The sequence below is a fragment of the Lolium perenne genome, chromosome 6 (assembly GCF_019359855.2).
Source record: "Lolium perenne isolate Kyuss_39 chromosome 6, Kyuss_2.0, whole genome shotgun sequence".
NCBI lineage: Eukaryota > Viridiplantae > Streptophyta > Magnoliopsida > Poales > Poaceae > Lolium > Lolium perenne.
In genome coordinates this window covers 131,723,684-131,794,858 of record NC_067249.2, presented here as the reverse complement: position 1 = coordinate 131,794,858, position 71,175 = coordinate 131,723,684, and the positions used below count along the sequence as shown (strand labels likewise).

At 45.9% G+C, this 71,175-nt stretch overlaps 4 protein-coding genes across 5 annotated transcripts; 1 reads left to right on the top strand and 3 right to left on the bottom strand.

The window, feature by feature from the left end:
• Positions 1-26,594: 26,594 nt before the first annotated feature.
• On the top strand, positions 26,595-33,700 carry LOC127334521 (uncharacterized). 2 transcript variants are annotated; one of them, XM_051360997.2, is made up of 13 exons: positions 26,614-27,205; positions 28,247-28,676; positions 28,809-29,442; positions 30,308-30,348; positions 30,431-30,499; positions 30,884-30,984; positions 31,360-31,438; positions 31,987-32,085; positions 32,147-32,215; positions 32,344-32,393; positions 32,480-32,561; positions 33,074-33,168; positions 33,262-33,700. In XM_051360997.2, the coding sequence occupies exons 1-13, from the start codon at positions 26,928-26,930 to the stop codon at positions 33,398-33,400; spliced, it is 2,166 nt and encodes a 721-aa protein (XP_051216957.1). In that variant the 5' UTR covers positions 26,614-26,927; the 3' UTR covers positions 33,401-33,700. The 2 variants fall into 2 exon arrangements, 1 of the variants encoding a protein (XP_051216957.1); XR_007872202.2 differs by lacking the exons at positions 33,074-33,168; positions 33,262-33,700 and having other exon boundaries at positions 26,595-27,205; positions 32,154-32,215.
• Positions 33,701-33,740: 40 nt separating this feature from the next.
• Positions 33,741-35,822, bottom strand: LOC127334522 (DEAD-box ATP-dependent RNA helicase 27). Its single transcript, XM_071822680.1, has 7 exons — positions 35,286-35,822; positions 34,912-35,211; positions 34,793-34,831; positions 34,611-34,715; positions 34,461-34,529; positions 34,247-34,372; positions 33,741-33,971 (listed from the first exon to the last, which is right to left on the bottom strand). The coding sequence occupies exons 1-7, from the start codon at positions 35,499-35,501 to the stop codon at positions 33,852-33,854; spliced, it is 975 nt and encodes a 324-aa protein (XP_071678781.1). The 5' UTR covers positions 35,502-35,822; the 3' UTR covers positions 33,741-33,851.
• A 207-nt stretch (positions 35,823-36,029) lies between these two features.
• On the bottom strand, positions 36,030-39,617 carry LOC127334523 (pentatricopeptide repeat-containing protein At5g66520). Its single transcript, XM_071822679.1, has 2 exons — positions 37,532-39,617; positions 36,030-36,407 (listed from the first exon to the last, which is right to left on the bottom strand). Exon 1 carries the CDS (start codon positions 39,568-39,570, stop codon positions 38,212-38,214), a length of 1,359 nt encoding a protein of 452 aa, XP_071678780.1. The 5' UTR covers positions 39,571-39,617; the 3' UTR covers positions 36,030-36,407; positions 37,532-38,211.
• A 10,910-nt stretch (positions 39,618-50,527) lies between these two features.
• Positions 50,528-55,168, bottom strand: LOC127334524 (transmembrane 9 superfamily member 1). The gene is made up of 12 exons (XM_051361001.2): positions 54,951-55,168; positions 54,218-54,410; positions 54,006-54,110; positions 53,852-53,869; positions 53,676-53,764; positions 53,446-53,598; positions 53,115-53,249; positions 52,853-53,019; positions 51,901-51,995; positions 51,431-51,804; positions 51,057-51,330; positions 50,528-50,972 (listed from the first exon to the last, which is right to left on the bottom strand). Exons 1-12 carry the CDS (start codon positions 55,044-55,046, stop codon positions 50,905-50,907), a joined length of 1,767 nt encoding a protein of 588 aa, XP_051216961.1. The 5' UTR covers positions 55,047-55,168; the 3' UTR covers positions 50,528-50,904.
• Between the last annotated feature and the right edge of the window lie 16,007 nt (positions 55,169-71,175).

Below are 71,175 nucleotides of genomic sequence, written 5' to 3'. Positions count from 1 at the left end.
TCTTTTTTACCTCTGAACCCATTCCCTCTTCCATTCCATTGAAATTGCTTTGTAAATAGCTCTGCAAATTTATATTTTTACAATAATAGTCAGTTTAAACAACCAAGAACTTTCTTATTAAAACATTTTCCCCGCGCTATGTATGTTGCTTCTTACCTGTGATGTTGATGGTGCTTCGACAGACAACAACATTTCCATGAAGGACATACCATTACCTTGTGATAAGGATATCTGCATTTTTAGTTTCAAATAAGTCATTAATCCATCTGTCATCCCATTATCCCATATTTCAATGTTTTTATTATCATATAATTATGTACTAAAGTTAGTATGGAACAATTACAACATAGCGATCTTCAAGGTCACCTTGTTCAGCTTCCTTTGAGTTGTAGTCATATGTCCATGGTGGTGTCTTAGTCTAAACATCAAGTTCATTAAAACATATGTAAGCAACAGTAAGTTGACAATGTTTAGAGTTGTAATTCATGTTTTGATATATAGTTCAGAAAGTAAATCGAACTTACCTGCATATTAACATAGTTGTTGTTCAAAGTATAGCTTGCTGTGCGAGCTTCAATTTTATTCTGCATGGAAAAATAACAGTCATATACTTTCAATATAGTGTGCTTTGTATATAGTCTTGACAATTAATGCAGAAGTAAACAACTTATATGCTCAGATTTTGAATACACGTGCTCGATTATATGATCTTTTGATACTGTATTTTTGCAGGTATGATGCAGGTACATGCATAAGTTCATTCAGAGAAGAGGTACCTGATTCGGGCAGAAGTTGCTATAATTCTTGCTAATGCTTCCTCCATCTTCCAGGTATGGGTACTTGGGTATCTGAAAATGTATGCAATGTTGGATTTTTAACTCAGTATATGATCTTTGATACAAATTTGTTTTTATAAAAATTGAAGCCAATTTTGTGCTGTTTACCTGGGTTCATATTATGAAATCAACCTTCAAATTCGAATCTGTTGCAAATGAAATTTAAGATGTCAGCTATTAGCAGTTAATGAAATTTCAAGAACTGACCAAGGATGCATCACATTTTAGCAAATTTTTTTGGGGAAGGGCTGAGCAAGGTTTTTGCCCTCTTTTGTTCTTGATGCATCAGGTTTTAGCAAGGTTGGTTCAGTTTCTTCAAGAACTGACCAATTATGAATCAGGTTTTAGCAAGATTTTTGGGGGAAAGAGCTGAGCAAGGTTTACTGGTCGTCAGAGTTTGGCCAGAAAGACAGATCGAGAGAGATTTTACCATGGTAAGCCTGATTCCCTTGATCCATTGTTCCAATTTCTTCAAGAACTCGTCCCCTCTGTCAGATCTGCTCCTTCATTGTTCTTCCTGTAGTTTAGCTGGAGGTGGAAGAAAGGAAACGAATCTGGGAGTGGTTGCGTTGCGTTGCGTTATTTCCTGCTTCTCGTAATCGTCAGGGGCATTTTTGTAATTTTTATCCTGCTTTCTGATGATCGAGAGAGATCTGGGAGTTGTTGATTTCGTATGCTTCAAGTTGGGCTTTTGTTTCTGAAGAAGCCCAATAACAATATGGAACAACTCTGGCCCAACAAAGTCAACTGGACAGCCCAAGACAAAGAAATACAAAGACAAGAAAGATGACGTTATGTCTCAGTCGACTGAGCGTTAAAGACTCCCTTTAAATTATAGTTAAATCAAAGTATTTACATAACCTCCCTGCAACACAAGGACATATTTTGTCTAGTAGCCGTCCAAAGAGCACCTGAAAATCTCACGTCTTTTTTCCCACGACTTTAAGTTTCAGAACAGATTGAGTGTCGTTCACATAATTGTGTAGTGTTTCTAGCGAAAAACCCCTGGTACAGTTTTCGTCACGGTTCCCATGTGTATATGAAATGAGTGCCCGACGGACTGAACTGATTGAATGTCAAAGGAAACATCAGTTCAAATAACTATATATAGCAACTGAAAGAGAAGAAATAGTGGAAGAAAGACTACAAAAACATCTTAGTAGTTGGAAAGGTAAATTATTGTCCCTAGGAGGAAGACTGATACTCATTAATTCAGTACTGACAAACATGGTACTATATATGTTATCTTTCTTTATTTTACCAAAAGGAGTCATGCACAAACTCAATTATTATCGATCTAGAATTTTTTTGGCAAGGGGACATCGAGAAAAAGAAATATCGGCTGGTTAAATGGAGTATAGTTTGTAGACCTAAAGATCAGGGAGAGCTTGGAGTTTATGACCCGGAGGTCAAGAACTCAGCCTTGTTAGGTAAATGGTTGTTCAAACTTCCACTAATAGGAAAACACTTATAGATGGGATGCTATTCTGTGGCGCACTGGCTTTGCGTGCGCCACAGACTGTGGCGCACGGGGGACGGTGCGCCACAGAAATAGCTTCTTTTTGTGGCGCACCAGGCTAGCATGCGCCACAGAAATTTGGTGGGGTCCACGCCTTGCCAGCCCCAATCATAGGTTTCGCTATTTATGTGGCGCACCAGCAGTGACGGAGCTACAAAGAAAAAGATGGGCGGGCCAGGATAAAAGGCAATACATTTCTTTTCTCGAGGGCTAAAGAGTTGGAGATTTTTGAGTGAATAATCATACTTTAAACAACCGAATCTAAGAATTTGGAGACCTTCGGAGGAAGGAAGAAAATAATACTCGCTGGACTAACGATGGAAATTAACTGCATAAGAAATGTTTTTTTACCATTAAAAAGCGCGAGTGGATTTTTGTAGCTCAGGCTATATGGACGCCAATTTTGAACCTCTGAAATTTTTGAATTTATACATCTAAAGAAAATCAAAGAAATATAAAGATGTACACAATATTGTAATCTATGAGTGCGTAAGAACAAAATATGCTGCATTTTGGGCTCGAAAATGACAAACCTGTCGACCGTATAGAAGCAATCAATCAGATTTAGGAAGATTTGGTCTGCGGTTATGTCATAATAAGCCCACATGCCAAAATAACGAATTTCTGTACCCTCCTCGTTAGGGTTTCCAGGCTCCGGAGGCGATTCCCATCGCCGCCGTGAGATCACCCCGTTTCTAAACCCGACTCCGCCTCGTCTCCGCCTCCCTCACCCGTAAACCCTCCACCCTCCCCCGGCGTGCGACAGATACCGCGGAAACTCTCCCTGCGTCATGGCCTCAAGCTCTGACGCCGGTGCAAGGCCGGCAATGACGGAAACTGAACCAGATCTCGACGATCTCCTCAACAACCTAGACCTGCGGGATGACGAACTTGATGATGTGGTGATTGGCGCGGATGAGGTTAAAGAATTCCAGAAGGATGCTCGCTGGATGGCGATCGGTAAGGTTCATACAACACGATCCTTTAGTGCTGAGGCCTTATTTGGGAAGATGAAAGCAATCTGGAACCTTTCCAAGGAGCCGATCTGCCGTGAAGCGGGGGAAAATCTCTTCGTTTTCCATATGCATTGTCTTGGCGATTGGAAGAAAGTTGTTCATCAAGGTCCCTGGACGTTCCGAGGATGGGCGGTCCTCATTGAGGACTACGATGGCCGTGAAGTTCCTGAGAAAGTCTCGTTTGGCGGCTTGTTTGTTTGGGCTCAGATCCACGGGATTCCAGAGCTATACCGGAAGGTGCACGTTGTTGATGATCTTGCCCGTCGAATTGGCAAAACAAAAGAGGTTCAGATGTCCCCTAAGTTGTTCTATGAAGGAAATTATGTCAGGCTGCGCGTGTTGATTGAGGTGGAAAAACCTTTATCCAGAGTTGTGCTCCTCAATGTTGAAGGAGAAGGTAAGAAGAGGCTGCTTGTTAAATATGAGAAGATTCCATACTTCTGCAAACGCTGTGGTCTGATTGGGCACAATCATGAGGAATGCGGTGATGGAGTGTGGACAGCCAAGGAGCTGCAGTACGGTGATTTCATGCTCGCAACACGACGTGCTAACCCGCCAACTTTAGAGCCCCGTCCTTTCAATCAAAGAGGCAGGGGAGGGAGAATAAACAGAGGCTCCGTCTCGGGTCTCCGTAAGCGCTCCTCCGATGATGCCTTGCTGGATATGAACTCTGATCTAAAGGATACAGCCTCAAGTCCCTTAAAGGATGTCCCAATGGAGCAGGATGGGGACGGTACTCTGGGTGCAAGGAAATCTCTTGTCTTTGATGGGGAACACACTGAGAATGATTCGGAATCAAGCAATAATATTGCTGATGAAAACTCGGAAGAGGTTCCACCGCTTCCTCCGGCATACTCTGACCCTCGTGAGCGCACAAAGCTGCGAAAAACTACAGCAACAAAGGACTTGGCAACATCGGCAGCCTCCCTAGAGGAGGACCGCCGGGCCTAATGTCGACACTAGGCTGGAACGGCCGGGGAATAGGGCACCCCGCGACCGTTCAAGAGCTTGTCTGTCTTGTACAGACTTATAAGCCCTGCCTGGTCTTTATTTGTGAGACTAGGCAAAGCAAGGAAAGAGTTCAAAATCTGAGATATAGAATTGGTATGAAGGAATGCTTCCATGTGCAAGGTGATGGAAAGGGTGGTGGTTTAGCCCTCTACTGGACCGAAGAGGTGACTGTGGATCTCCTATCCTTCAGCAAGCGACATATTGATGTGCACGTTAGCGGCGGCCCTTATGATCACATGTGGTGGGGAACGTTTGTTTATGGGGAACCTAAGGCCAGTGATCGTCATCAAATGTGGTCCAAAATTAGACAAATACAACACAGATCAGATAATCCTTGGTTGATGATGGGAGACTTCAACGAGGCTATGTGGCAAGAGGAACATTTCTCGAGAACACCACGATCAGAACGCTTAATGATGGACTTCCGGGAGGTCCTCTCGCATTGTGACCTACATGATATTGGGTTCATTGGAACCCCCTGGACGTTTGACAATAAACAGAAGGGAGAGCGCAATGTCAAAGTCCGGCTTGACAGAGCTGTTGCCTCACCAGCTTGGTCTGCTATGTTCCCAGAACATAGACTGCGGCACATCCCTTCGTCCCGATCGGACCACTGTCCTATCCTCTTGACAGCGGATGAGTCTCCTAGTTGCAGATCATCTAACCCCATCAGACGGTATGAGGTAGCCTGGGAGCGGGAGCCATCCCTGGCTGCGGCAGTAGAAGACGCCTGGTCTCGTAGGATCCCAGGAACAAATCTGGGAGACGTCTCTTCGACTTTGAGGGACATGATGAGTGAGCTGCAGAGTTGGAGGAAAGTGCATTTTAAATCGGTGGCTAAGGAGATAGACAAGAAATGGAGCCAACTAGATAACCTCCGTTCCTTATCAGATGAAGCGAGTAGAGCTGCCTGTATTGGTATTGAGAAGGAAATGGATGAACTCCTTTATAGAGAGGAAATCATGTGGATGCAACGGTCCAGAATTGCGTGGCTCAGAGAAGGCGACCGAAACACGAAGTACTTCCACCGACGAGCATCGTGGAGACGTCGGAAAAACAGAATTCGTCGTCTTAGGAGAGATGATGGGACTTGGACCTCGGATCCTTCGGAAATGGAAAACATGGCACGGGATTTTTTCCAGAAGCTCTATACACAGGAGGAAAATATAAATCCGGCTCCTATTCTAGATACAATGAGAAGCTGTGTCGATGCTGAGATGAATGACAAGCTATGTGCCCCATTTACAGAAAAAGAAATTAGTGATGCCCTCTTTCAAATAGGTCCCCTTAAGGCCCCGGGGCCGGACGGCTTTCCAGCCAGGTTTCTACAGAGGAATTGGGATATCCTTAAGGACGAGGTGGTTGTTGCTGTTCAAAATTTTTTCTCTACTGGTGTGTTACCTGAGGAGGTTAATGATACGGCGATTGTCCTAATTCCCAAAAATAATGACCCTGAGGTTCTCAAGGATTTCCGCCCCATTAGCCTCTGCAACGTTATCTTTAAGGTGGTCTCCAAATGCTTGGTTAATAGATTGAGACCTTGTCTACAGGGAATGATTTCACCAACCCAGAGTGCGTTTATCCCTGGAAGGCTAATTACTGACAATGCCTTAATAGCCTTTGAGTGCATTCACTCGATCCAAACAGGATCAGCAGCTCGGAAGAAATTTTGTGCGTACAAATTGGATTTGGCCAAGGCGTATGACCGTGTGGACTGGAGGTTTTTGGAAGGGGTTTTAGCGAAACTGGGCTTTCATACTCAATGGATTCAGTGGATTATGGCGTGTGTTACCACTGTTCGCTATTCTGTTCGCTTTAACGGGAATATGTTGGACTCCTTCACTCCAACCCGCGGCATCCGACAAGGTGATCCTCTGTCACTATATCTCTTCTTGTTTGTTGCTGATGCTTTATCTTGTCTCATTCGAAAGGAAATTGAGACCAACTCTCTCCGTGAGTTTCATATTTGTCGCCGTGCCCCGGGAATTTCCCATCTTCTATTTGCCGATGATAGTCTTCTATTCTTCGAAGCTTCTGTACAACAAGCCAACATCATCAAGGGCATCCTGGACCGATATGAGCAAGGCACTGGTCAATTGGTGAGTCTAGGAAAGTGCTCCATATTGTATGGGGCTGAATGCTCGGCGGCGACTCAGGATGAGATCAAAGGAATTCTGAAATATGAGACCACCTGTTTTGAAGAGAAGTATTTAGGCTTGCCTGTCCCAGAGGGAAGAATGTCAAAGGGGAAGTTCAAATCAACCAAAGGAAAATTCTCTAAGCATGCTAGTGATTGGTCTGAGAAGTATATGTCGTCAGGAGCGAAGGACGTTCTCATCAAGTCTGTGTTGCAATCTATCTCTACCTATGCCATGGGTGTATTCAGATTTCCCATTGGCCTAGTAGATGACCTTGAGCGAATTATCCGCAACTTCTGGTGGGGTGATGAATTAAACAAGAAGAAAATGCATTGGCTATCATGGGACAAAATTACTAGACCAAAGGCACAGGGTGGTACTGGTTTTCGCGATCTCCATATTTTTAATCAAGCTCTCCTTGCGAGACAGGCTTGGAGATTACTGCAATATCCGGACAGTTTATGCGCACAGCTTCTGAAGGCGAGATATTACCCGTCGGGCCATCTCCTGGACACTGCCTTCATCAAGAATCAGTCAAGGTCCTGGCAGGGTGTAGTTCATGGCCTTGAGTTATTGAAGCAGGGAATAATCTGGCGCATTGGAAATGGTTCAAGTGTCAAAATCTTTCGTGATAATTGGCTCCCAAGACCCGGCTCTTTGAAATTGGATGGAAGAAGAGGTTCACTCCGGCGGAGGTGGGTTTCGGAATTAATCGATCAGGAAACAAGAACCTGGAACGAAACTGCTGTTAGGGAGTGCTGCTTACCTCATGATGCGGCAGTGATTCTTACTATAAAACTTCCACAAAGAGCAACGAAAGACTTCATTGCATGGAGTGGCGAAAATAATGGCCTGTTCAGTGTCCGATCGGCATACCGGATCGGCCTCCATATGAAAAACCAGGGTAGTAACACAGGCCAATCCAGTTCCGAGGCAACTGGCGATAGGAAGATCTGGGATGTCATCTGGAAAGCGAATGTGCCACCCAAGCTAAGAGTTTTTGCGTGGAGGGTTGCCTCTGATTCACTTGGTACCCGCCTAAACTTAAGTCGGCGGATTGATACGTTTTCCCCCACCTGTGCTATATGTGGGTGCAAGGCCGAGGATGCCCACCATGCCCTTGTTGATTGTACTCTGCCTCGTGCATTACGTGAGGAACTTCGCGATCATTGGACTCTTCCAACTGAACTATCGTTTAGAGAAAATAATAAGGACTGGATCTTCACTCTTCTGATCAATGCCCCCAAGGACCAAAGACCCAAGATTATCTTTCTTCTATGGCGGTCCTGGCATCACCGAAATAATATAGTGCATGGAGATGGTAAAGCTTCGGTGTCTGCATCTGTCCCGTACCTGGTTAATTATCGCAGTTCAATTGTTAAGGCTGGCGACGACATCGGCAGTGGTACATCCTCATGGATCCTCCCAGCAGCCGGCGCAGTCAAAGCCAATGTCGATGCTGGGTGGGATTCTGCGTCAAAGATGGCTGGTATTGGCATCATTGTCAGAAACCATAGAGGCTCCCCTCTTGTTGCCGAATGGAAACCTATTCCAGATTGTGGGAGTGCGGAGGAGGCGGAAGTAATTGCTTGCCTCCATGGGCTTCGCCAGCTAGTGGAATTGCAATGTTGGCCACCCACAATTGAAACAGATTGCCTGCGTGCTGTGCAGGCGATATCAAGCGACCAGGAGGAACGCTCAGCTTGCTGGACTTCCATCTTGGAGATCCGTGAACTTCTGAAGATCTTCCAAGACGTTTCCATTGTTAAGATAGACAGAGTCTGTAATGGGGTTGCTCATGTCCTAGCTCAGCTTGGTAGGTCAGGACTTTCTGGTTGTTTGCGAGATTCAGCGCCTGACTGCGTTCAGGACCTGATCACGCTTGATTGTATGAACACTGTGTAATCCTTTGGCAGCAGGTTTCTTACGCACTCTTTTCCTTACCAGGGTACCTGAGGGGACTGGAAGGTTTTTAATGAGGCGGCCTGCTGCTGTATTAATATATGTGTTCTTACCTCAAAAAAAAAGAAAATGATAAACCTTGATTTTGTTATCTCAATTTTCTTATTTGTTAGATTTTGTTATTTTTACCATGGGTTAAATACAATGTATTTCGTATTGAAAATTTACACACCGATGAAATACAAAATTGTCTATGTCCAGATATTTTATTCAGACTTTTTTCAAACTTTGCAATCAAATATTAGAAGTTTCAGAAAATAAGAAACAAAAGTAGGGAACAATATAGCCCGGACAACACTTGAATTTTCGGTTACAAAGCTAGCTATTTTTTTTTAAACATCGGTTACAAAGCTAGCTACCTAGTCTGGAAGACATTTTTTGAGAGCGCGCTAACTAGCAGTCTGAGCCGCTCCAAATCGTTACGTTGCTGCTGGGCCTGCTCGGATCGTATGGATCTGTCCCAGCTAGTGGATTTGTCCTGAATTGGGCCTCGTACATAGGTATATATGGCTTTTTCCTCAAAATCCTGGGCGGGCCATGGCCCGGATCGGTCCCTACATAGCTCCGCCAGTGCGCACCAGAGCAGTGCGCCACATAAATAAGACATTTTGTGGCGCACTTGTTCTCGTGCGCCACAGAAATAAGACATTCTGTGACACACTTGTTCTGGTGCGCCACAGAAATAAGACATTCTGTGGCGCACCCTCACTAGTGCGCGACATAAATAGAACCTTATATCATCGCCTGTACGCCACTCGTCTCCCCCAAATCCTCTCCCCTTATCCTGTACACCTACTCCTCCTTCCTCCGCGCCGCCGCTAGCCTAGATGGAGCACGCCGCCGCCTCCTTTCTCCGTGATGGCCGCATGCCTCCACGCTCCACGCATCCCTGCCACCACCAGCAGATCCCGCTTCGAAGAGGGAGGGGAGGACACGCGCCCGGCGCCTGTCTCCTCCACCACGTCGTCTGCGGGAGGACCTCCTCCACGACGGCGTCTGCAACCACGGCGGGCCCGCCACCGCCCCCTCCATGGAGGCCCTCGCCGCGCGCTACTGGAACCACAACGTCGTCGGATACGACGAGAAGCTCTCCGACGGCTTCTACGACGTCTGCGGCACGCCCATGGATCCAGGGTTCCAGCTCAAGTTCCCCTCCCTCAGCACCCTCAAGTCCGTCCTTGCCGCAGGACGAGACATCCCCTGTGTCGCCATCCTGCTGACCCCGTCTGCGGCGCGCCCATGGATCCCCTACGTCTACATTGTGAGCTATATTTTCTCCCTATGGCAATCTGTTGGTATTACTTGTGTTATTCTAGTGGATCATGATGTGTTTTTGCTGGTTTAGTTCTGCTCTAGCTACTGACTAGTTAGCATGCACGTGCATCGCACGTCTCTATTAATCATAACAAAATCACAACACAACATATATAATACGCTTCCCGAATGCATACGGCTTTTTGGCAACCCAAGTTTATGGTCTAAGTGGTAACCGCCTTACATAATAAACGGGGCACTAATTGTTATAATATTGGCTTTGAACTCCACCTCTCTACGACAATTTCTACTTCGAATAGATCAGGCTTGTTCTCTTCCTTGATGCCTTTGTCGTGTCGCTAACTTAAATAATGTCCAAGGGCTTACACGAATAACATTAGGATCACAAGCAATGCCAGACGTCCACCAAGGGAATGATAAACCAGTCACAGTGCTGCAGTTTTGCCACAATTTCTGTGATTTAACATATGAAAATATATTCTGATTTGTGTGCAGAACTGAACAAGGAGGAAAAGGAAAATACAATTACTATAGAAGACCTGTTAACATCGATGGAGGTCACGGCACATAAGACTTCTAATAATCATCTTCATGCTCTAGGACAATGGTCCATCTATAATGGGCTGTCACAGTTATCAAAAGAACATGATCTTAACGGGTTCTCTACAAATTTGGATCCTTTAATATTGTATGATAATGGAATCGAGCTCTACTTGATGGCACACATCTATCTTAATTGAGGTAGATATTGCGTATTGTCTTTGTAATTCTCGACAGAAGTATTGTCTTTGTATTCTTTTCACTCTGTGAGAATCTGACTCAATTTCTACAGAACTGAAGAACTGAATAGTGACCACACCATCACTTGGTAATTGGTAAAAGAAATGCTGAAGTCCCGCATCTTGTAAATAATAAACAAATAAATAGCAAGCTGAGAAACACCACTGGACGTGAAACATCCTAAAATGTTTAACCAAAATAATCTAAGAACCATGTAAGGCGACGACTACATGTTTTCTGTGGTAACTGCAATAAGTAAATATTCGGTCCTCTTATGGTGAAGCTCTGACAACATCTAGGCATGACACTCTTGTAATTGCAAGCATAAACACGTACAAACAGAATTCTCACCACAGATAAAATGAACAAAATCATTGAAGGAATTGACCAACAGCACACGTCCTACTATATAAAAAAAAAAATCAGCAGCGTACTTAGTTGAACAAGTGCTGACATTGTTAGAGTTGTATAGTCTCTTTTCCGTTATTCCCCAGTGTATGAGGGGCTTACCTGCACATTGTCACACATGTACATGTACTGGCCTATGGCCCTCTGTGAATACTAGTTTCTCATTCACAACATGGTATCAGAGCTCTAGGTTTAGCTCTTTGCACGCTACAACTCCGTGCTCGATCTGCGCCGCCGCCGATGATCCTTCCGGTCGCCGCTGCTCCACCTTCCTCCTTCTCTCCCGTGCTTGTCGGGATCGAACTCTTTTAGCCTTCTTTTTCGTCGTGTTGGGGCTCGATCTGGAGCACCTGCTGCCCCGATCTGCTGAACCCGGTGCAAGCCGGCCAAGCTCCGGCCGACCTCATCCCTGGCCGGCCCCGTCCAAGCCAAGCTTTGGCCGATCTCATCCCCGGCCGGCCCCGTCCCTGCCACGGCCGGCCCCGCCCCCGCCCTGGCCGGCCTCGTCCCGGCTCCCTTTTCCGGTGCCACCTGCTCCGGCCGGCCATGTCAGGATCTCGGGTGATCCATGACAACTCTCGATCGAAGAGGAGGAAGAAGGGGAGCACGCGAGGCTCAGATCTACTCCTACGTGCTAAGGAAGAAAACAACAGTAGATAAAATAGGGTTTTGATTATGCTTGATCCTCCCATCCACCCCACTCACACCTTTATATCCAAGGCATGAGCTCAAGCATTTGACAGTTGTGTCCTTACAATAAACCGGAATACAATTTTAGAGCTAAGGCAAAAAGGTAAATGTGCCGAGGGACTCTTCTCGCCGTAGGATTGACAGTTGGAGTCGTGGGCTTCATCTCGACCCTCCGTTGTTGTCGCTGAAACTAAACAGGATCCTGACACCGCCCCCCCCCCCCTTAAGACAAGGCTTCAAGGCTTGAATCCTGGGAAGGTGGCTTGTATGAAGGCGGCATCCTCCCAGGTGGCCTCTTCGTCGGAGAGGTTCTCCCACAATATAAGCCACTGAGGAACAGCCATGTCATGGTTGCCCGCGCTGCGTGTGACTTGCCGATGGTCGAGAATAGCTTGAGGAGCAACTTTGATCTTTCCCGAAGCAGTAACAGAAGGCAATTTGGGGTTGGGAATAGCTGACTTACCCAGGTGCTTCTTGAGTTGGTTAACGTGGAAGACATCGTGCATTTGAGTACCCGGAGGAAGGAGAAGCTTGTAAGCCACTTGGCCAATCTTTTCTTGGACACGGAAGGGACCATACCATTTTGATGTGAGTTTGAGGGCATTGCGCAACCCCAGTGCTGTTTCCCGGTAAGGTTGCATCTTGAGGTAGACCATGTCACCCTCTTGGAAGCTTCGTTCTGTGCGGTTTAAGTCAGCATATTTCTTCATCCTGTTCTGAGCACGCAACAAATTGTCCTGCAAGGTTTTCAACATGTGGTCTTTTTCCTGCACAGTGACCTGCGTTGTTTCTGAGATATTGCAAGGAAGGGCAATACTGTGAAGTAAAGGAGGAGCATACTCGTATAATGCTTGGAAGGGAGACATTTTGATTGCTGTGTGATAGGAGCAGTTGTACCACCATTCTGCTGCTGGAAGCCATTGGCACCATTTTTTGGGTTCTTGGAAAGCCATGCAACGCAGGTACTGTTCGAGGCACTGATTTACTCGCTCTGTTTGGCCATCAGTCTCTGGGTGGTGTGCTGAACTGTACTTGAGCGCAATGTTGAAAGAGGCAAATATTTCTGTCCACAGTGTGCTGGTGAATATGGTGTCTCTGTCACTGATTATGCTGGCTGGAGGTCCATGTAGTTTGACAATATTATCCATGAAAAGGTCAGCAATCTTCTGCACATTGTAGGGGTGTGCCAGAGGGATGAAGTGAGCATATTTAGTGAGACGATCCACTACTACCAGGATCACATTTTTGCCTTGTGATTTGGGTAAGCCTTCAATGAAGTCCATGCTGATGTCTGTCCACTTCTGTTTAGGGATAGGGAGTGGACTAAGGAGGCCAGGATACTGAACCTTCTTTGTTTTTGATATCTGGCAAGTTGGGCATTCAGCCACTTTTTGAGCAACAAAGTGTTTGAGCTTGGGCCAGTAGAAGAGTTGTTGGATGCGATGGAGAGTGACTCGATGACCAGAGTGGCCTCCATATGAGGAAGAGTGGAGTGTTTGGAATATCTTGGACCTCAGTTCAGTGTTGCTGCCAATGTAAATTCTTCCTTTGTAGCGAATGATGCCAGATTGCAGAGTGTAATGTGGCTTGTGGTTTGAATTAATGGCAAGCTCCTGTAGCAGTTTAAGAGCTGTGTCATCCTTAGTGTATGACTCAGAGATTTCTGTTTGCCAAGTTGGTACCAGGACAGAGATGGTGTGGCATTGTTGCTCAGTAGCCGGGATTGTTACTTCTCTGTCAGTTTCGTCAGGCTGAAACTGTCGAGAGAGAGCGTCTGCCACGGCATTTTCCTTCCCTTTTTTGTATTCGATTGAATAGTCAAACTCTAATAATTTGAGCATGAGCTTGTGTTGAATGCCTTTGAGCAGTCTTTGACTTCCCAAGTATTGTAAGCTGCGTTGGTCTGTTTTGATGACAACCTTGTTGCCCAAGAAGTAGTGTCGCCACTTCCTGAGAGCTTCTAAGATTGCTAGGGCCTCTTTTTCATATATAGACTGTACACTGGTTCTAGGGCCCAAAACTTTACTGTAGAAGGCAAGTGGTTTCCCCTGTTGCATGAGCACTGCTCCAATACCCGTGGCACATGCGTCAGTCTCCAGAGTGAAAGGCTTGGTGAAATCTGGTAAGCTTAACAAGGGTGGCTTGGACATTACTGACTTCAGTGTGTCAAAAGCCTTTTGTTGGTCAGTACCCCAATGGAAATTGTCCTTTTTGAGCACCTCATAGAGTGGCTTGCATATAGTGGCATATCCTTGAATAAACCTCCTGTAATAACCAGTAAGACCCAAAAACCCTCTTAATTTTTTAAGTGATTTGGGTATTTTCCACTGTACTATATCAGCAATCTTGGTGGGATCTGTAGCCACTCCTTCTCCAGAGATTATGTGGCCTAGGTACTCAACTTGCTTTTGTCCAAAAGAGCATTTGCTTAGCTTGGCTTTGAGCTCATGATTCCTGAGAATGGTTAACACAATCTTCAAGTGTTGGTTGTGTTGTTCCCTTGTCTGACTGTAGATGAGGATGTCATCAAAAAACACTAGAACGAATTTCCTTAGGTATGGGGAGAAGATATTGTTCATCAATTCCTGGAATGTTGCTGGGGCATTGCTCAAGCCGAAGGGCATCACTTTATATTCATAGTGACCAAGGTGTGTGGAAAAAGCAGTCTTGTGGATGTCAGAAGGGTTCATCCGAATCTGGTGGTAACCTGACCGTAAGTCCAACTTGGAGAAAATCTGTGCTCCATGTAGTTCATCCAGGAGGTCCTCTATTACTGGTATGGGGAATTTGTTTTTGATTGTGATATCATTCAAACTCCTGTAGTCCACACAGAGGCGCCATGATCTGTCCTTCTTTCTTACTAGGATGACAGGTGAAGAGAAAGGACTGGTGCTGGGTTGAATTTCTTCATTTTGCAGCATTTGCTTGATGATTGATTCAATGGTGTCCTTTTGTCCATGAGACATTCTGTATGGTCTGATATTTGGTGGTGTTGCACCAGCTATCAGAGGTATACCGTGGTCAGCAGCTCTGTGAGGAGGTAGCCCATTTGGAGAGGAGAAAATATCTTCAAATTCTTGAAGAATGAGAGCAAGTTCTGCAGGTAACTCTGTGGTAGAGTTGTCAGTATCCTTAGGAGGAATTAGGATATACCCTGTGGCACCTTGTTCCAATATCTTGGAGCATTCTTCAGCTGTGATCAGCAGGTTCTTGTTAGGTACCAAGTGATCAGAGAAGGTTTGCTGAATTCCCTTATTGTCCAGTGTTAAGGTTCTTCCAATGAAATCAAAGGTCACTGGATTGTGGAGCTTGAACCAATTCACCCCCAGAATAATGTCTGCTCCCTGCAATTTCAGTATTCTAAAGTCTGCATGGAAGAGTGTGTTATTGATTCTGAAGGGCTGATTGAGTGCAACTGCATCAGAGGTGAGAATGCCTCCACCAAAGAATCGTGGATCGTTCTCCTGGGTGCTGGTTTGGTTGGAATATTGTGCTTAAGGGCAAAGGAGTGGTCCAGAAATGTGTTGGTACTGCCAGTGTCTGCCAATGCAACTGCTTTTGCTCCTTTTATTTGTAGCAGCAGAGAAATTGTGGATGCACTAGGAGAACCAGTGTAAGCAGCAGCAGATATGTGCATCAGGTTGTCAACAGGTTGGTGTTGCACCTCTTGATTTGCTGCTTGTTGCTCCTTGATGTCAGGAGGGGCGGCTTCTTCTTGTATCATGTCCCCATCACTGTCGTCCTCTGAATTTCCTTGCATCTGTAATGCATTTATCGCTCGTTGCATAGGTTGGCACTTGTGTCCCATTGTCCAATTCTCAGGACAGTACCAGCATTTCCTTGGCTCCCGCTGGCGAACATTTACTTCTCTGTTCCTGTTGTCTCTGTTAGGGAAATTCTTGGCTGGCAGAGGTGCGGCATTGTTTCCTGGCATATGTTTCCTGTTGGATGACAGGTATGATTTTTCATACTGTCTGGCATACCAATAAGCAGACAAGAGTGAATCAGGCTTCTGGCATTGCACCGTATGTTTGATGTTGTCTTTAAGGCCACTGATGAATCTGTCGATGAAGAAGTCTTGCGGCAGGTATGACCTTCCTCTCTTCATCAATGTCATCCAGGTTTCATATGCATTGATGTAGTTGTCGACACTAGCTGTTTGTTTCAGGTGCTGGAGCTGATCCATTGGATCCAGAGAGAGATTGTCTGGGAAACGGTCGATCAAGACTTGGCAGAGGCGTGACCAAGACAGCTGCTGTAAATTGATGCCAGAACTGCTCAACCACGTCTTGGCTTGTCCTCTTACATGTGCCAAACCCCATTTTACTCGCTGATCCTCTGTAATGCCCACCAAGGCGAAGATATCTTCACATTCCAATATCCAAGCGCGTGGATTTTCTCCCTGAAATGTTGGCAGTTCCACATGCGGGGCTCGGATGTTGGGTTCATTGTGATGGTGGTTTGTGTTATCCATGGTTGGTTGGTGGAAAGTTTGGGTGGCTGGTGGCTGTGGTGTTGGGGGTGGCATTGGGTAGGGGTAATTGTAAGGTGGAGGAGGGGGATAGTATGGTGGGTATGGGTAGTATGGGTTGGGTGGGTATGGGTTTGGTGGGTATGGTTGCTGCGTGGGTGGGTTGTAGGAATTTGGGCTGGTGTATGGGTTTGTCAGCTGTGTAACTTCGGTCTGATGGGAAGAAGATGGAGTGGTCGTGGTGATCGGCGGAGGCATGGTACTCACATGGGTAATCTGCCGAACATGAGATGGGCGTGGCATCTCAGGTGGATGGGGAAGTTGGTCCGGTGTGAATTTGCCGAAGTTGGGTGGAAAAGGTGGTGGTTTTGGGTTGGGTGGTGTGGATACTGGCGTTGTTCCCTCGAGAATTGGAGAAAGGCTGGTATTTGGGAGAGGTGGCGGCGATGGGAAGGTGTGGTTTTGGTTCGACGATGGAATACCCAGCGCATGGGAGAAATTGGACTGCATGTTAGCGACCATGGAGGTGAGTTTGGCCATCTCACCTTGGAGGTTGTGGAAGGCGGCCTGGTGTCGATCGAGACGACGACCGATGGCACGCACATCGCGGGGAACTCATTGGCGCAGTTGGGCGTCTTCGTGCTCGTCGTCCGTGGTTGTCGCTGCTCCGTTGTTCCGGGCATCACGCGCGGCCGCATCCCTCGAGGAGGAGCGGGATCTGGTACTTGGCGGCATGGTTGGTGGCGAGGGAAGGGAGGGTGGGACGAGCCGCCGATCGATAGGTAGAAGGGAGAGATGGACCAGATCGATGCTCTGATACCACCGTGTCAGGATCTCGGGTGATCCATGACAACTCTCGATCGAAGAGGAGGAAGAAGGGGAGCACGCGAGGCTCAGATCTACTCCTACGTGCTAAGGAAGAAAACAACAGTAGATAAAATAGGGTTTTGATTATGCTTGATCCTCCCATCCACCCCACTCACACCTTTATATCCAAGGCATGAGCTCAAGCATTTGACAGTTGTGTCCTTACAATAAACCGGAATACAATTTTAGAGCTAAGGCAAAAAGGTAAATGTGCTGAGGGACTCTTCTCGCCGTAGGATTGACAGTTGGAGTCGTGGGCTTCATCTCGACCCTCCGTTGTTGTCGCTGAAACTAAACAGGATCCTGACAGGCCATCTCCGGCGACCCACCGGCGCCGCCCAGCCCTCAGCTGGCCAGCCCATGTGTTGGCTTCTCGTAAAGTGCTGTCGAGCCTCTCTGCTCGTGAGCCACCATGCACAACTGGATCGGGCCAAATCCAGATCTGAGGGTTGACCAAAAAAAATGTCGTCCTCTGGCTACGTGAGTATCCCTCGTTGTCTTGTGATCTTCGATGGTACCAACTATGGAGAGTTTGCTGCCTTTATGCGTATTCACATGCGTGGTCTTCGGCTGTGGGGTGTTCTCACCGGCGAGGTCTCGTGTCCGCCGCGTCCCACAGCTCCTGTGCCTCCTACCCCGCCGTCCGTGCCACAGGCCCTTCCCGAGGATGCTTCTCAGGCTGATGAGGCCGCCAAGTCTACAGAGACTGCTGCTGATGAGGCATATGAGGATCAGGTACTTGCATATTCAGAGGCACTAGGCTCTTATAAATGCTTGATTTATTTAAGGGAAACGCTGTTATTCATCCAGGGGATCAAAACACGCGCATCGTCCTGCTTATCAGTGCGACGCGTGTCCAGACGATCGATCGTGTTGTCGCTCGTATGCGCCCGCATCCCGCACCGAACGGCCGCACAACACGCTGGGTGGGCCCCGCGCACTTTGTATTCTCCTACCTCTATCTCTTTCTTATCCCAAACAAATTCCCAATCCACAGTTCGTCTCTCACAGAGCACCGCCGATGCCCCCGCCTCCATAGCGGCGAGCACGTCTCCGCAGCGCGCCGCCGATGCCCCTGACTCCATAGCATGAGCTCGTCTCCGCAGCGTGCCACCGACGCTCCCCGCCTCCATAGCACGACCTTGCCTTGCCGCCCTCCCTCCAGCTCTCCCTGCCGCCGCACTCGAGCACGTCCGGCGAGGCCTCTCTCTCCTACCTCCGGCGAGTACTAGTGCTTCAAGGTGGCGTATCTCGTGCTGGAACCAGCACCAGCCACGGACAACCCTGCGGAGGTGCTCGCCTCAGTTTCGTTGCCGTGCGCCGCCCAATGGTGGAGGTGCGACTATGGGAGATTACGGAGAGGTACCATCGGCGGGCTGCATTGCTACCATGGGCGTACGGAGTTGCTACCGACGGCTGTTGGCCTTGCTACCATGGGTGTCCGAAGTTGCTGCCGGCGGTGGGCGACCTTGCTACCATGGGTGTCCGAGGTTGCCGCCGACGAAGGGCGGCATCGCTACCATGGTTGTACGGCGTTGCTGTCGACGGCGGGCGACCTTGCTACCATGGGTGTACGAGGTTGCTGCCGACGAAGGGCGGCATCGCTACCATGGTTGTACGGCGTTGCTGTCGATGGCTTGCGACCTTGCTACCATGTGTGTCCGAGGTTGTTGCCGACGAAGAGCGGCATGGGCGACCTTGCTACCATGGGTGTGAGGCATTGCTGCTGAGGGCGGGCACCGTTGCTACCATTGTTGTACAGCGATGCTGCGGACGGCGGGCAGGGTCGCTACCAAGGGATGGACGGTGACGCTGCGACCTCCACCATTGGGTTGGACGCCCTTCGCCAGAGCTGGACGCCGGCCACAGGCCCCATGGTGACGGGGTCCGGAGAGCCAGGGGGTGGGAGGGCTTGCTTTTTTCCGCGGAGGGGATGTAAGCGCTTTCTTTGCGGGTGAAATCTTTGCATGTACGTGCGTGGTCCAGTTGGACACGTGGCGAGCTACGGAGGCGGGTGATCGGGGCTTCCGATCCCCCGGGGGACGCTCAACGCTTCCCTTTATTTAATGAATTGCTAGTGAGCTCATATGCATTGCTTGTGGCTTTGCTATGGCTATGTGCTATTTGGTTGATCTGGAATTACTTTCTTGGACATGGTTTTAGATTTAATTATGTGTGATTTGTTGCCCTATCTCTCTAGGGTATGAGCTCCTGGTTTTACCAGGGATCACCAACTCTGGTTGGGTGATCTAGCTTCCCTCTATGCTGGCCTATTCTTTTCTATCTATCACTGATCGGACAGATGTTGCGCTTGATTTCTTGGCCCTGCCTATGATGCAGAGGCCGAGGCACTTTCTTTTGATAAGAACAAATACTTTTATAGGGGTTTTCAATTCTCTGTGATGATTTTGCATAGCACCTCTATGCAAGACTGAGAGAATTCAATCTCCCTATCCTCCTAGGTGAAAACCTAGTTGAAGGGTAGTGAGATGGGCATTGGTTATACATGATTTCTTTATAAATGATTTGGTCTTTAATTTTATTTGTACTTACCGATGATTAGAATGTTTGGTCACTACACTTGGGGGAGGGGCAAGTGAACCTGGTGCGATGGCACAAATATCAATCTCTTGTGCATCCTACTTAGTTTCACTTAGCCCTTCCCTAAATGTTAATATTTGTTTTGACCAATAAAGTATGAGACATATGCTATATCTAGTTGATACTACTTGGATCTTTCTTCCATTTTAGTGCCGATGATTAGAATGTTTGATCACTCGTACACTCTGGGGTGGGGCCAGTGAACCCGGTGTGATGGCACAAATTTCAATCTCTTGTGCATTCTACTTGGCTTCGCTGATCCTATCCCTGAATGTTAATATTTATTTCGACCAACAAAGTATGAGGCATATTCTATCTAGTTGATACTACTTGGCTCGTATTTGAGTTGGACTTATTCGTTTATTTTGGTCTTTCTTCCATTTTAGTGCCGATAATTAAATTCTGTGGTCACTACACTTGGGTGCGGTGCCAGTGAGGCTGATGTGATGGCACAAATATCAATCTCTTGTGCATCCTACCTGGCCTCGCTGACACCATCCCTAAATTTTAATATTTGTTTCGACCAACAAAGTATGAGTCATGCTATTTAGTTGATACTACTTGGCTCGTATTTGAGTTGGACATATTCATTTATTTTGGTCTTTCTTCAAGATAGAGCCGATGATTATAATGTTTGGTCACCGTACACTCGGGGGTGGCGTAAGTGAGCCTGATAAGATAACACAAATATCAATCTCTTGTGCATCGGACTTGGCCTCACTTACGCCATCCCTGAATGTTAATATTTGTTTCGACCAACAAAGTATGAGCCATATGCTACCTAGTTGATACCACTTGGCTCTTTCTTCCATTTTAGTACCGATGATTAGAATGTTTGGTCACCGTACACTCGGAGGTGGCGTAAGTGAGCCTGGTAAGATAGCACACATATCAATCTCTTGTGCATCGGACTTGGTCTCACTTACGCCATCCATGAATGTTAATATTTGTTTTGACCAACAATGTATGATACATTTATTTATTATATCCTAGTTGGCTCTTATTTGTGTTGGCCTTCTTCGTTTTTTTTTGTCTTCGTTCATTTTGGTCTTTCTTCTATTTTAGTCACTACAAACTCAGGGGGGCGGTGCAAGCGAGCCTGGCGGGAGAGAGGAGGGATCAGAGGAGGAACCGGATGAAGAACCCGATGCAAGCAAGCCTAGTGGGGAGAGCGGAGGAAGCAGAGGAGGAATCGAATGAAGACCACTGTGTATCTTGAGATGGCGAACTTTGTATGAATTAAGAGTTGTATGTGAAACATTTGACACTTGCCACTATATGTGTATCTCGATCGGACTCTAAGTAATGTGATGATGATGTTTATATTATATCTGTGCAATGTATATGGTATTTATATTATATCTGCATATTTCTATATATAATCTGTATAATATATGTATATTGTTGTATATAACCTGTATGTAGCAGGTAGTACAAAACCGTGTATAATACGAGCAAATTCTGTGGCGCACTAAATACTAATTCTGTGGCGCACCGAGGCACGGGTAATTCTGTGGCGCATGGGCTAGTGCGCCACAGAATTCTTATTTTTGTGGCGAAGATTCTGTGGCGCACCACCCCACATAATAGGTATTTTGGTGCGCCACTGATGAGGCTTTTCCTACTAGTGTTCTTACTGAGAACGGGATTTAGCAAACTATATTAGGAGAAAGTATATCGGGCTCGAAGACGTTATCCTAAGTGCTATTCTTAGCTAAGATTTTTGACCGTGTGAAGCCACACGAGTTTTTTCACACTCCATGTGATGCATGTGCTAGCTTGTAGTGTAAGTGATAACAAGTTTGTTTAGGCTAACATTCACCCCCTCAAACTTGTTGCCATCATGCTAAATTCATGATGCCAAGCTTCTGTCTCATCTCCACGAATTTGATCTTGCCCAGCGCCTTGGTGAAGATGTCTGCGAGCTAACCATTAGTGCCAACATGCGCAACATCGATCTTCCCTTCTTCGATGCACTCACGAATATAGTGGAATTTTGTATCAATGTGTTTGCTCTGATCGTGATGCACTGGGTTTTCGCTCAGCGCGATTGCTGATTTGTTGTCCACCATGAGCTTCACCTTGGCCGGAGTGGTTTCGAGCAGCTCCGCGACGAGCCTGCTGAGCCACACCCCCTGACATGCCACAGTAGCTGCAGCGATGTACTCTGCCTCGCATGAGGAGAGCGCTACCACCTTCTGCTTTTGTTATGCCCAAGTGACTGCACTTGAACCAAGAAAGTAGATGATCCCTGTAGCGCTCTTGCGGTCGTCGACGTCCCCGGCGAGGTCACTATCACTATACCCCACCAGCGCCGGCACCGCAGTGTCTCCCTTTGTGTACCTGCAGCCATAGTTCGCCGTGCCACAAATGTACCTTAGTAGGTGCTTCATAGCATCCCAATGCTGATCCACCGGCGACTCCATGAATCGCCTGAGAATGCCGACCGCATAGGATATGTCTGGCCTCGTGTTCACCAAGTAGCGGAGGCTACCGATGATGCTCCTGTACATCGTCACATCCACTGCAGCGTCGCCATTCTTCTTCTCAAGCTTGAGTCTACAGTCCATGGGTGTGTGGCAGGAGTTGCAGCCACTCATGCCAGCTATCTCCAAGATTTTTCCAGCATAGCTGCTCTTCCTGATGGTGATCTCTCCAACACCTTGCTTGACCTCAATCCCGGGGTAGTAGCTGAGGAGACCAAGGTCGCTCATGCAAAAGAACCTCTGCATCTCGGCCTTGAACTTGGTGATGTCGGTGACACTGGAGCCAGTGATGATGAGGTCGTCGACATACACCCCAACAAGCAAGTAGCCATCACCTACAGTTCGTTTGTACACTGCATGCTCCATTGCACATCGCTCGAACCCAAGTGACATCAGTGACATGTCCAGCTTAGCGTTCCAAGCTCGTGGCACTTGCCGAAGTCCGCACAACGCCTTTCGGAGGCGTAGCACATGGCCCTCCTTGTTTTTCTTCTCATAGCCCGCAGGTTGATGCACGTACACCTCCTCGGCAAGATCACCATTGAGGAATGCCGATTTGACGTTCATATGATGGACTTGCCACCCGTTATGCACGGCGAGGGAGAGCAACAGGCGCACCGTCTCCATTCGTGCCACTGGCGCGAACACCTCGTCGAAGTCCACCCCCTGTCACTGCGCATAGCCTTTTGCGACCAGACGGGCTTTATGCTTGATGATGTTGCCAGCAGGGTCACACTTCACCTTGAAGACCCACTTGAGCCCGATGGCTCGCTGGCCAGCTGGGAGTGTTGTGAGCTCCCATGTCTTGTTCTCGAGGATCGCCGCCATCTCAGCGTCCATGGCTTGCTTCCAACAAGCCTCGCCAAGTCCCTCCTGCACTGTGGCTGGCTTGTCGGCAGCGAAAAAGCACAAGCCGTTGTACTCCGCCTCGACTTCTGTAGTGTCATTGTACAGGTCATGGAGTCGGCGATAATGACGCGGTCCAGACTCAGAGTCCAAGTTGGCGTCTTGCTCGAGTGGCGTCGCCCACCCATCATGAGCAGGAGTAGCCGCAATAGGTGTACGCGGCTCCAGCGATGCCGCTGGCATAGCCGCTCCTTGTGGCGTCCCGGGGTTGCCGCCTGCACACCCGGTGGTTACCGCCTCATTGACCTCATATGCCACCGTGAACGACGATGGTGCAGCAGGCGCATTGGTGCGCTCTGTCGATGCGCCCTCCTTGTTCCACTCCCAGGAACGGCGTTCCCCGAACACCACATCCCTGGAGATGTGCAGCTTCTTGGTTTCGGGATCATACAACCTGTAGCAGTATGAGCTTTCCTCATAGCCAATCATCACCATCAGCGTCGATCGGTCCGAGAGTTTGTTCAACCCCGACCCGATATTCTTGACATGCGCAGTGCAACCAAATGTGCGGAAGTGTTGCACATGTGGCTTCTTGTCATGCCAGGCTTCATATGGGGTTTTCCCATCCACGCTCCTGGTGGGCGCCCGATTCAGGATGTACACCGCCTCGCCCCAAAACATGGCAGGCATGCCCATGCTTTTGAGGAGACACCTCGCCATTTCGACGACGGTTTGGTTTCGGCGCTCAACAATGCCGTTCTGCTGCGGGGACTACGGCGCAGTGGTGAAGTGCTTGATGCCGTTCTGATCGCAGAATGCCTTGAACTCGCCTCCTCGATCAGAATGGAAAGCAAGAAGTTCGCACTTCTTCTCTGCCTCGGCACGTGCCTTGATCTTGGAGAAACGAGAAAAAGCTTCATCCTTGCTCTTGAGCACCTCCAGCCACATGTACCTGCTGAAGTCATCAACGACAAGCAAAAAATATTTGTTGCCGCTGGGTGTCGCCGGTGTGATCGGCCCGCACAAGTCAGTGTGCACAAGCTCGAGCCTCTCCTTGGCTAGGTACGAGGATGCTTGCGGAAATGGCCTTCGATGCTGCTTGCCAAGCATACCGCCATCACAGACTTGTTCGACTTGGTCGATGACGGGCGCGCCTTGCACCATGTGCTTGCGCGTCATGTCCCGGAGTGCGCGGAAATGGAGGTGGCCATAGCGAGCATGCCACAGCCATGCCGTGTCATCGAGCTTGGCCAGCATGCACACCGGTGCCGTCAGGTTCAGGCCGACCGTGTAAAGCCGGTTCTTGCTACATGACACACGCGTAAGCAGCTTCCGCGCGCGATCGTAGATGTACATCTCACCGTTCTCGATCAGGTCCTTGCATCCCGCTTCGTCCATCTATCCGAATGAGATAATATTACTTCTCAATTCGGGGATGTAGTATACCTCGGTGAGAACGCGATGCTCGCTGTTCTGGCACTTGAAGAGCAAGGAGCCGCGTCTGCGGATGCTGACAAGCGACCCATCTCCAAACTTCATTGTGCCATGGACGCTCTCGTCCAGAACCGTGAATGCCTCCTTGGTGCCAGTGACTGCTCGCACCTGTGTCAAGGTACCAGACGCCATTGGTCTTCTGCTTGGGGGAAGACCTTCTCGTTCAGGATTACGGCCTCGTCGCCATGCCCTGCGTGCTCCTCGTTCAGGAACACGGTTTCATAGACGTGTTCCATGAGTGCGTTGTCGATGTCGCGGGTGTGTCCCAACATAAGTGCAAGCCCGTCGTCATCCTCGCCGACCGCCAGGTTGGCGTGCTCCCGGCGCTCCTCATTGCGCTTCTTCTTGCGACAATCCTTGGCCCAATGACCGGGGATGCCACAATATCGACAATATCCTTTCTTTTTGTCGTTGCCTCCGACGCCGGCTCGAGACGTGGGTCTGGCCGACGTTCTGGGTTTGGCCACAACCTTCCCCATCTTGTCGCTACCAGTGGATGTGTATCCACCATGCTCTCGGCCGCGCTGTCGCGCCGCCCACTCCTCCTCCGTGAGAAGTAGGCGCCCGACTGCTGTCGAGTTTATTGGCTCGACGTCGAGGTTGTAGCGCCCCTCCACATCCACAAGCCTGCCGCAGAGCTCCTTGATGCTCATGTTCTTTGTGTCACACAAAGACTCGATGGACATTGCCATTTGCCGGTACCGACGCGGAACAACTCGTAAGAACTTGAGCACCGCCTTGTGCTCGGACACAGGGTTGTCCAGCAGCTCAAGATCGTTGACGATGCCAGTGAGCCGCATGACGAATGCTTCCACGGACTCACCGTCGTGGAACTTGAGCGCCTTGAACTCAGCGCGCCGCGCTTGCGCCTTGGCCTCGCGGACGCGGTCGACACCCATCCGCATCATCTTCACGGCGTCCCACGCCAGCTTGGTGGAGTCCTTGACCGAGCGTGCGCGGCATCTCCGGCGGCACATTCCGCAGGATGACGCCCAGCGCCCGCCGGTCGTCACGCTCGCTCCCAACTCCGGTGTCGACCAATGTCCACATGCCTTGCGCCTGCAGTTGGACGCACATGACGAGCACCCAGTCGACATAGTTGGTGCGAGTGAGCACCAGCGCTGGTCCTGGCGCGTCGTGCTCGTGGATCACCCTCTCCACCACGCGTACCTCAGCAGCTCCATCACCGACGGTGAGCTCCTTGAGAGGCATGGACAAGGGGCCCCCCTCCAACTTCTTCGTCCACGACACCTCAGACTTATTGTCTGCGCCTTTCCCTGTCATCGCCGCGGATCAAACACCGGACGACTACAAAGCCTTGGATCGTTGTTGCTGAGACTAAGGAAACACACGCATACGAGCTGGGTGTTCTTCACGGGAGAGAAAGAGAGTTGGAGACTGAATGCCTCTTATTGCGTTGCTTGAAACTGATACATGAGGAGCCTATTTATACTACTACGTGCTGCCACTATCTAGTGTGGACATCGTCCTTGAGTCAAGCCTCACTAATCCTGACATGATATCTTGACTACTACGTTTTTTCACTCCATGTGATGCATGTGCTAGCTTGTAGCGTACCTGATAACCAGCACGTTTGTTTAGGCTAACAACTAATGCATTACATTAAAGTGTAATCCTATGATTTCAAATAGGTGAAGTAATATGGAGTCGACGTTCGCATAAAACCATCATATAAAAGATAGAAAATTTTACCAAATACTCATTACACATCATATAGAATCATAACCAACTCATCCTATGCCCTCGGAAATATGGGGAACTACTCACAAATGTTAAAAATGATATGGATCAGAGGCATAATAATTACAACATAATCTGAATATATAATCTCCCCACCAAATAATGACAAATTACCAATCACGAACATAGATGGCGTTGTGCTTTTCTACTTGGCTCCATCTGAGACGGAGTCGTGCTAATGAGCATGGCTCCGTCTGGTGCGAAACCAAGCAAAAAATTATTTTGTGAATTTTTTTTAAAACTAGGTTATTTTGTGAGATCTTTCCAGATTTAGCTTAATTTTGTTAAAATCGACGCAGTTCGAAGGAGGGGCAGAGACAGGACAAAGCGCGCGCGCATGGCCCAGAATGAGAGGAAAACATGGAGCATGAGTGGAAAATTTGGGTTTGGGCTTTCCGTGCCGACGAGGGAGGCACAGCAGAGCGGACAGTGAGGCATGCGCGGAGCACAGCAGGGCTACACCTCGCTCGCTCGATTATGTCAGGCGTGAGCAAAGCCATTAACCACTGCTTAGATCTTTTCCCGCCTCATGGGCGCCTCCGATCTCATCGACTTGTTTAATTGCAGCCTCCTCGTCCTCGCAAAAGAACACGAGTATCGGGGAATCCAACCGGAAAGCTACTACGCGGAAGCCAAAGGCAAGAGCGATTGCGATACATTCCGATGCTCCATCCCCACTTGTCTCGGCTCTAAGCAATGGTAGTGGTAGTACATAGCCACCCACGACTTCAAGAAGAGCAGCATCTCCTGGCCTGGTTCTCGGGCCATGGAAGCGGCCGAGCTCCTGGAGAAGATACGGGTGCTGGAGGAGGGGCAGGCGGAGCTCAACCGGGACATAGGTAGGCTCATACCGGAGCGCCGCGGCGCGCAGTCCACGGCCAGGCGCCGTGCTTGCCGTGCGCTGCCGCCGCAGCGCTCTTCGTCGTCGTCGTCGCGGCGCGTCGCCAATCGCGGCAGGCTGTCCGACAGGTACTGCCACTGGATACTGCAGTCGCTGGGCCAGGCCGTGCACATCGTTGCCCCCGACGGGAAGCTCCTCTACTGGTGAGCTCCCTTGCTTTATCTTTTGGTTCGGTTGTGCGTGCTCTGTGTCCATCAAGTGTTCGGCGAAATGCTGGACAATATGCCCATGCATTCTGCATATTTCGTGAACCTCGGTCATAACGGTGGGTATAAATCAGGCGTTTTAACTCTCGTATGTAATTGTTATATGATCTCAGTTCTGAAGAAACCTACAACTATTGTTTGCCAAGTTATGCTAGTTTTCTGGCAAAATGTAATAATGCAAGATATGAGATTTAAGAAGGAACGCCTGGTGCAAATAATGGACCTTTTGGTTTCCTTCAGCCCTTGCAATTTTAGTGAGTAAATCACACCTTACACCAGGTAAAATGTCACAGTGTCACTTTATACCAGCCTTTGCATAAGTTTTCGCTCTGTACCAGGTTCAAGTACAATAACTACCCACTAGGTCTCATCAGACACACACCGTTGCGTTCTGAAGTTGCTGGCGCTCCTCAGCTAGTTGTCGGTCGTTTGGCGTGCGTGTGTGTGTGTGTGACGTTAGCAGGTGCGATGCGCCTACTGTTAATCTTTTGTTAACATGGTCAATTGCGCTATCTTAGCACCTTCTCAATACAAAGACATACAAAGTTCCGAAAAATCTACAGAAATACATACACGTGTATTATGCGTTAATGTGTAGCCTACAAAGTTTGGTTAAAAAATGACCATTTTGATTAAGAAAATAGACACATCTTAGTAGGAGATACTTATTAAAAAAATACACAGTCCGCGAATGATCATATTTTCAACCAAAATTTACAGTCAGAACTGACAATTGATCTCGTGAAAAGTGAAAGAACTGCAATTCACCTAGTGCAAAGTTCATATCAATCTTTGTTACTAAATTACATAACATATTTTGATGTATGTAATTAATGTACTGAGTAGATCCCATTCTCTCGACTGGTCAACTTGGCTCAGGAGGCATATCGGTTCTTTTAGTTTTATATAATTGGCACCCCTCTGCTAGGTTATATGAACGCAGGTTTTACAAAATTCTCCTTTTTTTCTGTGATTTAGGAACCGCTATGCTGAGGACATGTACGGTTATTCTGCAGCAGAAGCAGTTGGTCAGAATGCCGTTGAATTAATGGTTCATCCTGCTGACTACGATTCAGCAAAAATCGTCATCCAGAATATATTTATGGGGAAGTGTTGGAGAGGGAAGTTTCCTGTTAAGAACAAGTCAGGAGAGAGATTCTTTATTTCAGTCCATAACACCCCTTTATACGATGACGATGGTAGCTTGGTGGGCCTCATCTGTCTCTCACTTGATGTACGGATATTAGAGGAGATATATAGTCCTTCAGGCTCAGCGGAATCCTATCCAAGTACCACAAAGCCCCAGTTTCATGCTAACAACCGTCCTAAAAGTAGTTCACTAAACACAGATTCTCTTCACTCTCAGCAACCTCTTCAATCTGCTATCACCTCCAAGATAGCAACTTTGGTAAGTTATATTTACGGACAAACATATAAAATGACTGCGTTGTTTAGTCCCAGTCGGAGCTTATTCTTTATGGTATGTTATTAATTTATTTCTTAATTTATTCTATTCTTGTATTTTGGTATGTCAACACAGGCTATGAAGGTTACAAGTAGAGTTCGTTCTCGGATAAGGACAGGTCAGAATGCCGAAGAACAGTATGGTAGTGGCTGTGAGGGCCAGTATTCTGAACTTGATGTCCGGGTGGAGCTGTCATCAAGTGAAGCAAGCTCCCCAAGTGGGGATGTGATGCCAGGTGCCTTTTTTGTCGAAATGAAATCTGCTAGCAAGTCCACCAAAACAAGTAATGTGGATTCAGGAGAAGGAAAAGTAGGGTTTCACAAGATGTTCAGTTCAAAGGCTGAGGAATTATTAGCCAAGAACGGCATATCATGGCCGTGGAAAGGGCATGGAAATGATGGGGGTTCTGGAAAGAGTAGCATGAAGTTGACACAGTTACGTGATAAGCTGGAGAATGACCAAAGTCATCAAAGAGTTCCAGTTCTAGAGCCGATCATAATTCCAGACTGCCAAAACAGCGATTACACTTGGGCAAGCAAATATGAGGTCACAGGTTCCTGGTGGGATTTCGACATGAACAGCACGAGTAGCATAAGCAGCACTGGGAGTAGTAATAGCAGTGGTATGGATGGAGCAGATTATGAAGCAGACTGCTTAGATTATGAGATTCTCTGGGAAGACCTAGTAATTGGAGAACAAGTAGGTCAAGGTAGTTACTTCTCCCTTGGCAATACTAATACCTGTCTGGACATGTAGGCACTCATATCTCTTGTTATCACGTACTTCAGATAATCTAGGAGTAGACATAACCATAGCTTCTAATCGCACAAACTGCTTAACCTGATAGTTTTTGTCAGTAATTGTCATTATGCGTGCATCTTAATAACAGTTCATGTATGCTCCTCTTATCTCTTGCATAGTCTAAATCAGTTTTCATCATTAAAGTTCCCTCTCACCGTGCTTCTTAATACTCCCTCCGTCCCAAAATGTAAGGTGGCTAAGGATTAACGAAAAGTCAAATCTTACTAACTTTGACCAAATATTTAGGGAAACATATATACATCTACATATTGAATGGACACATTAAGAAAAATATACTTTATGCTTGATATTGATTTACTATTGTAATTGTTCATATTTTTGGTGTATAAACTTGGTCAAACTTACAAATTGTTGACTTTTGAGTAATTCTTAGACGCCTTACATTTTGGCATGGAGGGTGTAATAGCTTATGTACTCCTCTTATCTTTGGGATAATCCAAATTTTGGTTCTATTTCTTCAAAAAAAAAAATAGTCATAACAGTTCATTTAATGTCATGATTCTACAGTAGTCCTGGTGGCATGAATTTCTACTCCGAGATTCTTAAGTTGCTAGTGTATTACACTTCCGCAACAGTGATGGCATTTTTGTTCGTATGGTTAGGCCTGCACTTGTTTATTGCTGAAAGTTCATATAGATAATCACACAAAATTTAAATAGTATGCCTATTTCTTAGACTGTTGTATGCAATCTGGCGTTGTCCCCTTTCGTAACAAACATATTCATTTCTGCTATTTTCATGTATGCACACAGGTTGTTGCGGAACAGTGTATCACGCCTTGTGGTATGGCTCGGTATGTTATTTCTATTGCATGATTATGAATGAAGCTTTACATATTAACAATAAATTCTCAGTATCTATCCATGTTCCTGTAGGATGTGGCAGCTAAAGTATTCTCCAAACAGGAATATTCAGAAGAAATGATAAATTCCTTCAGACAAGAGGTGGACATCTATAACTACATACAATTATCGTTGGACCTTCAGTTGCTCATTAATTTTGGTATTAATCTCAAAGAACCACATTATCTACTGTCTTGTTGAGTTAGATTTTCCATTGCAGAAACTAATTGCAGATTGCGATTGGATCCATGATGTTCATAGAACCACTGTTACCATTTTTGCTAGTCTATGTTATTGCAACCATGTGAATAAATATGAAGAAACGATTCCCGCAAATATTATGATGAAAGGATACTGTGTTGACAAATATTTTTTGTTTTTTGTGGATTAATTAGAAATACATTAATACCTTTTCGGATCATTTTCTTGTGATCCCTTCTCCATAGTTTGTGGTCATGACCATATTTGTATCCTTCACATGTGTAGGTATCATTGATGAAGAGATTACGACATCCCAACATAATACTTTTCATGGGTGCAGTTATGGCACAGCAACGACTTTGTATTGTTACTGAATTTCTTCCACGGTATGCTATATGTCTTCCTACATGTTTTATCTTTTACAAATACTACTACTAAGAACGCTGAAAATACTTCTAAGGATTAATGGATGTGATGGCTGGCATACATAGTTCTGTAACTGGCCTCCCATGTTTTATACTCACTTTCCTCTAGTTCAAAAAGTTGAGAGTGCTATTACCCTGGTGTTTTTAATTTGATACTTACCATGCATTGATTTGGTACTAGGTGCAGTTGTTTAATATTTTCCCTGGCTTTTAAACAATTCTTGCTATTGGAAATATTGTTTTGGCATTCTTCTGTGGTTGTTTAGACTTTAGATCTCACGACAGGTCATTTTGTTTTACTTGCTGTATAACACTTCACTGAGTCCCATAATGCAGAGGGAGTTTGTTTCGGTTTCTTCAAAAGAACACTGGCAAGCTGGATCCAAGACGCAGGGTTAACATGGCTATAGACATAGTGAGTGTATTTTCTCTTAAAACCTGGTTAAGTAATCAGGAAATTTAATGTCGAATTAACTACTCCTACATGTAAATTTTGAGAGATGAACATGATGTGGCAGAAGAACTGGAAAAACATTCTTCACTTGAAGATATCAAGAGATATTTTGACTAGATACAGAATTATTTTTTGCAACTTCCTAGAAGCAAAGTTGAACTGCATGTAAGCTAAGCCATATACTTAGCTTCAGTGCATGCAAGATGAAACAAGAAAATATGTGATATCATGGATCTGCCATCTGACATGGTAACTTGTGCTAATGTCACACATTATTTTTACATGATTCTAACTTAAGATTATATCACCAAAGGCCAATCATGGCTCATGTGATTTTTTCTAGAACATGTGACTCATGTGATTATTATGTGCAACATTTTACCTTGACCCTCCAAACAATCATGCGTGTTCTTGTTGGGCTCTTTAACACATATAGATAGAAGTTACTTGCTATTTTCTTTGTCGAATACACATGTTGATTCTTAGAAGAATAAATAATATTTTCACAGGCAAGGGGTATGAATTATCTTCACAACTCCATCCCCACTGTTGTACACCGTGATTTGAAATCGCCAAACCTGTTGGTTGATAAGAACTGGACTGTAAAGGTAAGTACGAAATTTTGTTCTCCATACTTTATGTTGTCTTTTCTCACTTGGTTGTATTTAGGTTGCAGACTTTGGTCTTTCACGTCTGAAACTCGAAACTTTTTTGACAACCAAAACTGGAAAAGGAACAGTAAGTACACGCAACTTAACCTTTTCACAAATGAATACTCCCTACTGACAAGATTGACATAAAATTTAACCTAGTGCAGATAATCGATTTGCTTACTTAATTCTGACAGCTCTTATTTCCATATGCAGCCACAGTGGATGGCTCCAGAGGTGCTACGGAGTGAACCTTCAAATGAAAAGTAAGCTCGGCGTGGAATTTTTTGAACAACAAAAGTTCTTGTTACCTACGGATGATTACTCATGTCTTTCATTTTATTAAGTATAGGTCTGATGTGTTCAGCTATGGAGTGGTTCTGTGGGAGCTTGTTACTCAGAAGGTTCCCTGGGATACTCTCAATACAATGCAGGTACGTTTTTACTATGCGTATTGGTCAGGTGTTAATCTGATGTTGTATCAGCACCTAAATTCTGCAGCGTTGTTTCCTACATCATGTACATGAAGGTTGCCTGCCTCATCTGTATTAAAAATCTACTTAGATATAAACAGTGTTAATAGAAAATTTTAATGGCATCTTAAAAAAAACCTCAATGCTTCTTTGCTTCATATTTCATCCATTCTTCTTTGAGTCCGGTAGATATGCTTTTTTCAGGGTCGCTAAGTGAAGGTCCTTGAGAGTTGTACGCTCCTAAATCCTAAGAGTGTCATTCCCCCTTTCACCCTTAGAAAAAAATTCAGACAATCCCCAAAAAAAAAAATTCTATTGGAAAATACTAGCTTAGTGGTGAATTGTGAATCTATTCCAAGTGAAATCACTATCTTTGCAGATTAACAGAACCTAGTTTCTTGCTTCTTTTTAATGTAACAGCACATGCTTTTCTATTAAGGCCAATGCATAAGGCTACCGCCCCTATGTTGCAGGTTATTGGAGCCGTGGGTTTCATGGATCACAGATTGGAAATTCCGAGCGACACCGATCCTGAGTGGGCATCAATGATCGAGAGTTGTTGGGACAGGTACTGTTTTGCGCGCTACTGAACAGCCAATTGCCGACCCTGTCAAATGATCATCCTTTCTTTGTCGAAAAGTGATTATCTTTGTGTGAACAGTGACCCACAACGCCGCCCCTCGTTCCAAGAACTCCTTGAGAGGCTCCAGGGGCTGCAAAAGCAGAACGCCGTGCTGGCTCAGACGCAACGCAAAGCAGCTGGGAAAGGTGCTGGAAGGATGAGCATCAAAGAGAGCTAGCTTCTCGCTCGCGCTCCTCTAGTCAATCTGGAACTTCCCCAATCTATATGGTTTTCGACGGAAGTTCTTGGCGACCCCTTGCCTCTTTGCCATGGTGATTTAACATGTTCAGCTCTAGTGTGTTCTTGCGCCATCTAGAGTGGATACTATGGCGGTTTCGCTTGGTGTACCAGTCTCTCCTGAATCCTGATGTGATTTTCCCCATCCCCCTATGTGATCTTGTGGGTGGTAGGCGACCGCTTGGTGCACCTCTGTACCATGAAGATCAGCTTTTTATTGATATCTGATCTGATGGCTAAAGGGAAACGTGGCTTAACGTGGGTTACATAATAACAATATTCAAAAGTACGGTAAAGAGGAATTAGGCTTTATAGTGAATCGATTCAAAAGGTATACTGCATCATTACAACCTCATGCATATACCATAATAAATGTATTAAGCCCCGACACCTTAAGCTGCCGCGTTGATGCGCTGCCTCTTCCCACCACCACCCACTTTCTTCTTATCTCTGCTCTCCGGGTCAATATTGACTTTTGGAGGGTTCCTGATGGAGAATGATGCAGCTACGTCCTGCCAGATTATAACGAGTGACATTGTCATTTTATTTCTTCTGTTATAAGTCTCAGACTCCAGATTAAGCACAAAATAAGCTGGAGCAACTTTTCAGGAAACATGAACATTTTGTGATATTGTAAATAAATATAGGCCAAACACTTTTGGAGAGGTGCTCACAACAAATAAAGGAAAAAAAATGGCAGCTTGTGATATTTGGAGATGGGAAGCGTAAAATAGCGAAATAAAAACACACTAAACACAAAGCGCACAGAGTTCAAGCAGCATTTTACCTTAAAATTGAGACCATGAACATTGAAAGTTTTCTTCATGGCATTTGAGTTGTATGCTAGAATGTACGATCTGTATGCTTCTTGAGCTAACTGATGTAGGAAGTAATTCTCGCCAACGATTTTCTCCTGCTTAGCATTATTGAGTTGCAACTTCTTGAACACATAGAAAAACTGGACTGAATTAACACTTCACTGATGTAAAAGATGCACTTACAAAATTTGCTTGCAAACTTGGCACATTCTTGTTGTGGAGCTCGTATTCGGTGAGACGGATGTTGGCTGCCTGCAGGCACAACAAACATGTAATTTCGCTTTACTTCAGATTTTTTTGTTTGCTACATTATCTCGGCATAGAATTGAGTACCCTTAGGGAAATAAGAAGCTCCAGTTCTTGGGGAAGTAAGAACAATATTACGCTCCCTTTTCCTTTTTCAGCACGTGTAGTATGTTCAGCATTGTGAATGTAATCCTGAATGTCAAACTTGGATTGTTTAGTACAGTCCAAATATGATAAGAAACCCTGAAAGTCAAATTCGGATCACCAACCTGTAGTTTGTTTAGAGGATCGTATTGCACAATATAATCCTAAAACAAGGACATATAATTCGGTTAGTAGGAACAATAATTTCATAGCAACAACTAACACACATTTATCGAAACCTCACCACATCAGGAATATCAAGGCCACGAGCTGCCACATTAGTGCAGAGTAAGATACCCTTTTCCGAGTTGCAGAAGTTGGAGAATGTTGCAGCTCGTTTCTTCTGCTTTTGTTTCTCATGGATGCCAGCACACTCCATCTGCACAGAACCTAGGAGTTCTGCATGGAACTTGACTGAACTACATGATGAAAAGATCACCATGACCTTCTTGGACAGTTTCCTCTTCAGGAAAGCGTGCAAAACCAGAAACCTCTTCTCGCTAGGAACAATGCAATATCCCAGCTCTAAGTCTTGAGCATTAGCCTGTCAGAGCATAGTCGTTATTTTCGCAAAATTAGTTCTTAAACGAAAGAGAGTTGAACAGCTCTATACGATACCCCCTTCCCCTGCTCCTGCTCCTCGTCCTGGTCCCCCGTCTTCACTGTCTCGTCGTCCCCGGCCACCTCCTGTTGCTCCGGCTCTTGCGTCTCCTGGCCGGATTCCATGGTGGCAGTTGCATCATAGACCGGTTCCTCCGACTCTGGTGGGGTGGTGATGGGTTTCCTCTTCTTCGATCGCTTTGTGGTGCCCATGGTTGCGGCCGTCGGCGACATGGCGGCGGAAGAAAGGGTGGGCTGGCGTTCTGTTTTAGGGTTTAGTGGCGTGAAATCATGAGGGGTTCCCGGTTACGTACTGTGGTTTTACGATGGGTTCCGTCGGAGGATCGTGGGAGTCCAGCTCGAGAGCGTGCCACGCGTCCCGCGTGGTGGGCCAAAAAACAGTGGGACGCCGAGGCCCACCCATCCCCTTCGTCTCACGTTCGTTCCTTGTCTCCTTCCTCCGTTGCTCGCATCATGCAGAAAATCGACCTGATGGCTGATCCCACGCCTCCAGTTCGCTCCTAGTCGCAGTCCCGCCGGCAGCCGCTCCTGGTCGCGCCCCTCCGTCCTCCTCCTCCTCCTATCCGTCCTCTTCCGGCCCTGACCCCATCAACCCCGACTCCTCGTCCTCCGCCGCCAGGCCGTGGCTTTCGGTATGCATGACTCCAAGAAGCGTGCTGCCCGGGAAGGGCGCGGCGGTCGCAGCGCCCCACCGTCACCGGAGTGCTTAGCTCCCCCGGCTCCTGCCTTCATCGGAGATGGAGACCACTGCTATGGTCGGTGCTGCCAACGACGTTGGGCAGTGCTCCAACCACCTACGGGGGTTGCTACAGGACCCCACCGGCGACAACGGTGCATCCACGGACTACGGCAGATGCTTCCAGTGGCGTCAGGCGTTGCTGCAAATGGTCAGCGGCGGTGGTACTAACGGTTAGCGGTGGTGCTGCAAATGGTCAGCAGTGGTGGTTTAAATTGCTAGTGATGATGCTCCAAACTACCAGTGATAGTGCTGCAAATACTCACCGATGGTGCTACCAACCGTCAGTGGCGGTGCTGCAAGAAGCAAGTGACTGTTCATAAGGCATTCTGTAAGAAACAACTCCATCATTACCTGACCAACTGGCGGCTCTGTCCATGGAACTGTAACATATGAATAAATATCTAGTCAGAGCACCGAAAGCACATCACTGCATTTAGATGCATGTGCGAGAAAAATATTGATGATAAGGTCTTGAAGCATCTATTTTGTTCATAAGGCATTCTGGTGCTTTCATTGATACCCAGAACTCCTTTTTCACTGTAGGATATCTATTCTCAGAATTAAATAAGAGGTTTAGCCTAAGCTCCAGGAAGTTTTGTGGAGACGACTTTTTTTCTATGGAATCTTATTGATGATCTGAGTTGACACTAGGTCCCTTTTTTCACTTAACTTGAAACACAGATGCCTTTATATTATGATGATGATAAATTTAGTTCACTAGGTTACCTGCGATCAAAGTGGTTACACCAGCACGCTAGAACCTAAACAAGCGGCATGCATACCCAAGTGTTCAAGATGTGTATGACCATTTGATTGTTGCTTCATACTTGCACTATTGCAGTTTCTATGCAGTTACTACAGATATGCTTAATTTCCTTTTGAACCCATCGTAGAATTGCAATGTTCCTCTGTTTTTATTCCTTGTGCTTATTTTATTCTGACATTGTTATGAACACGAAAAGATATTCTATCTGATATGTGTCTAAAATCTAACTTACTAAAGTACTTGTGTTTTCTTTATTTCTCAAAATATTTCATGAATATTTATGGTATTTGGTACTCCCTCTATCCATAAAAGGATGTCGAAGATTTGTCTAAATTGGGATGTCGAAGATTTGTCTAAATTGGGATGTATCTAGACACCGTCCTTTTATGGAGAGAGGTAGTATATTATTTATGCTTTACTACCTTTTAACTAAATTTTCAATCGTGTAGGTTTATGTTTGGCTTCCTTAACATGTCTGATTTCAGAATTATTTATGATGTTCTTTGGTTTTTGACAATATTTTTGTTTCTGCTATTTTTTTATTCCAGGGATTTCCTCCCTAGCTTGGAGGGGGGTTCCACCCTCTCGCCAGGTTAGCACCACTGGTCACTGGATACTTCAGCGGGGCTAGTGCATGGAATTGGCTGAAATGGAGAACATCGTGATACCACAAAGATTCCAAGAGCTAACGATATCATGGAGGCATCAAGGACAGAAGTAGAGCAGAAGAAGAAACACTTGTGCAGAAGGTGTGATGGTATCCTGTCACCAACTTTCCAGAGAATAATTAATTTTCTTAGATGTGCCTTGTCCGGAGTGTAACTGAAGGAATCAAACCATTTCACTCAATGAAGCTCAAACCCGCGTCTTTCTTGGCTCCCTTCTCCACCATCATCTGCTGAATGGCTCTTGCATCAGCTGCAGCACAATCAGAAACAGTGGCGGCCAAGGTAAGATCCACGTCCTGGCAGGCTATGGGGAAAATATTGTCCCTCTTAGCCATGTTTGTGACGAGGCCTGTAGCAGCACCTAAGAGGTCTAGGATAGCAACAGTGACCCGCAGGTCTTGCCAGTGTGGCCGTAGGAAAATGATAACATCATCGGTGCAAAAGGAAGCTCTGAACCTGAGGATTTGTGGGCCAGTCTGTGAAAGAATCATGTCCTCTTGAGCCATGTCCAGCAGTCTTCCAAGGCAGTGTCTCAGGTTTCTCCTCTGCAGGACAGGGTCAGAGCGGTCTTCATTGACAATTATCTTAGTGGAGCTAGTTGCCCAGCAAAGCAACAATCCAATTCAGCCACTTGACACTGAAGCTTGTGCAGAAGAAATTGTGATGGGATCTTCTCACCAGCTTTCCAGAGAAAAACTAATTGTCTTAGATGTGCCTTGTCCGAATTGTAGCTGAAGGAATCAAACCATTTCACTCCATGAAGCTCAAACCCGTGTCTTTCTTTGCTCCCTTCTCCACCATCATCTGCCGAATGGCTTTTGCATCTTCCCATCGACCATTGGCTACATACAGGTTGAACAGAACGGCATAACGTCCACCATGGTGTGGCTCTAGCTCAATGAGCCGCTTCCCAACACGTTCGCCGACACTAATATCATTGTGCATCCGGCATGAAGACATCAGCGCACCCCATTGCGACGCATGTGGCTCCATTGGCATATCCAGCAACACAGTCTCAGCCTCCTCGACATGACCTGCACGCCCAAGAAGATCAGCTAGGCACCCATAGTGCTCCCTCTGTGGCTCGATCCCGTGGCACCGCATCGACTTGAAAATACTCCTCCCTTCGTCCACACGACCTGTGTGGGTGCACGCGCACAATGCAGCAACGAACGTCGACTGATTTGGCCTGAAACCCTTCTCGGACATCACTCGAAACAACTCAAGTGCACGCTCACCGTGGCCATTTACCGCAAGCCCTCCAATCATTGAATTCCAGAGCACAAGATCGCGGCAGTGAACGCCGTCAAAAACAGACCAAGCCTCCTCCATGGACCCACACTTGCAGTACATGTCCACCAGCGCCGTCTCGACCTTAACGTTCCTTTCCCTCCCCGCAACCCCCTCCGTTTCAAGATACCGGTGAATCCACCGACCCCTCTCGACCGCACCAAGATGCGCGCACGCCTTGAGCGCGCTGACCAGCACCACTACATCGGGCTTGAAACCCTCGAACATCATCCGATCAAACACCCGCAGCGCCTCGCCGAACACCCCGGCACGCACAAGCGCGTCGATCATCGCGCTCCAGGACACCAGGTTCCGCTCCGGCATTCTGCCGAACACCTCCCGCGCCGCGGGCAGGTCGCCGCTCTTGCCGTACCCGGAGACCATCGTGTTCCACGAGGCGACGTCCAGGGCGGCGCCCGAGTCGAACACCCTGCGCGCGTAGGGGAGGTGGCCGAGCGCGCAGTAGAGCTTGAGGAGGGAGTTGGTGACGACCGGGTGCGCGAGCGCGCCGCACTTGAGCGCCTGCGCGTGCGCGACGGGCGCGGCGAGGCCGGTGCAGCTGGGGGAAGGGGACGAGGCGAGGGCGGCGAGGAGGAGGGAGAAGGTGAATGGGGTGGGCGTGGTGGCTTCGCGGATGCGGGAGTAGAGGGCGAGGGAGGCGGCCGCCGGGACGCCGCGCCGCGCGAGCTCGGCGTGGAGCGGACAGCCGAGGGAGGAGGGCGCTGTGGAGAAGAAGGTGGCGAGGTGTGGTCTCCGGAGGCGGCGGGTCGCCGGAGCGAGCGGCCAGCTGCCCATTTGGTCTGCGCTTCGCAATCGCATGAGTTTGGCCAATGCTGGAGCTCGAGTGCATGTCTTGTTGCCTATGGTCGTCCGGTCCGGCGAATTCAGATTTTCTTTAGCATTCGCAGAGCCGTACGATCTTCTGTTCACCCAAAACTTCACACTCCCTCGTGTTAAAGCATTTTATTTGGTTCGTATGCACTTTAGTTCATATTAGTCTATTTTTATGTGTAAGTTCACTCACTTTGGTTTGTATCTAGTACTTTGTTTGGGTTTTTTAATTAACTCGAATTTAGTATAAAGTTATATTAAATCCGAGTTAATTAAAAGAGACTGAAGGAAGTAGTTTACTTTAAAAGTATCTAAAACATCTTACATCAATACACAGAGGGAGTAGTTTGTACCGATCAGATCATTGCCACTAACATATCAGAAAGGGAAATTTCAAATTATGCAAAGGCGAAGAGAGAAAGCTCGTCAGCTCCACTCCCTAGAATAGAAACGAGATCTCAAGGCTACATGCCCTTTTTTTTTAGCAATTAGCAGGAGCTTTGCCTTTTCATTAAGAAATGGCCAGTCTATAAGGGCATCTCCAACCGGGCGACCCAAACCGCGCCCGCGCATTCGGATGGGTCGAGTCGAACAAAAACGTGGCCCAGCGCGCGGACCCATCCCTAAAACGGATGGCCGCGCCGTCCGGGACGACCCAAACCCGGCCCAAATCAGGGACGAGTTTGCGTGGCCGCGGATGGCGAATGCTGGTCGCTCGCGTCCTCTCCTTGTCCGCCCCTGCCCCGCCTGTCTGTCTCCCAAAACACAAACCCCTCGCACACATCTCCCGCCGCTCCGCCGCCAGCCAAGGACCCGCGATTTGGGAGCGGAGTCGACGCCGGCCACCGTCGTCGAGACGCCGGCAAGCGGGGCGGAAGCATAGGTCGCGGCCCCGCGCTGCTTTCACCGCGTCGTAGCAGAGTCGGAGGACGCCGTTGCCGTCGCTGTTGTCCTCCCACCGTCGCGAGACGTCCCGCCGTTCGCAGCTGCGCCGTTGCCGCCGGAGGTGAGCTCTCGTGCACCGTGTTTGCAGACCGCAAGTCGGCCGAGACGGCCATGGCCTGCAGGTCCCTACGGACACATTGGATGGGCTCCGCCTGCGAGGTGTTCGATGAAATGGGCATACTAAAATTTGTCCGTTTTCATCTTTAGATCATGGTGCACAGCGACGACGACTACTTCTTCAAGAACTTCATCGACACGTCGTCAGACGAGGACTCCGACGACGAATTTTTCACGGATGCTGCGCTGATCATTGATACGCGTACAGCACGCGACCGTTGGGAACCCCAAGAGGAAGGTGTGATGCGTACAGCGGCAAGTTTTCCCTCAGTAAGAAACCAAGGTTTATCGAACCAGTAGGAGCCAAGAAGCACGTTGAAGGTTGATGGCGGCGAGATGTAGTGCGGCGCAACACCAGGGATTCCGGCGCCAACGTGGAACCTGCACAACACAACCAAAGTACTTTGTCCCAACGTAATAGTAAGGTTGTCAATCTCACCGGCTTGCTGTAACAAAGGATTAGATGTATAGTGTGGATGATGATGTTTGCAGAAAACAGTAGAACAAGTATTGCAGTAGATTGTATTCGATGTAAAAGAATGGACCGGGGTCCACAGTTCACTAGTGGTGTCTCTCCGATAAGAATAAGCATGTTGGGTGAACAAATTACAGTTGGGCAATTGACAAATAAAGAGGGCATGACCATGCACATACATGATATGATGAGTATAGTGATATTTAATTAGGCATTACGACAAAGTACATAGACCGCTATCCAGCATGCATCTATGCCTAAAAAGTCCACCTTCAGGTTACCATCCGAACCCCTTCCAGTATTAAGTTGCAAACAACAGACAATTGCATTAAGTATGGTGCGTAATGTAATCAACAACTACATCCTTAGACATAGCATCGATGTTTTATCCCTAGTGGCAACAGCACATCCACAACTTTAGAACTTTCTGTCACTGTCCCAGATTTAATGGAGGCATGAACCCACTATCGAGCATAAATACTCCCTCTTGGAGTTACTAGCAAAAACTTGGCCAGAGCCTCTACTAATAACGGAGAGCATGCAAGATCATAAACAACACATAGGTAATAGATTGATAATCAACATAGCATAGTATTCTCTATCCATCGGATCCCAACAAACACAACATATAGCATTACAAATAGATGATCTTGATCATGTTAGGCAGCTCACAAGATCCGACAATGAAGCACAATTAGGAGAAGACGACCATCTAGCTACTGCTATGGACACATAGTCCAGGGGTGAACTACTCACTCATCACTCCGGAGGCGACCATGGCAGTGAAGAGTCCTCCGGGAGATGATTCCCCTCTCCGGCAGGGTGCCGGAGGCGATCTCCTGAATCCCCCGAGATGGGATTGGCGGTGGCGGCGTCTCTGGAAGGTTTTCCGTATCATGGCTCTCGGTACTGGGGGTTTCGCGACAAAGACCTTAAGTAGGCGGGAGAGATAGGTCAGGGGGCCACACGAGGGCCCCACACGACAGGCCGGCGCGGCCAGGGCTTGGGCCGCGCCGCCCTGGTGTCTGGCCACCTCGTGGCCCCACTTCGTATCCTCTTCGGTCTTCTGGAAGCTTCGTGGAAAAATAGGCCCCTGGGCGTTGATTTCGTCCAATTCCGAGAATATTTCCTTACTAGGATTTCAAAACCAAAACAGCAAAACAAAGAATCGGCTCTTCGGCATCTCGTTAATAGGTTAGTGCCGGAAAATGCATAAATATGACATAAAGTATGCATAAAACATGTAGATATCATCAATAATGTGGCATGGAACATAAGAAATTATCGATACGTTGGAGACGTATCAGCATCCCCAAGCTTAGTTCCTGTCATTCCAGTAGGTAAACGATAACAAAGATAATTTCTGGAGTGACATGCCATCATAACCTTGATCATACTATTGTAAGCACATGTAATGAATGCAGCGATCAAAACAATGGTAATGCAATGAGTAAACAAATGAATCATACAGCAAAGACTTTTCATGAATAGTACTTTCAAGACAAGCATCAATAAGTCTTGCATAAGAGTTAACTCATAAAGCAATAAATTAAAGTAAAGGTATTGAAGCAACACAAAGGAAGATTAAGTTTCAGCGGTTGCTTTCAACTTATAACATGTATATCTCATGGATATTGTCAATGTAAAGTAATATAACAAGTGCAATATGCAAGTATGTAGGAATCAATGCACAGTTCACACAAGTGTTTGCTTCTTGAGGTGGAGAGAAATAGGTGAACTGACTCAACATAAAAAGTAGAAGAAAGGCCCTTCGCAGAGGGAAGCATTGATTGCTATATTTGTGCTAGAGCTTTGGTTTTGAAAACATAAAGAGAGCATAAAAGTAAAGTTTTGAGAGGTGTTTGTTGTTGTCAACGAATGGTAGTGGGCACTCTAACCCCCTTGCCAGACAAACCTTCAAAGAGCGGCTCCCATGAATTATTTTTATTTTTGTGTGGCACTCCTTCCAACCTTTCTTTCACAAACCATGGCTAACCGAATCCTCGGGTGCCTGCCAACAATCTCATACCATGAAGGAGTGCCTTTTTATTTTAGTTTTATTATGATGACACTCCTCCCCACCTTTGCTTTCTCAAGCCATGGCTAACCGAATCCTTCGGGTGCCGTCCAACAATCACATACCATGGAGGAGTGTCTATTTAGGTTAATTAATTTGGGACTGGGAATCCCATTGCCAGCTCTTTTTGCAAAATTATTGGATAAGCGGATGAAGCCACTAGCCCATTGGTGAAAGTTGCCCAACAAGATTGAAAGATAAACACCACATACTTCCTCATGAGCTATAAAACATTGACACAAATCAGAGGTGATAAATTTTGAATTGTTTAAAGGTAGCACTCAAGCAATTTACTTTGGAATGGCGGAGAAATACCATGTAGTGGGTAGGTATGGTGGACACAAATGGCATAGTGGTTGGCTCAAGGATTTTGGATGCATGAGAAGTATTCCCTCTCGATACAAGGTTTAGGCTAGCAAAGTTATTTGAAACAAACACAAGGATGAACCGGTGCAGCAAAACTCACATAAAAGACATATTGTAAACATTATAAGACTCTACACCGTCTTCCTTGTTATTCAAACTCTTACTAGAAATTATCTAGATCTTAGAGAGACCAATTATGCAAACCAAATTTTAGCAAGCTCTATGTATTTCTTCATTAATAGGTACAAAGTATATGATGCAAGAGCTTAAACATGAGCACAACAATTGCCAAGTATCAAATTATTCAAGACATTCCACCAATTACTACATGTAGCATTTCCCGTTTCCAACCATGTAACAATTTAACGAAGAAGATTCAACCTTCGCCATGAATACTATGAGTAAAGCCTAAGGACATATTTGTCCATATGCAACAGCGGAGCGTGTCTCTCTCCCACACAATGAATGCTAGGATCCATTTTATTCAAACAAAACAAAAACAAAAGCAAGCAGATGCTCCAAGCAAAGTACATAAGATGTGATGGAATAAAAATATAGTTTCACTAGAGGAACCTGATAATGTTGTCGATGAAGAAGGGGATGCCTTGGGCATCCCCAAGCTTAGACGCTTGAGTCTTCTTGAAATATGCAGGGTGAACCACCGGGGCATCCCCAAGCTTAGAGCTTTCACTCTCCTTGATCATATTGTATCATCCTCCTCTCTTGATCCTTGAAAACTTCCTCCACACCAAACTCAAAACAACTCATTAGAGGGTTAGTGCATAATCAAAATTTACATGTTCAGAGGTGACATAATCATTCTTAACACTTCTGGACATTGCACAAAGCTACTGAAAATTAATGGAATCGAAAAATCCATCAAGCATAGCAAAACAGGCAATGCGAAATAAAAGGCAGAATCTGTCAAAACAGAACAGTCCGTAAAGACGAATTTTATTGAGGCACCAGACTTGCTCAAATGAAAATGCTCAAATTGAATTAAAGTTGTGTACATATCTGAGGATCACTCACGTAAATTGGCATAATTTTCTGAGTTACCTACACAGAATTAGACCCAGATTCGTGACAGCAAAGAAATCTGTTTCTGCGCAGTAATCCAAATCTAGTATGAACCTTACTGTCAAAGACTTTACTTGGCACAACAATGCAACAAAATAAGATAAGGAGAGGTTGCTACAGTAGTAACAACTTCCAAGACTCAAATATAAAATAAAAGTGCAGTAGTAAAATCATGGGTTGTCTCCCATAAGCGCTTTTCTTTAACGCCTTTCAGTTAGGCGCAGAAAGTGTATATCAAGTATTATCAAGAGACGAAGCATCAACATCATAATTTGTTCTAATGATAGAATCAAAAGGTAACTTCATTCTCTTTCTAGGTAAGTGTTCCATACCTTTCTTGAGAGGAAATTGATATTTAATATTACCTTCCTTCATATCAATGATAGCACCAACAGTTCGAAGAAAAGGTCTTCCCAATATAATGGGACAAGATGCATTGCATTCAATATCCAAGACAACAAAATCAACGGGGACAAGGTTATTGTTAACGGTAATGCGAACATTATCAACTCTCCCCAAAGGTTTCTTTGTAGAGTTATCAGCAAGATTAACATCCAAATAACAATTTTTCAATGGTGGCAAGTCAAGCATGTTATAGATTTTTCTAGGCATAACGGAAATACTTGCACCAAGATCACATAAAGCATTACAATCAAAGTCATTGACCTTCATCTTAATAATGGGCTCCCAACCATCCTCTAACTTCCTAGGAATAGAAGTTTCACGTTCTAATTTCTCTTCTCTAGCTTTTATGAGAGCATTTGTAATATGTTTCGTGAAAGCCAAATTTATAGCACTAGCATTAGGACTCTTAGCAAGTTTTTGTAAGAACTTTATAACTTCAGAGATGTGGCAATTATCAAAATCCAAACCATTATAATCTAAAGCAATGGGATCATTGTCCCCAATGTTGGAAAAAAATTCAACAGTTTTATCACAGCAAGCTTTAAATAGCTTTAGCAGTTTCAGGCAGTTTTTCACGCTTTGCATTAGAAGTGGAAACATTGCCAACACCAATCCTTTTACCATTAATAGTAGGAGGTGCAGCAACATGTGGAGCATTAGCATTACTAGTGGTAGTAATAGTCCAAACTTTAGCTATATTATCTTCTTTAGCATTTTCTTCTTTTTCCCACCTAGCACGCAATTCGGCCATCAATCTTATATTCTCATTAATTCTAACTTGGATGGCATTTGCTGTAGTAACAATTTTATTATTATGATTTTCATTAGGCATAACTTTCGATTTCAAAAGATCAACATCAGCAGCAAGACTATCGACTTTAGAAGCAAGTATATCAATTTTCCCAAGCTTTTCTTCAACGGATTTGTTAAAAGCAGTTTGTGTACTAATAAATTCTTTAAGCATAGCTTCAAGTCCAGGGGGTGTGTTCCTATTATTGTTGTAAGAATTCCCATAAGAATTACCATAGCCGTTACCATTATTATAAGGATATGGCCTATAGTTGTTACTAGAATTGTTCCGGTAAGCATTGTTGTTGAAATTATTATTTGTAATGAAGTTTACATCAACATGTTCTTCTTGAGAAACCAATGAAGCTAACGGAACATTATTAGGATCAACATTAGTCCTACCATTCACAAGCATAGACGTGATAGCATCAATCTTATCACTCAAGGAAGAGGTTTCTTCGACAGAATTTACCTTCTTACCTTGTGGAGCTCTTTCCGTGTGCCATTCAGAGTAATTAATCATCATATTATCAAGAAGCTTTGTTGCTTCGCCTAGAGTGATGGACATAAAGGTACCTCCAGCAGCTGAATCCAATAAGTTCCGCGAAGAAAAATTCAGTCCTGCATAAAAGGTTTGGATGATCATCCAAGTAGTCAGTCCATGGGTTGGGCAATTTTTAACCAAAGATTTCATTCTTTCCCAAGCTTGTGCAACATGCTCATTATCCAATTGTTTGAAATTCATTATGCTACTTCTCAAAGATATAATTTTAGCAGGGGGATAATATCTACCAATAAAAGCATCCTTGCATTTAGTCCATGAATCAATACTATTCTTAGGCAGAGATAGCAACCAATCTTTAGCTCTTCCTCTTAATGAGAAAGAAAACAATTTTAATTTTATTATGTCACCATCTACATCTTTATACTTTTGCATTTCACATAGTTCAACAAAATTATTGAGATGGGCAACAACATCATCAGAACTAACACCAGAAAATTGCTCTCTCATAACAAGATTCAGTAAAGCAGGTTTAATTTCAAAGAATTCTGCTGTAGTAGCAGGTGGAGCAATAGGTGTGCATAAGAAATCATTATTGTTTGTGGTTGTGAAGTCACACAACTTAGTATTTTCAGGAGTACCCATTTTAGCAATAGTAAATAAAGCAAACTAGATAAAGTAAATACAAGTAACTAATTTTTTTGTGTTTTTAATATAGAGAACAAGATAGCAAATAAAGTAAAACTAGCAACTAATTTTTTTGTATTTTGATTTAGTGCAGCAAACAAGAAAGTAAATAAAGTAAAGCAAGACAAAAACAAAGTAAAGAGATTGGAAGTGGAGACTCCCCTTGCAGCGTGTCTTGATCTCACCGGCAACGGCGCCAGAAAACAGTCTTGATACGCGTACAGCACGCGACCGTTGGGAACCCCAAGAGGAAGGTGTGATGCGTACAGTGGCAAGTTTTCCCTCAGTAAGAAACCAAGGTTTATCGAACCAGTAGGAGCCAAGAAGCACGTTGAAGGTTGATGACGGCGAGATGTAGTGCGGCGCAACACCAGGGATTCCGGCGCCAACATGGAACCTGCACAACACAACCAAAGTACTTTGTCCCAACGTAACAGTGAGGTTGTCAATCTCACCGGCTTGCTGTAACAAAGAATTAGATGTATAGTGTGGATGATGATGTTTGCAGAAAACAGTAGAACAAGTATTGCAGTAGATTGTATTCGATGTAAAAGAATGGACCGGGGTCCACAGTTCACTAGTGGTGTCTCTCCGATAAGAATAAGCATGTTGGGTGAACAAATTACAGTTGGGCAATTGACAAATGAAGAGGGCATGACCATGCACATACATGATATGATGAGTATAGTGAGATTTAATTGGGAATTACGACAAAGTACATAGACCGCTATCCAGCATGCATCTATGCCTAAAAAGTCCACCTTCAGGTTATCATCCGAACCCCTTCCAGTATTAAGTTGCAAACAACAGACAATTGCATTAAGTATGGTGCGTAATGTAATCAACAACTACATCCTTAGACATAGCATCGATGTTTTATCCCTAGTGGCAACAGCACATCCACAATCTTAGAACTTTCTGTCACTGTCCCAGATTTAATGGAGGCATGAACCCACTATCGAGCATAAATACCTCCTCTTGGAGTTACTAGTAAAAACTTGGCCAGAGCCTCTACTAATAACGGAGAGCATGCAAGATCATAAACAACACATAGGTAATAGATTGATAATCAACATAGCATAGTATTCTCTATCCATCGGATCCCAACAAACACAACATATAGCATTACAAATAGATGATCTTGATCATGTTAGGCAGCTCACAAGATCCGACAATGAAGCACAATTAGGAGAAGACGACCATCTAGCTACTGCTATGGACCCATAGTCCAGGGGTGAACTACTCACTCATCACTCCGGAGGCGACCATGGCGGTGAAGAGTCCTCCGGGAGATGATTCCCCTCTCCGGCATGGTGCCGGAGGCGATCTCCTGAATCCCCCGAGATGGGATTGGCGGCGGCGGCATCTCTGGAAGGTTTTCCGTATCGTGGCTCTCGGTACTAGGGGTTTCGCGACGAAGATCTTAAGTAGGCGGAAGAGATAGGTCAGGGGGCCACACGAGGGCCCCACACGACAGGCCGGCGTGGCCAGGGCTTGGGCCGCGCCACCCTGGTGTCTGGCCACCTCGTGGCCCCACTTCGTATCCTCTTCGGTCTTCTGGAAGCTTCGTGGAAAAATAGGCCCCTGGGCGTTGATTTCGTCCAATTCCGAGAATATTTCCTTACTAGGATTTCTGAAACCAAAAACAGCAGAAAACAGCAACTGGCTCTTCGGCATCTCGTTAATAGGTTAGTGCCGGAAAATGCATAAGTATGACATAAAGTATGCATAAAACATGTAGATATCATCAATAATGTGGCATGGAACATAAGAAATTATCAATACGTCGGAGACGTATCAATCATCCACGGGCACATTGTCTCGCAAATCCCCGTGCACCGGGGGTCCTTGCCGGGGCGCGCGGCCGCCTTGGACCGCAAAAGAGAACGCGGCCACGACCAGTTCTTCACCGACTACTTCCAACCCATGGTATTGTTCACGCCGGCCATGTCTCGCCGTCGTTTTCGGATGTCCAAACCGTTGTTCCGCCGGATAATGGATGGCGTCAAGCTCTACGACGACTACTTCAACGCGAAAGTGGATGCAATTGGCAAGGTAGGCCTCTCTTCGTACCAGAAATGCACGTCAGCGATTAGGATGCTTGCATATGGCGTTGCTGGTGATTTCGTAGATGAGTACACGCGCATGAGTGAGTCTACCGGCTTGGAAGCGATGTACAGGTTCTGCAGAGCAGTGATCGGTTCGTTCGGAGAACAATACCTCAGGCAACCTAATGCAGAGGACACAGCTCGTCTGTTGTCAATCAACGCTTCCAGGGGGTTTCCTGGGATGCTTGGCAGCATAGACTGCATGCACTAGGAGTGGAAGAACTGCTCCTTTGGTTGGCATGGAGCATACAGCGGTCATTCTGAGGGGTGCACAGTCATTCTTGAAGCTGTTGCTTCACATGATACATGGATTTGGCACTCATTCTTTCGGAATGGCTAGCTCGCACAATGACATCAATGTGCTGCAGCGCTCTCCGGTGTTTCATAGGCTAGCGTACGGTTAGTCCCCTGATGTGGATTTTGAGATCAATGGCCACCACTACACCAAGGGGTACTACCTTGCTGACGGTATTTATCCACCTTAGGATACACTCGTGAAGACAATCCGAAAACCCAACTGAGAGCAGGAGGCAAGGTTTGCCAAAGAGCAAGAGGCAGCCCGGAAAGATGTCGAGCGGGCGTTTGGCATCCTCCAAGCTCGTTGGGCTATCGTCAGACACCCTGCCAGAGCCTGGGATGTGCAAACTCTGTGGGAGGTGATGACCGCTTGTGTAAGCATGCATAACATGATTGTTGATGTAGAGCGGAATGATTCACTCTATGATAATGACTGGGAGGGCCAGGGAGAGTTGGTTACTCCTCAAGGTGGCCCGGCATCATTCCAGGAAATTCTTCCTGCACACCATGAAATTCGAGATCTAGCTGTACACAATCAGCTGTAGGCAGATTTGATCGAGCACGTCTGGCAGCATGTAGGCAACAATGCTGCAAACAACAATGATGAAGGAAATCCGGAAGCCTAGAGCATTTGTATCGTTTTTTCATTTTATTTGAATAATATTTTATCCTTGATTACGTGGACAATGTAATGTGTAATAATTTTTGAGCATTTGAACTATTTTATATATTTTCTAATTTATCTTGTGTTTTTATAGTAAATTTACAAGAAAAACGTACTGTACGGCGCCGCGACCCAAAACTGCCGCGTTGGGCGCATGGCGCGACCCAAACAGACGCGGGGCTCCGTCCGCGCGGCCACCCAAACGGCCCAAAACGGACGGTCCAGCGCGTCCGTTTGGGTCGCCCGGTTGGAGATGCCCTAAGGCCGAAAACCGAAGGAAGGGATAGATACCCTTCAACACTTGATTTGTCTCACATGACAGATTTTGTAAAACAAAAGGTCAACATTAACTGTATGATGTAAGTTTATTTCAACAATGTTGCCTCGTGGAAGCACGAGCATGGTAAATATACTTCAGGGGCAATGCTCAGCATCAAACATCAATAATTGTCGATATTAACAGTTTTATACAACGGTCTCATTTCATTTAAGAATAATAATTGTCATATATACCACAGATTTACTACTCAACAACTATGATCACGGCTATATACCTAATTGAGCAAGAAAAAATGTTGCCGCATCAACAGATCAAATACTATATAGCTCATTGAGCATGAAAATTTGTTGACCCAAAGAGGGGTCAGAGGGAAACAAAAAGGACAAGAAAATTAAGACGGCAGTGCAGCTTGTTGTCAAAGAATGATCATATTCCCAAACTGCCTTGCCTTCTACACCACAGAATCATTGCTCCCTCGACAAAACAAATCATTGGCATACACTCCCCAGGAATATAATTGGGGGCAGTCTTCAGTCACACTTTATATTCCTGTATATCCTTCTCACAAACAAGGTAGAGCCAAGATATCCTACAGCACCTGCATCAAAATCACAACCGGTGTCAATTGAAACCATCCAAAACTTGGCCATGCACATGTTGTCGGTGCAGAAGAAGAGCTTACCGCAAAGCGTTCCTAAACCTAGGCAGAACATCAGAGTGTAGCCGAAGTAGAAGCTTGTCTGGAAGAATCCTGACATCTTGGTCTTCACGTTGTAATAATATATGGAGTAGAGGTAAACATAAACAGCGGTGGAAGCAGCGGAGAAGAATGAAGTCCATTGCCAGTGGTAGTTCTCAGCGTTTAGCAAGAAGTATGTACCGACAATCGTTACACAGATTGTGACAATTATGAGGATCAAGACGACCAGCAACATGAACCCGTACACGTAGTATACCTACCAATGCAGGATGAGACAGGAGGCATCAGGCTCCGTATATATGAACAAAACAGAGGCACTCAAGAAATAATGAAGAAATGGAAATTATCCTTTTTACCTTGTAATTCCAAAATGACGTGAAGACAAAGTACATCTCAATGAAAATACTGCCGAAAGGAAGCAGTCCTCCCATAAGAGCAATTACAGAAGGCGTGAGGTACCATTTCTTCTCAGGGATAGGACGGGGAATAGTCTTCACTCTGCATGGATTATTTGGGGCACCGCTCCAGTTTCTACCAACAACAGTTCCCAAAAGAGCAAGAGGAAAAGAGATGAAGGCCCACAAGATGAACATAACAACCATTGTACCAAATGGTATGGCAGCTAATGATCCGTAGAATATAGCAACAGTGTTGAGCACTAGACCAATTCCAAAGCACATAAACGGGAACAGCGATGCTGTCATGATCATTGACTTTATCCAGTTTTTTCCTGCTCATTAAACAAAATATTTCAACAGATATGAGCACCTTGTAGAAACATAAGTGTGAGGATTCATTTAAGATGGTAGGTAAACTGAGTTTGTACCTCCATGCCGTGAGTACAATGCGCCACTAACATATCCAGAAATGAATGAAGTAAGGGCATAGCAAACAATGAATGTCGTGACAATGGCTCCTCGCCTATCAGGATAAGAAAATAAGGTGAGGACATATTTTATGTACCATCACAGACAGTACAATTAGAATGCTTATAATAAAGTAGTTCATTGCATCTTAAATATATTCGAGATAATCGAAGTAAAAGTAACATAGTGTTGGAGCACCAGGATTTCAAAAGACCTGCACTTGCTAAACGGAAATAATATATCATATGTTTTTATTCAAGAGGATGTACTGACAGTAACAAAAAACATAATGACTATTGTCACTAAAATTATACTACATAGCAATAAGTTAAACAAAACAATAATTCAACAATGTTGTAATGTTTCTAACTTGGAAAAAAATCTACATAGAGAAGATGTAGTTAAAAAAGTGCAAGAGGTCATAATGGAATTGATTTCCAGTTGATCAATAATATGATAGCAGATAAAATAAAATTAAGTTGGAACATGTTTTTGGAAATTGGTTTGTTTCAACAAACTCCATAATACTCACTAAGCAGTAAAGCTCTATGTAAATCAAATAATGTGCAAGTCATAGCTACACAGACAAGAGGAAGATGGCAGTTATGTCCCTGTGTTGACTGGATTTCAGTAGCACGACTGGTAAAATCATAATCCGGAGTACTTGTATGGAAGTAAGCATGTGGTCACATAAGGAAATTAGATTAACAATCTGGTGCTTGATGGAGGTCTACTTGTGATTTAGATTTAGTGTTTAAAACTTGAGATGCTATACGCTATTTGGCTTGGATTACAAGCCAGAGAAAACCATGGGGCCAACGCTAGTGGCTTCATCTAAGTCCTGCATTTACTAGAAGCTGCATGTAAAGAGAAAGATGACAGTTGTAGCAACAAAACAAGCAAAGTGCATACCCAATGTACAGCATTCCGATGATTGCCAATATAATCACTAGCAGAATAAGAGCTGACAACTGTGTACCGATGCCAACAAGAGCTGAAAGAAGAGCTAAACTGCGAGGAGGCCGGAAAACATCCCCATGTACAAGCTTCCACCCAGATTCTTCATTGACATCCCTTTCCTGGTATGAAACAAATTATAAGTGCAGAACTGGAGCCAGGAAACAATTGTTTGCATAAAAGAATTCTTATTTTATTTGTGTAGATAAGTACTCACCAGGGTTTCCAGATCCTCATCGTCACGGGCGTACTTTGCATAATCATTCCTTAGAGTGCGCATCAGTATCATCGACACTAGCCCACTGAGAAAGATAACCATCATAAAAGAATTGAATATTGAGAACCAATGAATCTGCAGTTGGGAACAATATTTGTGGTCAGAGGAAATGATCAGAACTCTGTAAGACACACAGCATGTCCTTTGGCAAGGTATATATACGAACATAGTTAAAGGCAAAGGAGGTCATTGGAAAAATATGACACCCAAAATTCATATGAACCAAAGTGCAGAAAGGTCCTTTAATAGAAGAGTCAAATCTTGTTATTACCTGGTGTTCAAAGAAAGGATAGTCAAGGTAGACATCAAAGCGGTGAGCAAACGTTACATTGGTTGGTTCCCACTTGACAGAATATGTCATATCCAATGCCTTACCAGCATCAACAAGCTTTGGACTTTCTTGAGTAAGATTAACATGGATAATCTGCATGAAAGTAGCAGTGCTGATAAATGATGATCAAAATTTGAAGGCTCTGTAAAGGGAAATGGTGAAACACAAACCTGATTGCCATTGTATTTGATGAAAATAGTTTTGTGAGTGAAAACAAAATATTTATTATCGTTGTTTCTATCTGCCTCTCCAACAAAACCTGAAAAGTACAATAAAAAAAAGATAAGCCTACTGAAGGTACTGCAGAGGGCATATCAGCAGTAGGAAAGGAAGAGGATATACATACCCCACAGAGGCAAATCATCTTGATTGTAGCAAAAACAAGGGAGCAGCATATTCAAAAAACTAAGTCAGTAAGATGAATCTCATAGAAATGTGATTGTAAATTAAAAGGCAAGTAGGCTTGCCAACAGAGTCCAACAGGAGCTCAGGCAACTTACCAATGAAGAATTCGAACCAGTATGAATTCTCAATTGCATCCGATAATTGCTTGGCCTTTTCAAAATCAAGTTCCATCGAACATATGGTGTCCTTATCAACATTCTCTGTCATAAACCACAGTCATTTTTAAACATCACATTTTGACCTTAACAATTCAATATTCAAAACGGAAGCGAGACAAAGAATACTCATCAAGGGATGACTGGCTTACTTTTGAATTTTATGTCAATCTGGCTATCGATCAGTTCATTCCCACCAAGGACCTCCCCAAGCCCTCCCCATTTATGCACAGGGTTGTCTGACCTGTGGCAAAATGGAAGGCTGTAGTAGTTGTATGTCTCCTGCGGGTTGTTATAGGGGCCAACCTTGTTCACCCAGAGCGTAACCGGGGCTTCCGCTGGGTACTACACGCAGAAAAGAGAGCACAACTTAATTGAAAAGTTTGTGGCGCTAGACAACAATTACTCCCCAAACTATGCGAAAAACAGAATTACAGGTACATGCCAAAAACAGTGCAGGCTAGCAGCACTTTACAATAGAAGCAGTAGTTCATCAATGCGACGAAGGAAGGATCGTCTCCCCAAAGTATGCCAGATAGAACAGCACAACATGATATCGAACTTTTAGGACGTTAGCGATGCAATCCCTCCCCATTCTTGCTGTCCGCCTTGCTCCCCCACCAACGAAAACGTGACTCCAAGTCTCCATTGCCGAATAAATGGAGTGAGATCTAGTAACCAAACCAACTGAGCACTCCGATCCAGCAGGAAGACTATTCAGAGATCCCGCGTGTGCTGGCGCCCGCGCCACGCAGATCTGCCGCCAAGTGAGCAACAGATCTAGCGGCGGGCGTAACCCGACAGTGCCGTATCACTCTAGGGGTCTGGTTGAGACGCGTGTGTGCTCGTTCCCGTCGGTGGAGGAGGGGCAGGTTGGTGGGTTACCTTGTGGTCGGACTCGGAGGCGCCGGCGAGGAGGGGGAGGAAAAAAGCGAAGAAGAGGGCGGACGCCGCCGCAGCGGCGCCACCGACGGAGGCCATTGACGACGGCGAGGGGAGGACAGTGGATTTGGCGCGCCTCACTTGTTTCTTCTCCCCCTTGTTTTGGAGGTGTGCGAGTGCGAGCGGGGTTGCTGCATGGCGGGGACGGGGGAAGGTTTTGATGGAGCATTAACGTTCTACGGAGTACAGACTGGAACCAGGGAAGACTGAGAATTTCTTTTTCGCAGTATTTTATTACTGGTTTATATTTCTTTTTCTTAAATTCAAATACAGTATATTTTTCTTGAGTGAAATTCACTTTTTTACCTCTTACAATGAAGTTGGTATTGTTTTTAGTCTGTGTGGCAGAAATTTCTCCAAAATACCTCATTTGAGCACGTTTGTTCTCTTTTCTACACCTTTCTTTACGGTTTTGCTCCACTCTTACATGTGGGCCCATGGCCGGTCCAACATGGCGCAAATATGCCGGATCGGTGCCACCTTCCTCCAGCTAACCGCAATGAGAGTATCATAAATAATATCATTGTCAAAAATCTAACATAATTAATGAGGAGAGAGGTGAGAGTGTTAACTTAATAGATAGATAATGTATCATAGCACGTAAAACTAAAAATATTAGTGATAAATACATCTACCTAAATTTGCATTAGAATGCTAAAAATAATAAATATGAAGGAATAATGATACCACCCCATGAGCATTGTAGGGTTGGTATCATCCACTAGTTTCATATGCATGATACTAGTGTATGATACTTTCCATTGTGAACAGTCTTATGAAGTGTCCAATGAGGGTGGGGGTGTTTTATGTTAGATTATTAGATAATGTTTAGTTGAGTTTAATTGTCAAAAACAATCTCACATATGCACTAACACAGTTAAGCATACACATCAGACTAAGCAAATCTATCAAATGTGAACATAAAGTATAAGGTAAGAGATGAAAATCACGTACAAGGAAGGTCGCTCCTGCGGCTTCATTGTTGAGGTCGGCCAAGGTGTTATTGAAGTCGTCGAATCCACGGAGGTTGGTGAGGAAGCAGACGGAAAGAGGAGAGTGGTCGTGATGAGACGCTCTTCAAAAACTTATTGCTCGTCTCCCGTTGCAGGATCTCAACGGACACCGTTTTGAAGACCTGCTCTCTCGAACAACCGTGCACCTAGTAGAGAGGGGTGCATCAAAAAGAAGCATGCACATACACACCAACATACATATAGAACTTAGTTGGTACACCAAACAAATATTTAATATTCCACAAAACAGGTTTCTAATTTGATCTCGATTCATGCAACGTACATGCGTGACGAGGCGAGCGACGGTGAAAAAAGTGCAAATGAACTCCTTTTCTCACCCACTTACTAAAGTTGGAACAACTACCGTTATAAGAGCCTTCAACACTCTCACAGCTAGTAATGCTCAGCCTCCCCCGTCCAAGTTATTAAAATGGGCATTGAGATTTCAGAATTTAGTGGACGCTTGTAATAACATCTCAATTTCTAGGTATCTCTAGCATATGTAGCAGAAAATGATATCGATCAGTAATTACATTTTTTGAGAAATTTATGTGCAGCTAGGCTACTTTTGCAAGATCTGGCTTCAAAACAAAATAACGGGCGGACAGCGTGCAAACGCATGGAAGCCTAATAATCAGTGCGAAAATCTTCTCGGAATCTTTTCTGGTGCCCGAAGTCTCGGGATCGGAGCTGACGAAAATTGAATAATCTACGCGTCATGGTCAACGCCTTTACCAATAATCGAAGGAACTCTCACTCCGAGTCAACACAAGCAAATGCCGGATGCCCATTCTCCGTGGTTTGAGTGCAAAGGCATCTCGGGGACAGCGGCCCGCATCCGCGTGTCCGTTTGGATCGCGCGCTGCGCCCAACGCGTGGACGCATCGCATAATCGGAGAAACACGAAAACAAAAAAAAAAGGCTAATTTAAACGAAATTTCATTGAACATATGCCCTATTTTGGGCAAATTTGTACATAGCCCTATTTTGGGCAAATAAAACTAACAAAAGAAGCCCCTATATGGACTTTTAAATTTAAACTAAAACCCTCTATTAGGGTTTGGTCGGCGGCACGGTGGCCGCCGGTGCGCCGCCTAGCCCCTGTGGGCGTCGTCGGCGACGTCGTCGTCGTGGACGACATCCCCGGGCGGCGAGGCGCTGTTGTGGCTCGACCGCGCCGGGGACTCCGGCCACGGAGACCACAGGGCCTCCTCCCACGGCGAGTGGGGGTCCGGAGCCACCCGAGGCTGCGGCGGCGCACGGAGCGGCGCCTCCTCCCCGAGGCGCTGCTGCCTCTCCCCGCTGTGCGCGGCGCACGGCCTCTTGGCGCTGCCGCTGCTCGTCGAGGCGCTCCTCGTCGGCGCGGCGCCCGGCCTCCTCCCGCCGCGCCGCCTCATCCTCCTCCCGTCGCGCCTGGCGGGCCTGGGCGTAGAGCTCCCAGCCCTCCGCCTCCTCGGCCTCCCGCCGGGCCACCTCCTCCATCTCGGAGGTGCGAATGGCCGCATGGAGGTGCGGCCATTTCGCCTCCTCCTCCGCCGCCGAGATCATGAGCGCGGCGCGGAGGTCCGGGTCCTCCTCCGAGGACTCCGGCCGGCTCGAGCAGAGAGGCGGCGGTTGCGGCAATGCCGCACCGCCGCGGGCGGCCTCTCCGATGTGGAGGCCGCCTCGGTTTCTTCCCGCAGCCCGCGGCGCCGGCGGGCGGCGCGGCGGCTGCTGCTCGCTTCGTCGTCGTTGGCGGAAGCGAACCGTCGCTTGGCCATGGCGGCGGTTTCGCTGCGGGGAGTGGAGTGGGGGACCGGGTGGAGGACCAGATCCTCCGGTCCCCATTAAATAGACTCCTGGTCACCGACGGGTGGGCCCCGAGGAGACGAGGCGACCAGCGCCGGACGCGAGCGGACGGCGCGTGCCATCCGCGGCCACGCAAACCTAGCCCAGATTTGGGCCGGGTTTGCGTCGTTCCGGACGCCGCGGCCGTCCGTTTTTGCGGTGCGTCCCCGCGCTGGGCCGCGCTTTTGTCCGGCTCGACCCAAACGGACGCGCGGGCGCGGTTTGGGACGCGCTGGGCCGTCCGGTTTGGCCGTTTGGGTGGTCGAGCGGACACACGGACAGCGGCCCGCGTCCGCGTGTCCGTTTGGATCGCACGCTACGCCCAACGCAGCGATCCAAACACGCGTCACGTGGTTCGTCTTCCTTGCGCGGCGCTGCGCCATGGCAGGCCTCGACGGGACAGCAATGGTGGACGGTGGAGGCGCGCGGGCGAGCGGAAAGGAGGAGGATGAAGACCTCCGCCGCGCCGCCCAGCTCATAAGCTGGAGTGGAATCCTCACGTGTACAGGCCGCCCGCGTCGAGTGAAATCCACGGCCCCGACGGCGAGCCGGCGAGGGAGTCGCCGGCGAGGCCGCCGGCCCCATACGTATTAGGATAGAAGTAGTAGGCTAAAAAATTGTAATGGTTCTTTCCAATGAAAAAAACGTTTCTATTTCTATGACACGCGGATCAGGGGCGGACAAGGGGCGGATGCGAGCGACTAGCATTCGGCGTCCGCGGCCACGCAAACTCGCCCCAGATTTTGGCCGGGTTTGGGTCGTCCCGGACGCCGCGGCCATCCGTTTTAGGGATGGGTCCACGCGCTGGGCCGCGTTTTTGTCCGGCTCGACCCATCCGGACGCGTGGGCGTGGTTTGGGTCGCCCGGTTGGAGATGCCCTAAGAGCATCTCCACTCGTCCCCCCGACGAGGCCCCCGAGCGACGTTTTTCCCATCCGGACGGCGAAATTCGGCCCAGTCGCGCCCCCGGTTCCTCGTTTTCGTCCGGATTCGGCCCTTCATCCATCCGGCGAGCCCACGCCATCCCTGGCCCCCCGGGGACCTATCGGGGACTCCGGACGAGTGAAAAGCAGGGAAGGGCCCGATCTGTCGGTGACTCGACGCACGAACCCCACCGCCACGTCGCTCAAAATCTCCCCCACCCCTCGTATCTCTCTCGCCGCCGGCACCACCCCGCCGGCTTGTTGCCCAGATTCCGCCTCCCCTCCTTCCCCACCTGCCTGTATTCCGCCGTCTTTGGACGACGGCCTATCTGGCTGCTCTTCCGCCGGCCTGTTTTCCGACTTTGGCCTGCTCCTCGTCGCTCGCGGCTCGGGTTGCCTCGACCACGCCCGTCAGGTGTTCATCCATTTGCCTCGCCGGCCATGGACTCGGACGAAGAGGAGGAGCAGATGTTCGTCGAGCTTATGCAAGAAGAGATGGCAGCAGCCGCCCAAGACGACGAGCACATGATGATCCTCGGTTGCTTGGCAAGCATGTACGCCGGACTGGCAACTGGTCGAGGTGGTGGGTCGGCACCAGGTCGCCGGAAGTGCAAGCCGAGACAGCGAATGGAGGGCTACTGCATGTTGTACGCCGACTACTTTGCCGACAATCCATTGCACGGTGAGAGTGTTTTCCGGCGTCGTTTCAGGATGAGCAGAAAGCTATTTCTGCAAATTGTGTATGCCATCCGAGACTTTGATCCCTACTTCAGATGCAAGGCGGATTGCATTGGTTTGGTTGGATTTTCGTCACTGCAGAAGTGCACAGTGGCTATGAGGATGCTGGCGTATGGAGCTCCCGGTGATACTGCAGATGACTATCTTTGGATGGCGGAGTCCACCGCCCTTGATTGTTTCTACCGGTTCTGTAGGGCCGTCATAGCAGTGTTCGGGGACTATTACTTGAGATCACCCACTATCGAAGATACTCAGAGGATCCTTGCAACAAATGAAGCTAGGGGTTTTCCAGGGATGCTTGGAAGCATTGACTGCATGCATTGGCAATGGAAAAACTGTCCGTTTGCGTGGCAGGGAATGTACAAGGGTCACAAAAAAAAAGGCTGCACTGTGATACTTGAAGCAGTGGCTACCCATGATCTCTGGATTTGGCACTCTTTCTTTGGTATGCCTGGATCCAACAATGACATCAACGTCCTAAACTGCTCCCCGGTCTTTTCCAAGCTTGTTGAGGGTCATGCTCCCCCGCTGGACTATGTGATCAATGGTCGGCAATACAACAAAGGATACTACCTTGCAGACGGTATCTATCCAAAGTGGGCAACATTTGTGAAGACTATCTCCAACCCTAGCACCCCCAAACTTTGCGAGTTTGTCAAGAAACAAGAAGCTTGCCGAAAAGACGTCGAGCGTGCATTTGGTGTCCTCCAGCAGAGATTTGCTGTCGTCCGGTTCCCCGCTATGACTTGGTCCAAAGATCAGATGTGGGAGGTGATGAACTGTTGTGTGTGCCTACACAATACTCCCTCCGTTCCTTTTTATAGTGCCTATAGATTTTTGGCATTTGTTTCAGAATATAAGGTTGTAGCTTAGCTTTTTTCAATTACCCCCTCCCCGTTCAGCTCCCAAATCATTCAGCTCCCAAATTTGTTATGGTAAGTTAGTAAGATATGGATTTCCCAAATTTTACGTTGATCTCAAATCGTTTAGCTAGGGGTCTTGTGTAAAAAATACTCTTGCGCTAATTTTCATGCCAAAAAACTATAGGCACTATAGAATGGAACAGAGGGAGTATGATTATTGAAAATGAGCGAAAGCATCCGGTTCCTCTGGCTGAGCAAGAAGCACCATATGAGAGAGAGGGTCCTCTTGCACAGCCTAATCACCAGGTGCCTCCATCATGGGCCGCCTTCATTGCTATGCGCCAGGAGATTCGAGACTCTACAATGCATCAGCTGCTGCAAGATGATCTGGTGGAGCACATATGGAGGCTCCGAGGCAACGTCAACGCCGACGCCAACTAGTCTGTCTTAATTTGTTTGAAAAATTGTGAAATTGTGTGCTTCATTTGTTTCAGCACTTGTTAAACATTGTACTGATTATCGCGAATTTGTTTCAGCAATTTTCCTACTCTTGTTCGCCGAACTTGTTAAATTTTATGTTGAATTTGTTTGAAATATGTCAAATGGTCGAGGTTGGGGGTTTCCTGCCGGGGAGACGGCTGGAACTTCGGCGCTCCCCACGCCAAATCTTCCTCCAATCCGGACGAAAATTTCGCCGGATTTGGGCGTGGGGAGCGCCAACGAGTGGGGATGCTCTAAGAGCATCTTGAACACGCGCGGCAAAACTCACACGCGGTAAATTAACAGCCAAAATACAGCGCGGGAAAGGCCGAGCGAAAAATCCACGCGCGCTAAAAGTTTCGCACCGCGTGTGCTTTTGCGCCATCCTACGCGCCGAACTGCCGCGTCGAGTGCCGCATGCGCGCACCCAACCGCCAGGAACTTTCATCCCGCGTGTCGCTGCACCGCCCTCCAACTCGCTGCTCATCGCTCGCGCCGCCGCTCCGCCTCCACACCGACGAGATGTCGCCCCGTAGCTGCCCGAGCTCCAGCTACCGCGGCGTCCGCGCGCGGCCGAACGGCACGTTCTACGCCGAGATCCGCAGCGGCGACAAGCGCATCGGGCTCGGGACCTTCGAGATGGCGCACGAGGCGGCGCGCGCGTACGACGTGGTCGGCTGGCGCCTCGGCCGCTCCCGGCGATCGATGAATTTCAACGATGTCTGGACGCGGCAACAGGCGGAAGTGCTCATGCTGCCGCCGGCCGGCACGCGCGAGCTCGAGTAGCGGCTCGCCATCGCGGAGCGTGACGATCGCCTCCGCCTCGAGTGGGCGCGTCAGTTCCCGGAGGACGTCGCCGCGATGGAAGCGTTCTACGACAAGAAAGAAGAGGAGAAGGTGGCGGCGAATGTGGCGAAGAAGGCGGACCGGGAGGAGAGGAGGGCGAAGGCGGCGGCGAGGAAGAAGGAGAGGGACGAGAAGGCCACGAGGAGGTGGAGGAGAAGAAAAACGGCGCCGACCCGTCAACGATCGCCCTCTCCTCCTCCTCCTCCTCCTCCTTCGAGTGGACATCCACTCCGGTGTCGTCGACAACTCCGGGCTCGTCGGACTTTGATTGGGATTCCGAGTAGTTAGGCTAGTTTCAAAATAAATTTGGTTGTAGGGTCGAAGTTTGCAATATATTTTCATATTTCCTAGTCAATTTTTACGTTTTATTTGATCTATTTCGTTTGCAAATGTTGTTTTTCCACACAGCTTTTAGCGCGTCTGTAAAAGCAACAACTTGACGCTGTAATTTAGCGCGGCAATTTAGCTCGTCTGCAAAAGCAGTCGACAGCACCGCACGCTGCATCCACATACCGCGTACTAAACACGAATTTACAGTGTTCTATTTAACGCGCCTGTTAGAGATGCTCTAACGCCAGGCAGGGGTCCAACTCAAGTAAAGACAAGTCATATACTTCGCCTCGCTGCTATGGTGAAGCGCCCATAGTTGTGTAATTTGTCATAGTTGTGTAACTTGTCAAGAGGTTTAGGGAGAGAGGATTGTTGCTAGATAGCATCCACACATACGTGAGAGAGCAAGTTGCTATGTTCTTCACTTCTTTCATGTTGCAGGTCATAACCATATGTTTGGATTGATCCACATCACATTCAGAAGATAAATATAGATAATTTTCCGCTATTTTAACCAAGTCTTTGACGTAATTGGGAAGCTCAGATAAGAAATAATTGAGGCAATTAATTTTTGATGAAACACCAAGCAAGATGCGAAACTGGTATCCATGCTCTAAGGTGATAACAGATACAACTTTTTTATTTCTTCAGAATACCACAATGCACAAAAACATGACTGTTTGTTCTTTGCACCACATGATTGTATTAGCGCAATTAATAATACTCATGTGACGGCTAGAGTGCTGAAAGCACAATCATCATCCTACCAGAAACACTACATCAGCCAAAATGTGCTTGCTGCTATTAATTTCGGTCTCAAATTCACATATGTGCTAGCTGGTTGGGAAGAACCAGCTCATGATTCAAGCATTCTTGATGACAGCCTGTCTAGACATGATGGAATACAAATCTCTGATGGTAATTTCTACCTAGAAAATATTGGGTATGCTTGTTGGCCTGGGATTCTACCACCCTTCATACAAACTAGGTATCATCTAAACAAATTCTCTTCAAGGAACAGACCGTGTAATGCGGATGAGTTGTTCAATCTCACACATTCTAGCCCGAGAATCAACATCGAGAGGACATTTGTTGCATTGAAAAATAGATTCAAAATCCTTGACAAGAAGCCAGTCCGTACTTTCCCACTTAAGTTAAGCTTGTTCTTGTAGGTTACATCCTTCGCAAGTGGATCTTAGGGTGGGGTCTCGATGACCATTTCCCAGATGAATAAAATGTTACTCCTTGTGATATTGATGTCGGCAATGATATCGAGCATAACCACATCGAAATTTGGAAGAACAAGAGGAATGAGTGGATCCAGGAAATATGTGGTTGCACATAAATCAAGTGCAAGGCTGAAGGTTGACCTCCCCCTTGATCGCCATTGATGAATATCCTAGATCCGTAAGGTATGGTTTGGTTACAATCCAAACACAAGCATATCATGATGTATGCCCACACTCTCTCAAGATCCCTAGAGCCCAAGATCACCTCTCCAGCATGTAAAATGAGACACCTTGACATGCTAGTGCCGCATCAGCTTTTTTTGGTAATTTTTTAAAACATAAGGTCGTAGCCCTGCCTTAAATTAATAAGGCCGTTGCCGGCAAAGTGATACAAGATGCTGAAGACCAGCTAACAGAACCGAAGAACAACAAGCACACAGAAAAAGCAAAGAAAAACATCTAGAGCTTCAAATCCATTGTCTCACCTGCAGTCCGGCTGAAGAAGACGCGAAGTTGGAAAAGGGGCATCCTTGAGGTATTAACCATCGCCACCCTCCAGAGGCCAACCCAAGCCACAATGTCGTATGTTTCCACCTCTGAAGAAAGCTCCCTGCTTTCTCGCCCCGGATTGGAGGGTGCCACACCTGCGAAAGGTAGAGAGCTCTCGCTGAGCACGCATGGGCATTGTAAGCTTGCTGCCAAAGAAGAACGCTCCGAACACTCATCGCGCCGCCATCCATAAACTGCACCTCCGCCCGCGGCAGCAACTACAAAACACAGGATCAAGCTACCGGGAGAAGATAGAGAAGATGCGGTAAAACCGCTACCTGCTACCTACCAGCCACCGCATAGCTCGACCACCAATCCAGCTATATCAAGGCGACGCCTCCAACAAGGGAACATCGTAGGAGCGCCGTCGCCGCCCAAGACGAAGCTTTGGGTTTTCACCCGAGATAGGTAGGTCAGGGATGAAGGGAATAGACCTCGGTGTCGCCTTCAAGAAGGAGAACGGTGCCGGCAGCGTCGTCGATGTATTGACCGCCACCGTCGGCCAAGAGTTTCACCCAGTCCAAAGCCCCTCTTCCATCCACACGCACCAACCACCAGAAAATCCGTGGCTGGGGAGGTGAGGCGGGCAACGCAGGGAGGAGCAACCATCTCTAGCATATGCCACAGGCCCAACGGGGTGGCCTCCGTACTGCGCCCCCGCCCACCGTCCCTCACCGCCCACACAGCCGAGAACCATGGTTAACATGTAGGGGTTCGTTGCATCGAAAACAAAAAATTTCCTACCGCGAGAACGCAATCCAAGCCAAGATGCAATCTAGAAGATGGGAGCAACGAGGGGATGAACGAGACTAACCCTTGAAGATTTCCAAAGCCTATAAGAGTAGGCTCTTATTGCTGCGGTAGACGATCACTTGCCGCTTGCAAAAGCGCGTAGAAGATCTTGATCACGGTGCCACGATTGGGCAGCACCTCCGTACTCGGTCACACGTTCAGTGTTGATGACGACGTCCTTCTCCCCGTTCTAGCGGGCAGCAGAAGTAGTAGATCCTCCTCGGAATCCCGGCAGCACGACGGTGTGGTGGCGGTGTTGATGGAGATCTCCGGCGGAGCTTCGCTAAGCATATGCGGGAGAAGTAGTGGAGGAGGGGTGCTAGGGTTTGGGGAGAGGGGGTGCCATGGGCGCCGGCCTCAAGGGGGCAGGGGTGGTGCGGCCAAGCCATGGGCTGCCCCCTCCCTCTCCTCCTCATTATATAGGTGGAACCCCAAGGGTTTGTCCAAAGTCTTCGAATAAGACCCCAACAGAAAAACTGCCTTATGGACGAAACCTAGAGGGACAGGGACTCTCCCCTTCCCCCTTTTCTTGGCCGGCCAAGGAGGTGGAGTCCACCATGGACTCCACCCTCCCACTTGGTTGGCTGGTTAGGGTTTGTGGAGTCCCTCCGGGACTCCTCCTTCCATAGTAATTTATTTCCGGATAATTCTAGAAACCACCTTCCATAAATTCACCGGATCATTTTCAAACTTGGAAAGTGACTTCCTATATATGAATCTTATTCTCCGGACCATTCCGGAACTCCTCGTGATGTCCTGGATCCCATCCGAGACTCCGAACAAAACTTCGAACTCCATTCCATATTCCATATCTACTTAAACGACATCAAACCTTAAGTGTGTCACCCTACGGTTCGCGAACTATGTAGACATGGTTGAGACTTCTCTCCGACCAATAACCAATAGCGGGATCTGGAGATCCATAATGGCTCCCACATATTCAACGATGACTTTAGTGATCGAATGAACCATTCACATACGATACCAATTCCCTTTGTCACGCGATATTTTACTTGTCCGAGGTTTGATCATCGGTATCACTCTATACCTTGTTCAACCTCGTCTCCTGACAAGTACTCTTTACTCGTACCGTGGTATGTGGTCTCTTATGAACTTATTCATATGCTTGCAAGAAATTAGACGACATTCCACCGAGAGGGCCCAGAGTATATCTATCCGTCATCGGGATGGACAAATCCCACTGTTGATCCATATGCCTCAACTCATACTTTCCGGATACTTAATCCCACCTTTATAACCACCCATTTACGCAGTGGCGTTTGATGTAATCAAAGTACCTTTCCGGTATAAGTGATTTATATGATCTCATGGTCATAAGGACTAGGTAACTATGTATCGAAAGCTTATAGCAAATAACTTAATGACGTGATATTATGCTACGCTTAATTGGGTGTGTCCATTATATCATTCACATAATGACATAACCTTGTTATTAATAACATCCAATGTTCATGATCATGAAACGATGATCATCTATTAATCAACAAGCTAGTTATACAAGAGGCTTACTAGGGACTCCTTGTTGTTCACATAACACACATGTATCAATGTTTCGGTTAATACAATTATAGCATGGTATGTAAACATTATCATAAACTCAAAGATATTATAATAACCATTTTATTATTGCCTCTTGGGCATATCTCCAACAGTCTCCCACTTGCACTAGAGTCAATAATCTAGTTTACATTTGTAAAGATATAACACCTTGGCCTTCCGGTGCTTTATCATGTTTTGCTCACGGGAGGGGTTTTAGTCAACGGATCTGACATGCTCAGAACCGTATGTATTTTGTAATTCATTTGCGTCTCAACGCATCACTCATTTCCAAATGAGTCGGCATTAAATATGTTTGGTCTTCTGGTGGAACCTTAATTCCGCGGTCTGAAATATGTCACTAATATTGTCACACACAATATAGCTTCAAAGTTCTGACTCTGTCGGAACTACACCAAGTTCTAAAAGAACCTCTTGACTTAACATCATTTGTTATTGTCAAAACAATGACATACTCTGCCTTCTTTTGTAGAATCCGTCACAATATTTAGAACTCTTCTAAATCTAGCATAGACAACTTCTAGCTCATTGTGCTACCCTCTAAACAACACTTAGTCTAATTTGAAATTGAAATTTTATTTTCATATGTGACAAAACAAATATCGGTACAACATTTTACAGCGATTTGTTTGTCATTTCTTCATACAAAAACTATATATATATATTCTTGGTTCTTCTTAAGTACTCAAGAATATTCTTACTGTTTTTCAATGATCATCACATGAATCATTCTGGTATATGCTCCTAACTTTTTAGAGCACAAGATATCTGATTATGTACATATTATTCATGATCTAAAATCACTCATGTGTTTTTACTCATCGAGTGTTAGATACACTCAAGTCTTGTTAAACCTTCACATGACAAGAACATTTTCTTCATATTTCTATATTGAACTACTTTCAATATCCATTCTATGTACTTTGACTTAAACTTATTATGTGTTTCAATCTATCTTCATAGATCTTGACACTAAATTTGTTTCAGTCCATATCCTTTCATTGAAGTTAATTTCTCAATGAAACCTTTTTAATCAAGTATATAATTACATCATTTATAACCAACTATATGTCATCTATATAAAGTATTATAAATATGTCTCAGCGCTCCCACTTAATTTCGTGCAAATGCAAGCCTCTTCATCGTTTCTGATGAAATCAAAAACTCTTTGACTATTTCATCTGGTGAAGATTCCAACTCCGTGATACTCACTTCATCCAATTGAAGTTTGTATACCTATCTAGTATTCCACGGACTAGCAAAACAATTGGTTGTATCTTGTATACACCTTTAATACACACGTCTGATAAGTAATGTATTTTGCCATCCTACTAACATATCTCATAAAAGAAATATGTAGTGATTACTAGAATAATCCACATACTATAAGCATTGCTACGGAAGATCTAATCTTATCGTAGTCAACTCTTTGAATTTTGTCGTAAACAACTTTTCGACAAGTAGAGCTTCTTCAAGGATATTTCATCCAAGTCCATCAATTTTATAGATCTATTTACTTTCAAAATGTATTTATCTATCTTGGATTTCATGGCGTAAAGCCATTTTAACAGAGTCAGGGCCCATCATAACTTCTTTGTTTGTAGTTGGTTTATCATTGTTCAAAATCAATCCTTTGTCCACAAATCATTTATTTGATCACAAAGTAAACCATACCTACAAGGTTCAATATGTACTTCGATCTCCATGGCTAAAACACTTTGTAGTCATGGGAGCCATGATCGTCGTGGCCGCTTCCGGAACCAATTCCGATGCTGCGCTACTTTGATCATTATGCTCAGGTTCATAAACCTTATCAAGTTCTATTGTCCTCCCACTCAAATACTTCGCTAGAAATAATTTCTTGGAAATAAGAAACATTGACAAACACTTTTGTCTTTGTCTACATAGTGGGAAGAATTCCCAATCAATTCTCTGGGATAACCAACAAAGACATTCATCCGGTTTTGGTTGTAAACTTATTTACTTATGCTATGCATACCAAAATTTTAAGAAAAGATTATCAGGGTTCGTACCCATGCCATAACTCGTATGGTGTCATTTCAACGGATCATGATGATGCTCTATTCAGTGTAAAAGCGGTAGTCACTAAAGCATAATCCACAAAAATATAATGGCGTCAATATCTTATCTCATCATTGACCCAACAAGGTTTGGATACATCTCTTGGATACTTCATCATCACTATGATACTCCAAGAAACGTGAGTTGTAGAACAATTTCATAACTCTCTTAGATGTTCGCTAAAACTCGTAATTCAAATATTTCCACCATGATCCAATCATAGATATTTGACTTTTCTATTACGATGATTTCCACTTCATGCTGAAATTTATTTGAATCCATTCAAATGTTTCAAACTTCTTCCTTATTGAATATTTCCACATATATACTCAATTCATTGTTGGAAGTTTTCATGAAGTAGAAGAATCTCCCGCACACAACTATGCCCAGTGAACCACATATATCATTATGTATGTTTTCACTAAGTTAGTTGCCCGTTCAACTCTCGGCCTATGAACGGTATTTCAGTCATTACTTTTTAGAAAAGATTTTGCAAGCGCCAAACGATTCAAAAAATCAAATGACTCCAAAAATCCATTTGCATGGACTTCCTTCATGCGTTCCTTTCTAACATGACCTAAATGGCGGTTCCACAAATAAGTGGAATTCAAATCATTTGCCTTATGGCATTTTAGCGTCAGTATTATGTGTGTGTGTTTCACCATTAAGATTTATAATAACTTATCCATCGTACATGGAGTAATGTCATAATTTGAACAACTCATTGTTTTCATTTGACCAGAGCAAAATAACAATTATTAAGTTCTTTATTATAAATTCTAAGGGCTAGATAGAATGCCAACGATGAACATAATAACACTTTATTTTGTTCCAGACGTGTATTCCTATCATATTCCTTGCCAGTCACTTAGGCCATTGTATTCTTGTATTGCGTTGTTTTGTATGACACTTCATACCAACCAATATAGTACTAATACCCAAGAATTTCATAGTGTGACTTAACTAGGAATACAACCATAACATGTATATCATTTATATACACCTGAGCTAGACTTTCTAGTCTTTTCTTTTCTTTCTGCCAAAATATCTTTTGCAGTTTCTCTTTTAGCTTTCCTCATTATTCAGAAAAACACTTTAACATTATTAACTTCTAGGTTTGTTGGTCAAACACCAATAACCTTGAGGTTCTTACTTTTAAGTTGATCATCATATGACAAGTGTTTTAGATTTCACTATTAGTAACTTTGTAATATGATGAACAATTTCACTCATAATTTTATCCATCATATCATGATGACTTTCCGAGACCATGTCTGTACATGCTAGGCTCGTAAAGTTTTAACCTTGGTATTCGCATGTGCAAATCTGGCTTGCACCCGTTGTATGCACACGTAGAATCTATCACACCCGATCATCACGTGATGCTTCGAAACGACGAGTCTTAGCAACGGTGCATACTAAGGACGATAACTTCATGGATATGCGAATGTTATTAGTGCCCCAATAGTTGGAGGATTGTGACGCCTGGCGTCTTCAACCTTCATACATTCCCATAAAACTTATGAGTTTATGTAGTCTCACCAAATTATATTCTATCATCTTGTAATAAGGTCTTAGATATCACATATATCTCATACCTTGATTATTTCTGAAAACTAATTTTTCAGCTCCTTACTTTTCAAACAGATTTGAACTTCAAGTTTCATGGAGACAAGATAACTTTAGATACTAATTGAAACCATAGTTCTTTGAATCAACAATGTGAGGTTTACTAAAAGTTTGCAATAGGACTTAATCAATTCTTGATTCTTAACAATACGGTACCAATCCGTAAAGTTTCTTGTCATATTTTAACAGTATTTCTATCTCAATTACAAGACTAGCGCATAGTAGTAAACGGATGCCAATACTACAAAATTAATTCAAAATACTACTCAGACTATGTTTATGATAATTAGTTCATGTTTTAATCTAATTACTAATGAACTCCCACTTAATACAACATCCCTCATAGTTGTTAAGTGGTACACGATCCAAATCCACTACACCAAAACCGATCATCACGTGAGATGATGTAGCTTCAATGGTGAACATCAACATGTTGATCATATCATCCATATGACTCGTGTTCAACCTTTCGGTTTCTGTTGTCCCGAGGCCATGTCTGTACATGCTAGGCTCGTCAAGCAAACCCAAGTATTCCGCGTGTGCAACATGGCTTACACCCGTTGTATATGAACGTTGAATCTATCACATCCGATCATCACGAGATGCTTTGAAACGAAGAACTTTGGCAACGGTGCATACGAGGGGAGAACACTTTATTATCTTGATATTAATGTGAGGGATCATCTTATAATGCTACCGTCGCGTTCTAAGCAAAATAAGATGCATAAAGGATTAACATCACATGCAATTCATATGTGATATGATATGGCCCTTTTGTCTTTGCGCCTTCGATCTTCATCTCCAAAGCACGGACATGATCTCCATCATCAACGGGCATGATCTCCATCATCGTCGGTGTAGCGTCAAGGTTCATTGCGCCGTCTTCATGGTTGTTCACCTCATGTAGCAACTATTACAACTACTTTGAAATACTACTCAACATGAAATTTAAAGATAACCATAAGGCTCCTGCGGGTTGCCACAATACAATAATGATCATCTCATACATATTCATCATCACATTATGGCCATATCACATTACCAAACCCTGCAAAAACAAGTTAGACGTCTCTAATTTGGTTTGCATATTTTACGTGGTTTAGGGTTTTCGGGAGAGATCTAATCTACCTACGAACATGAACCACAACGGTGATACTAATGTTATCAATAGAAAAGTAAATTGAATCTTCACTATAGTAGGAGAGACAGACACCCACAAAGCCTCTTATGCAATACAAGTTGCATGTCGAACGAGGAACAAGTCTCATGAACGCGGTCATGTAAAGTTAG

Bases quoted from the DNA above. Each gene is read 5' to 3' on its own strand.
- LOC127334521 (XM_051360997.2), top strand. From the start codon at position 26,928: ATGGAAGCGGCCGAGCTCCTGGAGAAGATACGGGTGCTGGAGGAGGGG. The intron at 28,677-28,808 runs GTAAGTTATATT...ATGTCAACACAG, and splicing joins CCTCCAAGATAGCAACTTTG to GCTATGAAGGTTACAAGTAG. The intron at 30,349-30,430 runs GTATGTTATTTC...ATGTTCCTGTAG, and splicing joins ACGCCTTGTGGTATGGCTCG to GATGTGGCAGCTAAAGTATT.
- LOC127334523 (XM_071822679.1), bottom strand. From the start codon at position 39,570: ATGCGATTGCGAAGCGCAGACCAAATGGGCAGCTGGCCGCTCGCTCCG.
- LOC127334524 (XM_051361001.2), bottom strand. From the start codon at position 55,046: ATGGCCTCCGTCGGTGGCGCCGCTGCGGCGGCGTCCGCCCTCTTCTTC. The intron at 53,599-53,675 runs GTTTGTGTTTCA...ACTTTCATGCAG, and splicing joins TCAAATACAATGGCAATCAG to ATTATCCATGTTAATCTTAC. The intron at 53,020-53,114 runs GTGAGTACTTAT...GTTTCATACCAG, and splicing joins ATGAGGATCTGGAAACCCTG to GAAAGGGATGTCAATGAAGA.
- LOC127334522 (XM_071822680.1), bottom strand. From the start codon at position 35,501: ATGTCGCCGACGGCCGCAACCATGGGCACCACAAAGCGATCGAAGAAG. The intron at 35,212-35,285 runs GTATCGTATAGA...ATGCTCTGACAG, and splicing joins AGCAGGAGCAGGGGAAGGGG to GCTAATGCTCAAGACTTAGA. The intron at 33,972-34,246 runs GTAAAATGCTGC...ATAATCTGGCAG, and splicing joins TTCATGGTCTCAATTTTAAG to GACGTAGCTGCATCATTCTC.